The sequence below is a fragment of the Schistocerca piceifrons genome, chromosome 5, assembly GCF_021461385.2.
Source record: "Schistocerca piceifrons isolate TAMUIC-IGC-003096 chromosome 5, iqSchPice1.1, whole genome shotgun sequence".
NCBI classification, from domain to species: domain Eukaryota; kingdom Metazoa; phylum Arthropoda; class Insecta; order Orthoptera; family Acrididae; genus Schistocerca; species Schistocerca piceifrons.
Window position 1 is genome coordinate 467320833 of NC_060142.1, and position 72089 is coordinate 467392921.

Below are 72089 nucleotides of genomic sequence, written 5' to 3' on the forward strand. Positions count from 1 at the left end.
ACACAGATTCAAACAAAACACAAACTAACGTCTAGCAGTCTACACGTTCTGACTTCAGACCACTTCGTCATTCGTTCAATTGTTTAAGTCTAGAAATTCAAATTCAGTAAAAGCTGCACTGAATCCATCATGATTTCACAAGGAAAAATCTCTCGCTGGGTGTTGCGTTTCGTGATTTTTGCAGAGCTGCTAATTAAAAAACAGAGAACTTCGCTAAGTTGTTATAACTACTGTCCACTGAATGTTTTAGCTATGGGGGATGGGCACTCTTCGCAGTAGGTAAGTCGGCTCATTGGTAATGTATGTGGTTGTGTCAAGAGGTTACCTTAAAAGAAACCGGTAATTAAATTCGTACTTCGTAGCATAAACGTTTCCATTGTATCGCACCCAACAGGCTTCATTTCTAGTTGTTTGATACAATAATAATTAAGGCTTACTGCCTTCAGTTTACATTGTACAGTTAATAAGGGGCATTCCCTTAATATTGGGACCTTCTAGAAAACGGTCACTTCACGTGCATTTTAATTCCTACGAATTTAATTAACCATTTGTTTTAAGATAATTTTTTTACAGCGATGTTTCACAAAAGGCAGGCGCCCATCAATGCGATGAGTGAGTAGATTTCTATTATGGTCATGAAGCAAATCTTTATAGTGCCGTAAAGTAAAAATAATAGTACAATTTTCAAAGAGGTATGCTGTGCATACCCACTCAAATTCTGGGGTTTGCCTGAGCAACCGAGTTTACCCGTATTCTGCGCCTAGGCCATTGCTCCATAGTCCGGATTTTATGGCTTCGGCACCATGTTTCCTTGTTACGGGCTTTTGTACCACTGAGGTGTGCTTTTGGAATTCCAACTCACCCCTCAATTCCCTGTTTGAGGAACTGCGTGATGTTCTACTGCCAACATAGGTTCCGAATAGGACGTTCAGTCCTGCAGTGAGTGTTGCAGCTGTCGTCCTCATATTTTTTTGCATTCCTCTTTAATTACCGTCCGTCACTCACCACACACTTTCGTCCGCCTTGTGACGTTTTTACGCTTTGCCTGTATGCGGTATAAATCTTCGATACTGTGCCTATTGACACACCAGACAATTAGGGTACCATCATTACGCAACCACCCACTATAAGAGCACCAATAATTTTCCCATTTTTGTAATGCGCTCAAGCCTATGTAGAAAGCTGTTCTGACCACGATTGACACTAACAACGTATTGAGGGTATTTCAAGGAGCCGTTCGTGGTTAAATACAACAGCACAGCTAGCAGGTTGGTCTAGCATCAGCATTTATCTTCGACGTTGGTTTTATCGCAGTCTATCCGCATTTTTGTTCAAACCCCTGCGGTACATAATAATTGCAATTGCCGTACATAAAACATTTTTCATAAAATACAGTCGAACGAATGGCCAAAATACACTGCTGCTGTCTTCACTACACAAGGATTCGAGATGCGGTAAGACTGTTTAACATACAGCAGACAACTAACGCCGTTAGTGCACACTCCAGCCTGGAACGTCCCGTCCTGCCGCTCGATTCTCAACGATTTTCGTTACTCTTAAGCATGTTATAGAGGGACCTGCCGTGAGTACCTTGACTAACTGCTTTTCCGGCGGCCCATAGTTTCCGAGAAAATCGATGTTGACTTTTTGTGTGTCCCTGATATCCTCGTAACGTTAGTCATGTTCCGAGCAAGCGAGCATAGCGATGCGGCTAAGGTTCACGGCCTTGGCGGTCGGCGTAAAGTACTACCCACGTACTTTCTTTTCAGGTTCATCGTACAGAATATCATTAAAAATTAATGCTAAATTGTTCAAAAGTAGTGACTTTCGAAGGGCTAATTTAATTTTAGTTTAGGCTTTACTGTGACTCTTTCTCTAAAAAAAATGACAGGATACGTGCGATGTGTTACGACAGTGAAACACTGGAAACAGTGCCATAAGTTCTTCCAAAAAATTGTAACACAAGACACACATGAGTCATACTAACAAACATATATCCACCTGACGACGCAGGTTTAAACGCGTCGTGGAGATAAATACACAGTGACAGATAATAGTAAACTTGTGGCGTCATTCGAGTAATTTCATTAATTAACCCGCCATTACAGCACGCTTTCTTAGAATGCGTGTTTAGTTTGTGGTTCTTAGTTAAGATTCAAAATATTCTCACAACTTTCGCTTCCTGCGTTTATATGTGTGACCTCACCTCTAGTTCTTCCCTCTGGCTGATGCCAGTAACTTGCTGAATAATAATATGCTTGGTGGTCTACGAATTTATTTCTACGTTGATTTTACGTTGAATACCATCCGGAATTATCTTCTGGCGACGCAAGCGATAGCGAATAAGTCTGTAATATATTTTCCAATAACTGGAATACTCATTTGAAGAAAGTGTACTGCAATGAGTGATTCACTGATAAAATTACTACGGGGAAAGCGATTCTCTTTGAATAATTTTGCGTGACATGTTCTGTTTAATGCTATTCTGTATGATGAGATTGAAAAAAAAAGTATGCAGAGAGGATTTGAGGTCGCACTGCCAGCATCGTAGCCATCAACCTTAACAGCTGTGCTAAGCTCGCTTTGTCGAAATGTGACTAAAGTAACAGTTATAGGCTGTACGCATGAAACTTAAACATCTATTTTCTTGGAAAAAAGGCCGCCGCATTAAAAGTCGCTAGCTAGGTATTCAGAGAAGATCCCTCTACAACATATCTACAAGTCATCAGAATCCGCAATTAGCAGGTCTAATGATTCCCTTATTAGACTTTTCCACTCTGCTCTCCAAACTTGTGCTTTGTTGGTGCGAACCGAAACCGCAAGAATTCGATTGTCTCTATTTCATAACACCAAATTTGTTAAAGAAAAATGGCAGTGGAAAGTATCCTAACGTAGTGTACGGTAGCCTCCTATTGGAAAGATCGCTACTATGATTCTCTATAAAATCTTAATTGTACATAAAAATACCAATAAATGAAAATATCTGTGCATCTCACATTGCTGATTACAAAGTAAGGGTTGGAAGTCAATATTGCAGCTCTCAGATCTTAAAGAAATCCGGGAAGACTTGAACAAAACTTCCACTATACGTAAGAAAAGTTCTTTTTAAATGCCGATAAATGCTACGAACAGAAACTACCCGATAGCACCCCATTAAAAGGCAAAGGTAATGGCGCGCACATTGAGCTGGTCATGTCGTATAGGGGTAACACTAAGAAGCAGGGCCACAGGAAATCCTCTTCACTGGGAAGGCCAAGCATCCATTGGCAGAACGAGATCGGAATACACTTAACCTCTTTGGCAGTTCAGGAGAGTCTGAAAAGGAGGCTCTGTACCGTCAGAGGTGGAGACAGATTATTTAGACAGCTCGTTGTCTTCAAGGCTGATATTGCTGGATGGTTATGATAGGTATAATGATGATAACGACGATGGCGCGGATTGCCACGTAAGTTCGGTGATTTTTTGTGCATAATGTAAGTGACACCATTGGTATGTATGTAGAAGGAATGCGGTATGAGTAGTGGAATAAGGTCGAACCTGGTGCAGATTGCATAAATTCGGAGACAAACATGCATTCAGGAGCAAATTACACCCCTCTCCCTTCTATTAGCCTACTGTAATCCCAATTGATTTATGAACACTGGGAGTGGATAATCCATCCTTCTGAGAAACTTTCCACCCCTCCCCTCCTCCACCCTTTTGGGTAATCACCAACTCCCCTCGCTGATATGAGCATACTTTTGATATCAAAACACTGAATAATTAGTTAAATCGATCAATTCAGTAACCCCTCTGTTCCTGGGAAATTCCACAGTCCTCCTCACCCTTCCCCCATTTCCTTCCTCCCTCTCCACCTTGGAATTCGCGAGAAACAGAATCAGTCTGTCCTGGAGATGAAGGATCCCATGACAAGAAATTCAAATCACTCTTAATAACATATTGTTCAATACGATTTGCATATTCTTTATTTAATCATTTGTGGAGAAAGGGATTCCCCACTTTGGTAAAGCTCGCACCAGCAATCCCCATTCCCACTTCCCATGAGGTAATATAATGACTGCAAGCACCAGGGAATGGAATGATGTGTGGTACATTAGCCGTCGTTTTCAATACTAAGCACCACCGACCACAGACCGGAAGTTGTCATCCTGGGTTACTCGGTACCTCGGAAACCATCTCTGCTCTCTCTCTCTCTGAAGAGGCTACTTCGAGCTGCAAAGCCTGCACTTCAAACCCATACATGACGTACTTATCCGCCTGAGGGACCTCCATTTGTTCTCATGGGCACCGAACAAAGCATCAGGTGGAACATTTCTTTGATCACGAAATTACAGACTTGCTTCCCGTCTCTGCCTCTCTAAAATGGATACTTCCTGTTTGTGTGAACCAATTTTTCTAAACACACAGAAGAAAGTTTTCATCCCTCCTCAGAATGCTGTGTTCCTATTGACTAATGGTGAGAACAAAGGGAGAGCTGGTGCAGCTGCAATATGAAAAATGGCGGTAAATAGTTCATTTGCAGTAATCCACCATTTACAGGAACCAAATAGAACGCTTAAAATACTCACCACCAGCTTATGATGAGTCTTCTTCTTAATAAAACATACTTTCAACTTTTAAGAATCACATGCCAACATTTTGCAAATCAGGTAGTTCAATATGTGCCACATACACATTGTAACACTAAATATATCTGAGGTCTTGTATGCACCAACGTTAGAGACCACAAGCGCCATCTTCCACCACAACGTTTCCACCTTACACTAAACAAATCTGGCAAGAAAAAGCTTTCCGAAACCCACACGCTGACAATTATGAAGAGCTAGCTGCCCGGGAGCCATGGCCACGCCACCCAGGAGAGGACACACACCCCCTTCAGCTATGACGGCATTGCAAGAACATCTCAAGGTATCCACTCACCGACCATACCAAATGCTCAGGGCCTGGGGAGACTATGAATACCAAAATGTCAACTAATCAATTTATGTGGGAGGTAATAATCGTCCAGCACAAACACACACCATATTGAATTTTCTTAGGCAATACACATGTCCGCTTCTGTCGACGCTCAACCAGCGTAATGGTTATTTCGGAATTCAGCTGAGCACAAGACCGAACACGTCGGAACATACTTTGAACCCACTGGACACGCGAGGTCAAGCCGTGGCTTCCAGTCAGCAGAAACCTCATGCCCACTCCTGCCACTGCCCGCAGCACGCTGTGAGACAAGCAGATTGGTTTGGACACATAGTTCTAATTGAAATTTCACCCTGAAATTGATTCCCAGCTTAAAAAGTCCACTTTATCCAACACTAAACAGTGATCTTGTTGTCGGTACTCCTGGAATTCCTAGTGCAAAACGTAGATTCCTCCCTTTTATACGAGTTATTTTCGAAGACAGAATAAATCACAGCATACATACGTGTTTACGTCACTAAAGTACCGTTACTTCCTGTGAAAATCCCGCACAGCGGAATGGCATGAGCTACACTACCTCATAGTATTAATTCATCAGATAAAATATAATCTGTTCTCAGCAGCTTCATATTTGTTACATCTTGCATGGCTCTGAGCACTATGAGACTTAACATCTGAGGTCATCAGTCCCCTAGAACTTAGAACTACTTAAACCTAACTAACCTAAGGACATCACACAAATCCATACCCGAAGCAGGATTCGAACCTGCGACCGTAGCAGTCGCGCGGTTCCAGACTGAAGCGCCTAGAACCGCTCGGCTACCACGGCCGGCTTACATCCTGCATGATAGGACTGGGACGTTAAACTCAATTTTGGCTCATATGAGAGTGGTAAGAGCGTGTTCTACCTCTGTCACAGGATGCCTCCTGACATTCGAGCCCTCTTGAAGTAGCCAAATGCATTGTCGCCCATAAAGCCTCTTCAGGAATCAGCACAGAGTTGCAAACATCGGGTTCATTGTATGTACCATTTGGTAAGTTAGATAATATAGCTGATTTTATTACGATGATCATCTCCCTCTGTATAGGTGGGAGATTAAATTTCATTAAAATGTGTTTTCACAAGAAACAAGCGCTCCAACTCGCGAAAAGTATCCATGGTACTCTCGTTCTCGCTTCAATCAGTCCGGTGGCACGTCGTTGAAATCAAATTGACTGAATAATCGTTGAAATTGATCTTGAAAGTCTAATTCTATGGTGAGAAATTTTTTCCTGCAGTCAAGTTACAGTCGTCATGTAACCTCTACAGACGTTCCTGTGACAACTCTGGAGGCTTCCCGCGGGCTAGGTACTCACTGTCTCCAATACCAGAATGGATGGCAATCATCGTCAAATAGCTGCAGATATCGAGAGTTAGTCACATTCTGTCTGTTGAGTGTCTTGGCAAGCTGACGGAAGTAAGTCACTTAGAACCCTAGTATACAGTACCCCCAGCAATCCTGCTGAGACTTGTCAGTCTATGGGCACAGTGGTTATGTTTCACTCTCTTCTCCGCCTCTGTGACGCCTCCCCCCTTGTCCCTTTTGTCGCCACCAGCCAGCATGTCAACAGAAACCACCGCCGCCACCACAAAACGTCCAATGTGTATGAGCCCGCGGACCTGGATTTCTCTCATAATAGAGCCCTGTGAAAGCATTCTTATTGGTACGGCTAAATTAGTGACTGGACGCTTCGAGAACTCAAATGGGAAGCCCTGAACGGAAGGAGATGTTCCTCTCGAGGAACAATATTGTGAAAAAAAATTAAAGCATTAACAGCCCCCAGTAGCAAAAATGAATTCTTTTTGACCTAGGTTTCGGCCACTACTAAGAGTGCGTTCATCAGAAATAAAACATTTAAATTGGCCTATAACGTAAGTAACCAAGTTTTAGGGGAAAAAATTTTAAGTGGAATTACTGACAGACACCATAAAAAGAAAGGGCATTGTACTTACATGTCACGTATAAAATAAATATCAAGTGATAAAGCTTTAGTCACAAAATTTTAAAATACAAATCATACAAGGGTAGCCACTATGGGAGGTTCACATATGTCGAGCTGGGTAGCATCAGACTGAGACGCCCGCGTTAGCAAATTGCGGGCAGGTGAATATTACACCAAAGGTGCCATCTAGTAGCCGCAAATACGAACAGGCTACTTAACGTTCAAAATATAGACAGACGTATATTGTAGTACAGACGTATATTGTAGTGCACAGTATTTAATACATGAAGTAAGTGGCAATATTTTATCTGACAGCAGCAGACATGGTAACAATTTGTCTACATAAGAGTTTAGAAGTAAAGTTTAAAGGCTGAAAACACCATTACAAAATTATAATGGGAGCTGAATAACTCAGCAAGTAAAAAACGATGTAACACGAAATGTAGTTAATATAAACCATTTAACGAACAAACAATTATGAGTTGACTTACATAGAAAAAAATATTTCGGTTACTGCACGAGGGAACACGAAATCAAATATCAAGTAACGGCTTTATACCGTTGAAGAAGCTTTTATTACATAATTGTAGCTGCTCATTAAGAATGAAGCCATCATTTCGAGAAAGATGTTTAAAAATTTCTAATTCTTTGAGAACATCTAATCTACGCCCTTTCTTCTCAGTGTGCAAAATGTTGATATCGTGAACAGATTTAGGCGCGTGAGATGTAATCAGAATATGGTATGCAGAAGACGAAGTTTGTGTGCTAGTATCATTTTTTCTTAAAAGATGTTTGTATCTAACTGTAAAGGCACGTCCTGTTTGTCCTATGTAGCAATAAGAGCAGTTGTCGCAAAAAAAGAAAAAAAAATTCTTATAGACACCAGAGTTTTCCAAAGGAGAACGGGTCGATTTTAAATTATAAATAATTTTTTTATTCAAACTACTATTGATTGAAAAGGAGGCATTACAGTTTTATTTATTACGAAGAAGGCGTTGAATCTGATACGAGATGGGCCCCCAAGAAAGGAATAGAAGAAAAGTTTTCCTTTAGGCTGGTGCCGAGTGTAGTAACTCAGTTGACAGTTTTCTTTTTAACGATGTTATCCACAATGACAGGTTCGTATTCGTTATTAAATGCTCGAATTTTTCTTTCGAGATTGGAATAGAAGTAGCTCTGTGAACAGCAGACTGAAAGAAAGCATTCTTATGAGATTGTGGGAGCATAGAAGACGCAGGCACGATCTGAACGGTATATGTTTCTTTACTGCGCTGATGAAGGCACTCTTCGTAGTGGCCGAAACCTAGGTAAAAAGACTTCATTTTTGCAACCGAGAGCTATTATTGCCTTAATTTTACTTTGTAATGGTCGCTGACAACGCAGCCACATTTAAAACTTTAACCAATACTTCAAAATTGTGAAAAGTTAGGGAACCGATATCGGAAGCTGACTGCAGAAGGATTCTAATGCCCCCAACATACACTCCTGGAAATTGAAATGAGAACACCGTGAATTCATTGTCCCAGGAAGGGGAAACTTTATTGACACATTCCTGGGGTCAGATACATCACATGATCACACTGACAGAACCACAGGCACATAGACACAGGCAACAGAGCATGCACAATGTCGGCACTAGTACAGTGTATATCCACCTTTCGCAGCAATGCAGGCTGCTATTCTCCCATGGAGACGATCGTAGAGATGCTGGATGTAGTCCTGTGGAACGGCTTGCCATGCCATTTCCACCTGGCGCCTCAGTTGGACCAGCGTTCGTGCTGGACGTGCAGACTGCGTGAGACGACGCTTCATCTAGTCCCAAACATGCTCAATGGGGGACAGATCCGGAGATCTTGCTGGCCAGGGTAGTTGACTTACACCTTCTAGAGCACGTTGGGTGGCACGGGATACATGCGGACGTGCATTGTCCTGTTGGAACAGCAAGTTCCCTTGCCGGTCTAGGAATGGTAGAACGATGGGTTCGATGACGGTTTGGATGTACCGTGCACTATTCAGTGTCCCCTCGACGATCACCAGTGGTGTACGGCCAGTGTAGGAGATCGCTCCCCACACCATGATGCCGGGTGTTGGCCCTGTGTGCCTCGGTCGTATGCAGTCCTGATTGTGGCGCTCACCTGCACGGCGCCAAACACGCATACGACCATCATTGGCACCAAGGCAGAAGCGACTCTCATCGCTGAAGACGACACGTCTCCATTCGTCCCTCCATTCACGCCTGTCGCGACACCACTGGAGGCGGGCTGCACGATGTTGGGGCGTGAGCGGAAGACGGCCTAACGGTGTGCGGGACCGTAGCCCAGCTTCATGGAGACGGTTGCGAATGGTCCTCGCCGATACCCCAGGAGCAACAGTGTCCCTAATTTGCTGGGAAGTGGCGGTGCGGTCCCCTACGGCACTGCGTAGGATCCTACGGTCTTGGCGTGCATCCGTGCGTCGCTGCGGTCCGGTCCCAGGTCGACGGGCACGTGCACCTTCCGCCGACCACTGGCGACAACATCGATGTACTGTGGAGACCTCACACCCCACGTGTTGAGCAATTCGGCGGTACGTCCACCCGGCCTCCCGCATGCCCACTATACGCCCTCGCTCAAAGTCCGTCAACTGCACATACGGTTCACGTCCACGCTGTCGCGGCATGCTACCAGTGTTAAAGACTGCGATGGAGCTCCGTATGCCACGGCAAACTGGCTGACACTGACGGCGGCGGTGCACAAATGCTGCGCAGCTAGCGCCATTCGACGGCCAACACCGCGGTTCCTGGTGTGTCCGCTGTGCCGTGCGTGTGATCATTGCTTGTAAAGCCCTCTCGCAGTGTCCGGAGCAAGTATGGTGGGTCTGACACACCGGTGTCAATGTGTTCTTTTTTCCATTTCCAGGAGTGTACATTTCGCGCAAGGACCGCGATGATAACATACGAGAAATTAGCGCTCACACAGAAGCATGTAGATATTCTCTTTTGTCTCACTCTATTTGTGAACGAAATAGGAAAGGAAATGACTAGTAGCGCCACACACAGTATGATGGTTTGTAGAGTAAGCGTATACGTAGATGTAGATGTAAAGTTAGGCTACCTATTAAGATATAACTGGAACCATTTGTAGGCACACAGAACTCACGGACGAGTGTTGTCTCTTAAAACAAAACACTGAACTTCTACTGCTGATTATCTCTGGGTAAAATTCTTCGTACTAGCCCCTAATTTTCTCACTGCAGTCAATTCCCGAGACGTATGTGACAGGTTGTAATATCTTTGCCAGCAACATTTAGAAGAAGGCACACAGAACTCACGGACGAGTGTTGTCTCTTAAAACAAAACACTGAACTTCTACTGCTGATTATCTCTGGGTAAAATTCTTCGTACTAGCCCCTAATTTTCTCACTGCAGTCAATTCCCGAGACGTATGTGACAGGTTGTAATATCTTTGCCAGCAACATTTAGAAGAAGGGACACAGAACTCACGGACGAGTGTTGTCTCTTAAAACTAAACACTGAACTTCTACTGCTGATTATCTCTGGGTAAAATTCTTCGTACTAGCCCCTAATTTTCTCACTGCAGTCAATTCCCGAGACGTATGTGAGAGGTTGTAATATCTTTGCCAGCAACATTTAGAAGAACTTGTATAGAGCTTATAACATTACTAGCTACTACTAAAATAGTAATATGCCGATAATGCTACTCCCGTGAAAGGATTTTTATGTTGTAGCCATGACAGTGTGTAACGGAAAGGTGTCGAACGTGTCGGAGTAAATTTGTTTCCCTAAGGATTTCTTTGAAAGAAAGCAGTACGAATATAAACGAGAACCTAAAGAAGGTCCTATTAGTAACGAAGTAAACTGTAATTATGTATAAAGAAACGGTCGCCAGGATAATTAGGCAAAGTTGTATATAATACTAGCATGGTTCATAAAGAAAGTTAATTACTGGGGTTGACTATACTTGATACCAGACAGGAGCACAGTTTAGCAAGCAGTGTGCCAGTGATTTGAAGTGAACTACACAGGAGGAGTATTGATGCGTTTAGGCAACAACTGGCTCTCAATCACCCTTACTACCTGTACATTACAGTAGAAAAATGGTTCAAATGGCTCTAAGTACTTAACATCTGAGGTCATCAGTGCCCTAGACTTAGAACTACTTAAACCTAGCTAACCTAAGGACGTCACATACATCCATGCCCGAGGCAGGATTAGAACCTGCCACCGTAGCAGCAGCGCGGTTCCAGACTGAAGCGCCAAGACCCGCTCGGTCGCAGCGTCCGGGACAGTAGAAAGATAATGATAATTGCAGGTAAATGGTTACTAATGGTGAAGCACTACTGACCAACACAAGAGGATCTTTTGTCAGTTTAATTATAGGAAATCACCAATACTTGAATAGTTACGAAGTAACTGTATCCCTTGCATTCTCAAGGATGTTCACTTCCTTAAATGTCCGCCCCCGGTAGCTGAGTGGGCCGGCACGGTAGCTCAGCGTGTTCGGTCAGAGGGTTTAGCTACCCTCTGTAACAAAAACAAAAACAAAAAAACAAAAAAAAAACTGCGTGAACGGATCAACGATCAACCTGAACAGGCGTCATAGGACGAACAAATTCAACGAACAATCTAGAAGAAAATGAGATTTAAAAAAAAGGCATGTGGTCAGCGCGACAGACTGTCAGCCCTAAGGGCCCCGGTTCGATCCCCGGCTGGGTCGGAGATTTTCTCCGCTCAGGGACTGGGTGTTGTGTTTCCCTAATCATCATCATTTCATCCCCATCGAAAGACTTGCACCAGGCGAGCGGTCTACCCGACGGGAGGCCCTCGTCACACTTCTTTACGTTATTTAGCTCAAGTGGATCATGTGACACCTGGATATAGTATATTTTCAATAATTGTAGCCAGTTGCTCATACTTAATTGCTGTTATTGTAATATGACATTTAAACCTGGCTCAACTATTTGCATGGGGATCCAGAAGCTAATCTATTGGTAGACTCAGATCGACGCTGAACACTTTCGTCACAGCTATATAACACATGAAACTGCAAACATTATTATTTCAATAAAAGAAAATCTTTGAACTGAACACTTTAAATCTCATCTTAGTAATTGTACGTCGATGATACTTCAACTTTCAGTTTATGCAAACTACGTGGAGTATTCCAAAACTTATGCTCAGTAAATAATTATGTGCTTTACAACTCCAAAACATTACTAATTTTGTCAAAGAAGATTACCTTTCTGTTCAGTAAAATGGAATATTTGAATTTATCATAGCACTTGAGATGGGACCCTATGTAGATGAATGACGAGGATACGAGGGTTGTTCGGAAAGTAAGGAACGATCGATCGCGAAATGGAAATCACAGTGAAAATCAAAACTGTTTTCTTTGCACATTTAGCTACACCTTCCAGGTACTTCTCCACATAGCTGCCGCTCCGACTTAGACATTTGTCGGAGCGTTGTACCAAATTTCCAACACCATCGTCATACAAGGCAGCCCCCTGTGCTTTCCGATAATTTTCTATTATGGTCTATAGCGAGTAGCCTGCGCCCAGATGTTGTCTTCGTTTCCAGCGACTGCACTGCCCTGCATAGTGCGACTGAGAATTGCGAGGAAAAAGGAAGTGCATGGCAGTTGTGTTAGATGAGCTGCATTCATTAAGCGAAGCCTCTCGGCGGTCCCTCCTACTTGGCGGGAGATATTGTTGTTCCAGGCACCTTTACTCGCTCACAGTGAGCTCACAACTCAAAAGAGCGTCTTGATGCGATCGACGGGAATACTAGATACTCTGCCCAAAACGTCTGTGAAACGCCTCTTCGGATTTTCACAGTGGTGTCCATTTCGCGACCGATCGTTTCTCACTTTCCGAATAGCCCTTGTAAAATACGGTGACTCAATACAGAGTTTACAGAACACAAACTTATGATTGAAAACGAAACCACATAACTGATTCATGCAGTTATACAGTACTCAATCAATAATTATCTTCTTAGTATCGGATTTTCGTAGTACAGAGCTAACCAAAATACACCATGAATAATAAGCCGAATTACTTCCGCCCAATCTATATTAATTACTCTTGCAGTTTTTCTGGCGTCTTTCAGTTCACAAGATGCATACCGTTTGCGTGCTAGCCACCGACTGATTCATGCCACAATCCCAGCTTATCCAACTATCGTACATAGAGATCAAATTAACCAACAAGTAGGAGCAAGACTGAATCAATATTGTTTCCTCCAGCAATAGCAGTCATTTTAATACATCTGATACCTCGATCCAAAATGTAGTGCAACATTTCTAGGTGGTATCCCGATGGAATTTGCGGTCAGTCGCCTCCTACACCGTCACATCTTAGTGGGCGGATCACACACCCATTTAAAAGTCCACGCTGATGGATTTGAACCTGACTTACTCTTCTGGTTTAGTTCAACAACCTGTCAGTTCATAGTGTTTGGACTGCTTCTCTTAAGATTGTACCAAATCAATCCTAACCAGACGTATAGTGATCAGCTAAAAAATTATGACCACCGGCATACTATCGATATAAACCCGTCCAGACGATTCCATTGACAACAGGCAGGAATGACTACTAGTTAGATACACACATTGAGGATGTAGTATCAGTGAGATGCTGTCCTTGTGTAGAATGGGGAAGACGCGCGATTTATCTGAGTTTGACCGATGGCAGATTGTGGTGGTCTGGAGGCTCGGCACGAACATTTCGGAAACTGCACAGCTACTCGGGTGTTCGAGGAGTGCTGTGGTGAGTGTCTTCAACAAGTGGCGAAACCACGGTGAAACCATGTCCATACGACGTGGTTTGAGCGACCACCCCTCATTATAGATGTCGGATGTCGTAGGCTGTAAAGACTGGTAAAACAGGACATGCGGTGAACTGTGGCGGAACTAACATCAGACTTCAAAGCCTGGCAGAGTACAATCTGGTCTGAACACACAGTGTACGGAGCACTCCTAACGATGTGCCTCTGCAGCTTACGACCCATGAATGTGTCAATATTAACACCACGACTGCGGCAACTACGACTGAAACTGACACGTGACCATCGGCACTGGAGGTTGGTGCAGTGGCAGGCCGTTGCATAGTCTCTTGAGAAGCGATACCATCTTCATTATGGCGATGAGAGAGCGCGGATTCGTCGTCTTCCAGGGGAACAGCTTCTTGACAACTGCGCTGCGAGACGGAGACCAGCAGGCTGCATTACGGTCTGGGGAACATTCATGTGGGCATCCATGAGTCCATTGGAGCTCATGTAAGGCACCTGACGACCAAGGAGTATCGTACACTGGTTGCAGATCGTGTACACCACTTCAAGACAATCATATTTTCCGACGGCTGTCACATCTTTCAACAAGGTAATGTGTCACGTCACAAGGCCAGGACAGTGATGGCGTAGTTCGAGGTACGCAGTGGCGAGTTACAATCGATGTGCTGACATCGCAACCCGCCAAATCAGAACCCGATTGAAGGCATCTGAGATGTGATTGAACTTGGCGTCAGAGCTCATCGCCCCCTCCCCGGAATTTACGGGGTTTAGGTATCTTGTGTCCAGAGATGTGGTGTCCACTCCCCCCAGCGACCTACCATGGCCGCATTGCTTCCATGCCACGACGAGTCACCACTGTTATCCGCGACAGAGTTGGATATACCGGCTGTTACGATGATGGTCATAATGTTCTGGTTGATCAGTGTACGCATTCTACTTCAGCTCGCTCCAGGTGCTCACTTCTAGGCATTTTATGGTAATTAACGCTTTCGATGACAGTGTACGTGATTTTTATTCCCATCAATGTGCAATCGAAAAGGAAATGATTATTGGAAGGACTGACGAAGCATAAAGGGAAGTCAGAACAACCATCAGCGAAATTAAAAGTGTGGGTGGTAACCTTAAGTGTACAATGGGAATTCCACTGTTAAATGTAAAGAACAGAGCGGGTAGGTGGAAAGAATACTCTGTTTCTGTGAGGGATAAGATTTGTCTTTGTGGTGTAGATAGGGGATCCAGTATCTGAATCAGAATTTAAAAGAGCTTTGGAAGACTTAAGATCTAATCAGATAGAGGTGAAAGATAAGATAACATTCCAAAAGAGTTTCTGAAATCATTTGAGGGAAGTGGCAACAAAACAACTATTGACCGTGGTGTGTAGAATGTATGACTCTGGCGATAAACCGTCGGAAAAATATCGTCCACAGAATTCCGAAGTCAGCGAGAGTGGAATTGTGCGAGAATTATGGAATAATCAGCTTTAAAGTTCAAGCACTCAAGTTGCTGAGAAGAATAATTTACAGAAGAATGGAAAAGAAAATTAGCAATGTGTTAGCTGACGATCAGTTTGGCTTTAGGAAAATAATGGCACCAGAGAGGCAATTCTGACAATGAAGTTGATAATGGAAGTAAGAGTTCAGATAAATCAGGACACATTAATAGGCTTTGTCAACCTGCTTAAACTTTCGGCAATATCAAATGGAGCAAGGTGTTCGAAATTCTCAGAAAAATTGTGGTACGCAATAGAGAAAGACAAGTTATGTAGAATATGTACAACAACCAAGAGGCAATAATGAGAGTGGGAGACGAAGAATGAAGTGTTCGGATTAAAAAGGATGCAAGACAGGGACGTATTCGTATCCCCCTACTGTTCAGTCCATTCATTGAAGAAGCAATGAGGGAAATAGAGGAAAGGTTCAGAAGGGGAAGTAAAATTAAATGTGAAAAGATATCAATGATACGTTTGTCTGATGACATTGCTATCCTCAGTGAAAAAGAATTACACGATCTGCGGAATGGAATGAACAGTCTAACGAGTACAGAATATGGACTGAGCATAAACCATAGAAAGAAGAAAGTAATGAAAAAAGCAGACCTGACAACGGCGAGAATCTTAACATCAGGACTGAAGAATACGAATTTAATTAATTGTACCACCTAGGCAGCAAGGTAACCAATGACAGACAGAGCAAGGATGACATCAAAAGCAGGTTAGCACTGGAAAATAGAGCATTCTGGGCAAAGAGAAGACAGCCAGTACCAAACAGGCCTTAGTCTCAGGAAGAAATTTCTGAGAATGTACGTTTGGAGCACAGCACTGTATGGTAGGGAAAAATGGACTGTGGCAAACCAGAAAAGACGATATTCGAAGCATTTACAGACGAATGTTGAAAATTAAGTCGAATGGTAAGGAAGGAATGAGAAGGTTCTGTGCAGAGTTGGAGAGGAAATGAGTATGTGGAAAACACTGACAGTAACGAGGGAGAGTGTGATGGGACCTCTGTTAAGACATCGTGGAATAACTTCCATTGTACTAGAGAAAGTTGCAGAGAATAAACACAGCAGAGGTAGGCAGAGGTTGGAATAAATGCGGCAAATAACTGAGCACGAATTTTTCAAGGGCTGCTCTGAGATGCAGATGTGGGCACCGGAGAAGAATTGGTGATGGGCTGCATCAAACCAGTCAGATGACTGATGACTCCAAAAAATGCAAATTGAATTGGACAGTATGTTGCTGACACTGATTTGATATTTGCGTCGTGAGATCCTTCCTCTCCAGCACAGACTAAGTCTTTTTCCTGCCAATTTCCCAATAAAGCTGGTTAGGATAAAAGCATGGGAAAGTAGTGGAGGGTGGGAGATTTCCCAGTAGGGAGAGTGGTGATTGATTCATCAATTTATTTAATAATCCAGTTAACTTGATATCAAAAGTGTTCTCCTACAGGTGTATGTGTGTGTGTGTGGGGGGGGGGGGGGGGATATTGGTGATTTCTCAGAGTGGTGGGAGAAGGGATGGGTGAATGGTTTCTCAGAAGGACAGAAGGAGGTCATAAATCAATGGGGTCATAAATCAATTAACATAACGATAGAGTAAAGGGAGGGTGAGTGTATAATTTGCTTATGAATGTATGCTTACCTCTGAATATATGCAGCCTGCACAAACTAAATGTACCAGGATCTCCTTTATGCCACTAGTGTCTAAACATGCCTCTGGTTGGTAAAATATGAATGCTATGTTTGGATTTTGTTCACGATTCCACTTAGCGCGCATTACGCAAGTTCAACCCGACCTGTAAGGATATATGGTAATACTCACCAAGTGTTTGGACTTCAGAAGAATAGCTGCCTTCAATGTTCCTAAAATAATCCAATGAGATAGAAACGGGACCTCTATCTTAGAATAGACAACTATTCACTGTAATTGTATTTATTGAAATCACATTTGCACATGTTGGGTCGTTAACAATGCACAAGAGCAATCTCAGGTATCGCCTGTTCAGACAAGGGGATCCTGGTATTAAATTTCTCAAATGACATAAAATATAAAAGATCAATAATATCACAAAATTCAGGATAGGTAATTATTTTAGCAGAGAGAAGGACTCTCTTGTGGAAGATTATCCTAATGTCGAGCTGAATAATGTTACGGGCTCTAACAAATTTTATTCTTTCCCCACAAAAGTTAACCAAATGTGGCGAACGATCGCACGAAGAAATGCGTTAATTTCGGGAAATACTACAAGGAGGACAGGTCTTCATACTTTGAGCTTCATATCACTGGAGTAAAAACTGGCTTGTGACATGACATTTACATTTAATGGCGTGCTGCGTCCTTACCTTGTGTTGCACAGCCTCGTCGGTTCGGCTGCTGCCGTGTGTCGGCGGATCTGTAAATCTATGAAAATGCTGTTCTGAGGCTGGCTGATTCTATATCAGCAAACTTGCCCTACGTTTTCGTGAAGCGGAAACAGTTAACTTCACCCTAGTCTGCTTTTAATGGCTTCCTCTGCAGTGATGCTTCCACACGCTTTTACCTAACGTAAATATGCAAATTTACGTAACGGGGTTATTCTCGTCTCTCTCGGTGCTACATGTATTAAATCTCAAACAAGTGAAATAGACACATAAAAACCTGTTCCATGTGCAAAACCAATGTCTTGCAACACTATAAACGCAACCTAAAACTGAGGCACCCGACATGTAAGGTATTCAAAATCCCGGTTCCTTATAACTGGTATGTTTTAACTGAGTGAATTAATTATGAGAAGTATTCGTGCAAGATCACCACCGTTCGTATGATATACTGACTAAGAGAAATTGAAAAGACGTATTTCTCAGCAACGTTTTGACCTTTTCGAAAAGAATGCAGTAGATCCGGCCCTCCATTTGCAACAGCTCTCACCAGCGTGTAAGCCCATCCCCTCTCCCACCCCTCTGAGAAATCACCAACCCCTACCCCCATACTTATAGTTGTACACTTTTGATATCAAGTTAGTTGACTAATTAAATTTATTGATATTCTGCTGAAAATGTGTAGCCACTGTATTCTGTGGTAGAAAGAAATTCCGCTCATTTATTGCCTTTCAAAGAGTAAATCAACATCTTCCGAATTCATTGCGAGTTTCCTAGCCGTTATGGAAAAAATCTACATGAATAAAAGTGTGTAATTCGAAAAATGTACAATGTACCAACCCATGAACAAATTTTAGTAACGGAATTATTGACGGATCCTAAATATGGATTCCTGAAACATCTGCCTCAATTTCCCATCGTAATATTCCACATAGGCTCGAACAAAATACGTATGACTGGAACGCAGTTTGTGACCAGTGAGTGGGATATAAGAGCTGTAGATGGTTTTTTTGTACACCTGCCAGAGTCGCACTTAAACGCTGTTCTATACTGACTAGAAATACGTGTGTAAAGATTGTGGGCTCAAAACAACTACTTCTCTCTATCAGATTCAGACTCTTTCGTCTTGCTGTAATAGATAGACATCTGCAACAGTGGTTTACAAGTTCTCTGTTTGCAGCAGAGCTGTCATTAAGTCTTACGACATTTCGACAACTTCAGTGATAGCTTTCGTCAGGTAGCGAGCACAAATTAGAGTGGTTAATAATCTGTTCAGAAGAGATTATTGCTTTAGCTTAAGAAAGTCGTGAGATGTGTTACTTAGTTTACTTCAAAAACGTCGGGAATCATCTCAGCGCTCGCCCTCTCACCCTCTTCATCCCACCCTCCCTTACTCTCTCTCTCGCTCTCACTCTCTCTCTCTCTACCTTTTAGTTAAGCGTTTCATCTTACGGCATTCTAGTTCCAAAGTGTTTTCAAATTTTGGCATAAGATTTATGTATCGAATTACCGTTTACTGTTTTCTTGTTTGACAGAACCGTGAAAGAATGTCTACGGCGGCGAGCAGCGTGTGCCGTTTAATTTTGGGTCAGAGTGCAATCGGCTAGTAATGACATCTGTGTTTGACAACAGATGGAAATAAGATTATTGTCGAAATATCATCAAACACAAAAATGGCTGTTCGGATGCAAACTCAAGATCCGTAAATCTCGTACAGAAATCCTTAATAATCACGTCTGTAACGTTAATAGATCATTGAGGAATTCAGGAACGCACGCCGAGTCCACAGGAAGCTGTTTAGATTTCTATCACGGTAGTCCTGCCATAATAACGCTGCCATGAGACGTTGAAGGAACGTGTTCTTTTTGATTGGTCACAGGTCGTTACAGCGTTGCCTTCCTGGTCTGTTCCTCTGACAGAATTTCTAGCAGTAATCTTCATTTCTGCACGGATTAGTAGGTTACGCAAAACTCTGATGACTTCCTGGCTGCGCTGCGGAGGTAGGATGCTGAAGGAATGTCGACTGCATCACTTGTGACCGATTTCTTGCACTGGCTTCAGTAATCTGCTTCCGAAGGTCACGACCGAGCCGCTTCGTGACAAAGCAAAAGACCGTAACAATAGTGACAGATTATTGTGATTTTCGAAGCGTAGAGCAATTTCATTAGAATTTATATAGCTGATTCTGGATGAGATTTGTACCGAGAAAAAGGTTGCTGAATTTTTATGAACTAATCCAGATTCTCGCGAAATCCACTGTATCATTCCTGACTAGTAATTTTAGGCATCTGATTGGTTTCAAGCAATCCTCAATACGTCACGTATTTAGTTCAGTCATATCGTTATGTATTTTAAACCTTACATCCCCGATGGTCGGTTTTAATCAACATTTTACGAGAATGCGCGGCTATCGCCATTTCTCTACTCTAGTTTCCCAAAGATTATGATTCATTAGCAGAATACTAGTAAGTTGCAAACAAACCCAGGAAATAAACTGTTTACACGATGATGTTCAGTCCTTTGCTTGAGTATTACTGCATCGTGTGGGATACTTTTAATATACTGTAGATCTGACGGAAGACACAGAAGAACTTTTAAAGGAGGACCACTTGGTTTATACTATAACAAAATATTAGGTGTGAGTGGAATGAACATTGTGATAAAATAAGAGGAACCTTATACTCTATGCTACGATTTATATGTTCATTTGTTATTCGATAGTGGAACGTTTGAGATCCAGCGCTTAAGTGTGAATTGCAGAATAACTATGTGGACGCGGCAGTAGATTCTAGTCCTCATCCAGAAATTGTATTTCGAACATTACTAGCAATTCCTAAGTGCACGAAACCACTTTCTTTTCTCTGCATCAATAATCTATTCCGTAAGCAATCCGGACTTCAGCTTTTATTAAATTTTTCCAAGTATCCATACCAGAGTAAATGTGTCGTTTGAATTCTTTGTACAGTCGTCCTATTCACTGCCATATATTTTCTTATGGTGTCGTTTAGCACATGCTCCATCTTAAAAATGTTGCTCATTTCTAGTGCCAGCAGTCTTCGGCATTTCCTCTTGCTCAGATTACAAATATTTGCTCCCTTTATGCTAATAGTCTTTACTGTTCCCTTGCAAATATTAGGTCTGATGTTTTTCATTACATCATCGAAACAAAGTTCATTTGACGTATTGCACATGTTTCCTGGTCGATCTTGTCGCATATATCACCTGTACTTTCATTGTTTGATGACACGGTGTCTCCTAAATACTTAAATGTTTTAGGGACCTTAACCTTCTTTGTTTCAGTGTCTGGTTACTGTCTCATTGTGTCCTATTGGAGATATTCCGGAATAGTCCACATGTTTATATTTATCGATATCCATATTTGAAGAAAGGATACAAGATAGCCCTATTGTAGCACCAGCTATAGTTACCAGACTTCTCCCATAAAGGAGAGTGTGTAGGATACAGTAATCCCATGCTACTGAAAAGCTACTGCATTACCCAGTGTCAACTGCACAGCGTAGGTCCAATCACTCAGAAACACTACATAATCTTTACACTTTAAAATGGTTTGTAACACTGATTTCTAAACGTTTCTCTTTTTTTTTATTTCCCCTTTATCGTCTGTACAATACTATCCTCCTCGTACTGTTTCAGTCCACATTTTATAATTTTGTTTCCTATACGGAAGAATTGATTTACTGATTCTAATATATCTTTCCCAGTTATTATCATGTAACAGTGCGAAGTATTTCATTCACCTTTAACGCGATATTCCGATTTAAGATTGCCGTCGATTACATCTAGTATTTCATTGTCGACCAGAAAGGCTATGCCATACGTGGAATTATCATCATATCTAATCTGTTGCTTCTTTAACATTATATAAAGTTTCATTTATTCTATTAGAGCCCGAAGTTTCAGATATAGCTCAATGTAAAGCCAGGCTTCTTCCTACTATGTCCAGCAACCTTACAACATTGCACAGATTTCGAACTCATGCTCTATCTGGCTCCATTCCGTTTCAATATAATTCTTGTACGTAAGGCGCCAACGAAGGGAAAGGAAACATGACCTCCGTTATAGCGTTTTGTGTTCCTAATACATATAGGACAAGGAAACTATGAGTAGCACAGGCAAAGACGTTATTCCACGATAAAAGAGTACTGGGCTTTATGTTGGGGAAGAGATATTTGATAAGAATGTATGTCTGCAGCGCAGCATTGTACGGAAGTGAATCATGGGCTCTGAGAAAACCAGAAAATATTGGAATCGTAACGTTCGATTTGTTGTGTTACGGAAGGTTGACGCAAAATAGGTTAACTGATAAGAAATGAAGTTTTCCGCAGAAATGCTGAGGAAAGGAATATCCGAGAGATGCTCATTTTACCAAGGTTTGAAACTCCTCCTTTCCTTCTTGAGTGTTTGCGATATAAAACTGGGTAGTTTTCAAAATCAGACTTACGCAAACACAATTAGTTTATATTTGTATTTACCCAGATATGTTTTGATGCCAATGTGTCATCTTCTATGGGTCAAATTTTTATTTCTTAAATTACATCGCTAACTGAAGTACATTATTATACACCGATTTTAGTGCTCGTTTTCGTCTTTTTCTTTTTTTGACAAGATGTCATCTGCAAACTGGCCATGAAGATAATTATTGCGTATTTGTGAAGAGCTGTTTCGAGTGTAGAAGTTATGTACGTTTCTGTAGTTACATTTTTGTCTTGTTTCGTGTTTCTGGTTGGTGTCTCGATCAACTGCTATTCAGTGCATTGTTTTCACCTAGTTTTTCACAATTTTCCGCTCACTACTTCATCTCACACGCACTTTCACAAAATATGGCGAAATGTTATCTCAGCAGACACTTCTATAACTCACTCAGTGAGAGGTGTTATGTTATTGTCGCTGCTCACTTGTTCATCGTTGCTCTTGTGTTTGTTGTGGCACCTATTTTGAATGTTTTTTTCAGAAGTGGTGTGGTGTGGCTGCTGGGTGAGGTCGGAATGTACGTCATATATATATATATATATATATATATATATATATATATATATATATATGTGTGTGTGTGTGTGTGTGTGTGAGTGTGTGTGTGTGTGTGTGAGAGAGAGAGAGAGAGAGAGAGAGGTGAGAGAGAGAGAGAGAGAGAGAGAGAGAGAGAAAGATGGAATGAGGGATGGAGAGGGAACCTAGAAAACAGAAGTCTCTTTTTTAATTTGTTTTTAAATTTCTTTTCAGTTTCAAAATTTTTTTAGTCTGTTATGTTTTTTGTGGGTAGTCGCCTTTGTACAGCTCATTGAGTGTTCAAACAGTGTTTTGTTGCACAGTGTTGTATTTTCATTCAGGTCTCTCTTTCCCTGTACTATTGCTTTTTGTGTGTGGTAGTTCTACTCTATTGTGAGTTTTTGATAGAGACTGTTGCGTTCTGTGAGGATCTTAAGATCAGTCTTCATGTCTTTTGGGTTTTGGTTTTGTTGTATTGGATGGTCTGCAAAAGTGTAGCGTGTACTATTACTTCTTAGGGCTCTGAGGTGTTCGGAGTACCTCGTTTTGAATTTTCTGCATGTTTGTCCTATGTAGACCGACTGGCATGAACTACAGGTTAACTGATATTTTCCAGCTTTGGACAATTTGTCTGCAAAGGTGTTCTTAGAGCTAAGATTCTTCTGTAATGTGTTAGTTGCGCAGAATGATATTTGTAGCTCTTGTTTCTTCAGTATGTTTCCCACCATTTGGACGGTTTTGTTACTGTATGTTAGTATGTGCCACGCTGTACTCTTTGTAGGGCGTTCCTGCTAACAGGTATTTGTCTGGAGTTTGTGTTCTTGGATCTCTGTTGTGGCTGGTGATTTGTTGATGGTTTTTCATCTTTTAATTTGTTTTTTTTTAATTTTGTTGTTCTGTTTGTTTATCATTTGTGTCTTGTATCCATTCTCTCTGGCTATTTTATATATTCCATTTAGTTCCTGTGTGTAGTTCAGATTGTCCAGTGGAGTTCCGTTGAGCCTGTGTAGCATGTGTCTGAAACTTGAGAGTTTGTTTGCTGGGAAGTGGTTGGAGTTGAGGTGAATGGTTGTACTGGTAGCTGTAGGTTTCGTGGAAATTCCGAAATTATGTTTGTTATTGATTCTGTATATGGTAATGTCTAACAAATTGAGTTTCATTTCCTCTTCTGTCTCAATGGTGAACTTTATTTATGGGTGAACTGTATTTATGTCGCTGTGTAATTGTTTTATTTGGGTATCTGTTTCATCAATCAAGCTAATGATGTCATCGACATATCTGTACCAGTATATATATATATATATATATATATATATATATATATATATACACTTGTACAGTTCTGGATGTATGATTTCGTAATATAATTTGATTTCAATATGGTTTAGAAATATGTTTGCAAATAGACTACTGATGGGTGAGCCCATTGGTAGGCCATCTTTTTTTCGGATAGAATTTTTTCTTAAAAGTGAATTAGTTCTGCTCGGTTATAATCTTTAGCGTAGGTTCTATTACAACTGTATGTGTACTTGTTATATCCACTTGATACTGTAGCTGTTTTTTTAACAATGCTGATTGTTTCTTGTACTGGCACATTTGTGTACATGGATGTGATGTCAAAAGATGCCAGGGTTGCTGTTGATGGCATGTTTATATAGTTTATTTTTTCTATCAGTTCACTGGTATTTTTTAGGTTTCTGTGGTTTGTGGAAGCGTATAATTTCTATAGTAATGTGTGTATGTGTCTAGCTAGATGGTAAGACGGTGCATTTTTGAAATTAACTACAGGCCTTATAGGACAGTCATTTTTGTGTATCTTTGGTAAACCACTGAGGCTGGATGATTTGGGATTCTTTTGTGTGATGTATTTGGCTCGAGTTTCCGTGAGGGTGACTTTGAGAGTTTTCAGGAGTTATTGTATGTTTCTTTGGTACCTAATGGTAGGATCATTGATTAACTTGATACTGTTGTTCTGTTCTATAAATTATTCTGTTTTCTTAATGTACTCGGCCTCATTCATCAGCGCAAGTGATTCCCTTTGTCTGCTCTGGTGATAATTGCATTGTACTTTGGAGTTTCTTGTTTAGTTTCATATTTTGCTCTGTGGTTTTTGTTTTTTACTTGTTCTACTTAATAATGTGTTTTGTCTCCTCGGCTACTAGTTTCCGTGTCACGTTGGCATTGAAATTTGGGTTCTCCAACTTTTCTTCTTGCTTTATTATGTATTCTGTTTATGTGATCAGGTTTTCTATGATTTTGTGTTACTTTTCATGTAATTCTCAGTCTTGTTTTGTTAATTCTATGTCAATTAAATTGACAAGTTTGTCATGAAACTGATGTTGGGTCCCTCTCTGTCTTCTTCATCTATTGTTGTGGAAGGTATCATGAGTTGATTCCGTTTTTTGTTTTGTGTTTCTTTCTTTTTGTTCTTTAGTATCTGACGTTTTTAGGATATTGGCTAAATCAAGACGTGTTTTGTACAGCTGAAGATTAAGCTGCTGTTTTTTCGCATATAGGAAAAGAATTTCTTCTTCTAACCAAATAATTTCTGATTTTCTTTTGGCTACTTGTGCTGCAAGTGATTTGCTGTTTCCATTGGCTTTTACAAAACCAGGAATTATGTTATTACTTAGACAGATTTTGTTAAACGTGATGTTGAGGATAGTTTCGTGCAGTTGTAGTGTTGGATTCTTGAATTTTTTGTAGAGTTTCGTGGGAAATGGCTGTCCTGGCTTTGAGATACTCATTTTACTAAGGTTTGATGCTCTTCATTTTATTCTTCCGTGTTTGCGATATAAAAATAATAAGTTTAATAAGTGATGCAACACATTTTATTTCTGAAAGAAGGCTAGTTTTATTCAGGATTCCAGTACACCATATTATATACTTTAGTCATCCACTACTTTACAAGTAACGTTTAAGTAGAATGAACAGTCATGTGGATGTCGCAATGGATGTTATTGCATAGCTTAGTGGATGGTTTGAAAACAAGCTTAGGCTCCAAAGTAGTCATCAAGGACTGAAGAAAATTAACATTGCAAGTTCGACTGTTCTGTTGCATAATTTGGTAAACCATACAGTTACTGAGCTCATTCCTTCCAGAATGCTGGAAACTAGTAAGCCTCTGATCATTCCAGTTGTTCTGTGTACTTTCAACATCCCTATTAGCCCAACCCAGTGCAGTTTCCACTCACGTGAGTAGTATTCTAGAATGGGCCACATAAGTGTTTCGCAAGCACTCTCCTTTGTGGACTGTTGTAAGCTATTAGTGAGGGGTTTATTAGCAGAGAAGTCAACTCTGCTATGGATTGTTGTGTGGATCGTGGGACAGCTTCGTTTTCTTCCGAGCTGTCAGCCCACTACGATAAAGATGAAGAGCAAATGCACCAATTCGAGTCTGGTGTCCGCGTAGTTGCGGTGTACGTAACGACTTAGACAGCTCACCTAATGACTCGACGCGCTGATTACGGTGCGGCGTTTACAGATCCGGGCTATTATTCACTAACGCTAAAAGCTCCTTTTGCACACAGTTATTACGGACTACCGCCGACTGCGAGCGCTTTCTCGCAATTTCAGGCAATTAAATGCTGGATACTGTTGTTCGTAGCCTCGGCGCGGGATGGTACCGTTTGTGTTCACTCCGTTGTATAACCTGTCGATGGAGCAATTCCCAGTGGTGGATTATACTTTATTGTCGTTCTTAAAGCACGTAGATCACGAAAGACTGCCATTAACAGTTATATTTTTCCGTGGAGATGAACCATACATTCAACCTCTAAATTTTGTGCAATACTTTTACCCCGAATTCTGTTTGAAGTGTTCCTGGAAATTCAGTATCATTTGACTTGCAACTGGAGAAAATGTGAGAAGTGACAAGTATGAATTCCAGATCTTCACTTCGGAGTAAACTATAATTAGAGTAACGTAAAAGGATAAGATTCTGCTATACAGTCGAACGAAATTATTTCCTGAAAGTTCTAGTCGTAGTGCGAAACCCGTCTCCGTTGTCTCATCGTCGGCCAGCTCTTAAGTCCTAACATTCCTTTCTTTCTTCGTATTTTCCTCTTGGTCTATAACATTGTTTTCCAATTTCACAAGACGCTAATTACAGGTAAATCCCTCTAGACTGCGACAAGATCTTTTGCAATGGTCCTACTTCACGGATGATCAGTGTGTTTATCGACTAGGTAGTTATTATAAACTACATGAGAGTTGCTCTTCAGCACATTCATTGTTTATACTTGAAACTACTCGAAATGTGAGACAACGATTGCTCATTACATAGCACTACAAAAAGAGTGACTCGCCAGCCATCTCCCTGACAACACATGACACTGTGCAATTGATCTTGTTGGAGACGGCGTACCCCTCCATTCGTATTACGAGGTTCCTTAAGCAGTCGACGAACTAGGCAATAAGTTACTTTGAAATTAAAGAATAATATATTTATCAAGTAAAAGACCTATAAGAACGAACTCAATAACTCTCTACGACATATCAGCTATTAATAATGTAGAAAAATTTTAGGGACAAATACGAAAATGATTAAACCGTCTCATAACTACTTAGAAACGACGAGGGAACCAATGTTATTTAAATAATAAGTAAGAATACTCATTCTGGTTCCGAAGCGCATGTGACAAATAAATCATGGTCTGCACTGTTTATAAATCAACACAAAGAAAGCCCGCATCTCGTGGTCGTGCGGTAGCGTTCTCGCTTCCCACGCCCGGGTTCCCGGGTTCGATTCCCGGCGGGGTCAGGGATTTTCGCTACCTCGTGATGGCTGGGTGTTGTGTGCTGTCCTTAGGTTAGTTAGGTTTAAGTAGTTCTAAGTTCTAGGGGACTTATGACCACAGCAGTTGAGTCCCATAGTGCTCAGAGCCATTTGAACCATTTTTTGAACACAAAGAAATCAAAATCGCAAAAAATTAACGATTACCATTTTAAATATACATAATCATGAAACAGTTAGGAAACTTACTCTTACGAATGCGAGCCTCACGTTTCAGTGAAGTCGGATTAGTTACCTGTTCTAATTTCAGTGGCAATTGAGTTACAAAATTATAAAATGGGATTTCGACCAAATTTCACTTCTGTAGTATGTAAAATCCGATTAACAATTCTGTCCCCTTTGATCTCATTTGTCAGACTTGCTTTGTTACCACAATACCGTATAAAGTATTTGGGGTACTTCCTCGAGATAAAAGTATGAAATGTTTACACATTCTTTCGTTTTATCAGCAACGATCTGTGTGATGCGAGCGTAGTTCAGAAATCAACGGGGAGTGGTCCTACTGAATTTTCTGGCAATCGTGTTTCGTATTTTTTTTAAATTAAAAAGGATCAAATGTTCCCTATGGCTACAGCTAAAAATGGTCATATTGACTGTGTTAATCCGAATGTTGCTTTCAACATCACGGCGCTTTACTAGGCATGATCTTAAGAGATGTTAAATGATCATACCTTGCTCTGAGCTTTGGACTTACCCAATCCAGTAAAGCAGGTCCTAGAGTTTCAAGAGGTAATCAAAATACATTGCACGTTTAAGACATTCCTGAATGGAATGAACAGTGTAACAAGTACAGAATAATGGACTAAGCATAAATCGCAGAAAGACGAAAGTAGTGACAAGTAATACAAATGAGAGCAGCGACGAACTTAAAATCGATATTCGTGTTCACGGTGTAGCTGAAGCTAGAAATTCTGCCACCTAGCCAGTAAAATAGCCCATGACAGAGGGAGCAGGGAAGACATAAAATGCAGACTAGCACTGGTAAAAAGTGCTTTCCTGGCCAAGAGAAGTCTACTAGTATGTAACATAGACTTAATTTGAGGAATAAATTTATCAGATTGGACGTTTGAAGCGCAGCATTGTATAGTGGTAAAACATGGACCGTGGGAAAACCGGACAAGAAGTGAATAGAAGCATTTGAAATGTGTTGCTAAGAATGATGATAAAAATTAAGTGGACTGAAAAAGGTAATAAGGGATGAGATTATCCGAAGAATCTGCGAGGAAGGAATATATGGAAACCATTGACAAGTAGAGATAACTGAATGGTAGGACATCTGTTGAGACATCAGGGAATAGCTTCCATGGTGCTCGAGGGAGCTTTTGGGGAAAAAACTGTAGAGGAAGACAGAGATTGGATTGCATTCAGCAAACAGTTAAAGACGTAGGTTGCATGTGCTACTCTGAGAAGAAGAGGTTGGCACAGGAGAGAAATTCGTGGCGGGCAGCGTCAAACCCTGAAATTGATGACTCTGAACGTTCGGATAATTTGTCCAGGAAGTAACTTACGAGACTTTTGCAAGAAAAAATTATGGATGTATTAAAAAGGAAATCACAGTCAATTTCTCAGGCAAGTATCGGGCAAGTGACTGGCACCTTATCTACCAGAAACGAGTGAGTATTATTTCTGCTATGTTTAAATGACCTCGTTTGACAGTTACAAAAGTATCCAGTTTTCAGTATGGAGGCAGCGATATAGAGTGCTATTCGTATAAGGTACAACAATCGAATCTTCTTTATACTGTCAAACCATACGGTTTCTAGAGTCAAATATGTCACGTCGCCACCTAATTCGATCACTTTCTAAATACATTACAGAACATGAGCTTTTAACTGTAAGTAGGAAACCTGATTCTGACGCTCCAAATTTTTGAACCAGCCTTCAGTGGAGTTATCTCATGGGAACATGGACTCAAGGAAGCAATGACATCAGTGATTTTACATCTTGAATGCGTGCGTTTATTCAATAAATATTTGTACAGTAGTCAGATGGCGCCTAATCGGCGCCCGCCGCCGCCTCCGCCTCCGCCGCTCGGGCCGCTAGTACTGGTAGCCTCCGTTGGGGGCGATGCCTCCGCTGCCGGGTGCCGGCGCGCCGTAGCTGTAGCCTCCAGCTCCTCCAGGGCCTCCAGCGCCTCCAGCGCCTCCAGCGCCTCCAGCGCCTCCGAAGCCTCCGCGGCCGCCGCCGCCGCCGCCGCCGGCACCGCCTCCGGGGCCGCCGAAGGTGGCGGTGCCCTCGTACTTGACGTTGGGCCGGTAGCCCTGCTCGTCGGCCACGTAATCTACGCGCTGCTGGCGGCCGTCGGGCAGCTGCACGTGGTACATGCCGTTGGCAACGTCACCCTGGCGGGACTCCTTGTGGCCGAAGTCGAGCCCTGCGGCCGCGTCCTGCACCTCGTAGGAGAACTCGTAGTTGGCCGGCTCCTGCAGGCATACCACGAGGCGGTGTAGCGCAACGGAGACGACATAGCTGAACGCTCCTAATAAGCGCGTGCGGTGCAACAGGTTTGTAGCGAAGGAAATCGACCAGGACACACAGAAAAGGTACAATAAGCATTTTCGTCACCGCCGCTAAACAGCGATTGGAGATGAACTGCACGGCAGTCCTCTACTGATGTGAGATCACTGCCATCGCAAAGTCACCATCCCGTTCCACTGAAACTTCTTCGCGGTCATATTGTCTGCCTACCTTCTTGGACACTGAAATCCTCGCTGTAGGAATATGTAAAAGCAGGTAGTGCGATCTGTTCTTGAGTATTGTTCGAGTGTTTGGGATCCGTACCAGGCCGGACAAGTGGAAGACATCCAAGTAATTCAGAGGCGTCGTGCTGGATTTGTTACTGGTGGGTTCGAAGAACACTGAAGCGTTATGGAGATGCTTCGGGAACTGAAATGGGTATCCCTGGGGGCAAGACGACCTTTTCGAGGAACATTACTGAGGAAATATAGAGAACCGGCATTTGAAGCTGTCTGCAGAACGATTCTGTTGCCTTGAACATACATGGCGCATCAGGACCACGAAGATCAGATAGAGAAATTATTGCCCATACTGAGGTATACAGACAGCAGTTTTCCCCTCGTTCTGTTTGCAAGTGGAACAGGAAAGAAAGTGACTAGTAGTTGTACTGGGTACCCTCCTCCACGCACCGTAAGATGGGCTGCGGAGTAGATGTAGATACCGATACTTAGCTGACTCCGTTCGTCGATGAGATGTATTTCATAGTAGCAACCGTGTCGACGCTCTTTTCCCTGACTTCAGAGAGGTGCTCGATACCATTTCACAGTACAGTATAGTGAAAAAAGAAGGAGCTGACTGGTTACTAGACCAGCTTTTTGAGTGGACTGATGACTTCTTAACATAACCCAAGAAATGTCAAGCGTCGTCTTATTTCTTCCAACACAGATTTTGCGAACAGAATGTGATGACAAATTGAGGTGTAGCCTTTCCAGAGCACCACTCTTGAATGTTTACATGCTGGAATTCTGTTTAGGATAGCACGTATTGCATGACTTTAAAGTGACCAGATGTACTGATGTACAGATCAAGCATTCTGTCAGTATTCACGATAATATGGAATTAAAATTGCAGCTATATACGTCCCAAAATTAAATCCCAGAATTATGAACTTACTATCTTATCATTGACGAGTTTGCGCTATGGAGTGGCCGAGCATCGTATCACCTGCGTGTTTATTATTACACACTAAATGATCTAGAATGGGCACTGTATAAACAGTTGTTCAAAGAGATCGTTGCTTTTGATGTGTGATATTCTCACTCTATACACCCTATATAGACACCAGGTGTCATGTTAACCAATGAATAGTAAGAACTTTAGACCAGAGACAAATACTGACCTGTCTTTGTTGCATAGACCAGGTGAGGTGAAAGCTACGTCTACACAGAGGATGAAAGCAAAGTATCTTGCGGTTTAACTGACTACCTCTGCCCGCTATTTCGCTGCTTTGACTTACCGATGGTCCATCACCGCCACCGCCGCCACCACCGGCGCCGCCGGGTCCTCCGCGACCGTAGCCACCCCCAGCGCCACCCCCAACGCCGCCCCCAGCAGCTGGGGGCAGGTAGGACAGGTCGGGGGCCGCTGTTGCCGCCGCCACCAGGCATGCCACCACCACGGAGATTGTAGACACCTGCCACAACACGTGGGCCTGATTATACGAACGTAATGCATATTCTGCGGACATGTTCCGTGCCTCCTACTTTCTCTTAATGCTCACGTTAAACTACAGTGACATACTTCGAATTCTGAGCATAATATTCGAAACGGTATGAAAAGGAACGATCACATAAAGAACGCTCTGAGGGAAGGCGAATGGATGGCTACGGTTTATTAGCGAAGTTCCGTGTAGATGTAGCGGAACTATACAGCAAATATAGAGAACGATTGTGTGGCCCATTTTTAGGTACTGCCCGAGAGTGTGAGATTCCCACTGGTGTTAGAGGAGGACATCGAAGCAGTTCAGAGGTGTGCTGCAAGATTTATTGCTGGCTGGTTTGGTTACTGCGAGAGTGTTACGGAAATGCTCCACGAGCTTTGAGGGATGAAAACAGCATGTTCGCGACGCGCTCTGGATGAAGAATGGAATATCAGCATTTGCGACTAATTTCAGGAAACTTGGAGCTACAAACTATTCTCGAAAAGGTGATACGTTGATGGGGAAGAAATCTCATAATAATACAAAAAGGTTTTTAGTATCACTCAGTAAGCGGCTCAGACATTAATTTCCAGAACGCTAAATGAATGAATCTCTCCAGAAATTTAAAACAAGAGAACACCCAAAATTAATATGAAATGGGGGTCTTATATGATTGCAATCAAAACATTCTTCCATTTACATGCCATTGTAATGCATAGCAGTGATTTATTACATATTGGTTGCTGTTAGTGACAATTACACTGATTACAATTATACTGATTACTCAGGTTGGTTCTTAATAAAAATCTGTTTCGTGTAAATGACTATCCTATACTCTGATCTAGAATGAAACTGTTTGATTGTGGGGTATTCCTTCGAGGCACGTACTATTTCGGTGTGAGGCTATTTACGTGAATGCTGGAATTGCTCCGATGGTAACTGATGTAATTAAGAACATGTTGGTTTTGAGAGTGCCTCTAAGCGGATAATAAGAGTAAAAAATAGCGGCTACAAAAATAAGGTCTTTTGGTTTGATATTAGGAAAATGTGTCTCGCTCCAATTAGAGAGAGACATAGATCCTTAAACGAGTGATAATGACTGTTTTGAAAATAAGTACCCTGTAGGGAAAACAATTACAGTTAAATCCTTGTTGTGTCGTTGTAAGAAACCTACCATATGTATTTGGATATGACTGAATTCTATGCCGACACAAACGGTCAGATAGGTAAGCTGAGGGACTGTTATTTTTGATTTTGCTCAACATAAAGAAAAAGTGTCTCGGAACCATAGTGACAGAAAGGATCAGATGAAACGTATTGCTGATTGTGGGGAGCAGTTCGCCACTCTGAAGCTATAAGAAATTATGGCACGTAACTGTCGTCAGTTGTTGAAACGCGAATAAAGAGGAACTCCACTTTGAAAGCAGGAAAGGGGCAACTTACGTGTTGCCTGCGCTCACAGTTTGAATTAGACATGAGGGTCATCGTTCTACTGAACGTTAACTCTAAAAGACAACGGAAAAAGTCTGTAGATGAAACGAGTGGTAACAGAAACTAAAGAAGCACTCTTAGTGATATCAAGAGACTCACCATGTCGCTACTGTGATGGGCTGGTGTGAGGCAGTTGGAGCCGAGGTGAGCTGACTGATGCTGCTGGGAGGTTCCGGCGCTCTTTTATACCAGATCCCGACGCAGGGCCTAATTGAGCGTCGCTTTCAATTACCACCCGGGGATCTCCGTGTCACAACAGCCGACATGATGCGACATAAAAGCTACGCGACGAGTCGCGTTCCTCCGCTGTTGCAATGGAGCCGCTGCGGTTTGCGCCAAAAATTAAGCGAACCTCGGTTTCGCGCCGCTTGCAATGGCGCCCATCCCAGTTGCTCGATTTTGTAAGGAGCGCTCAGCTGTCTACAGACGCGACGGCTGCTTCTCCTCACAGGATTCCGTTATTGTCTTCTCACCTCCACGTCATGGATTATCCACAAAGAGAAGTCTGTTTACTAGAGAGCAATAACTTTTGTAAAATTTTCATTTTCCGAACTCAGCCTCCACTGACTTCAGTGTAGTAACGCAGGTCTGGCACCTTGCTCCCTCTTAGCCTTACTGGCATGACATCCTAACTCTATTTCACTTCTCCTCGCAGAAGTTCATGTGCTTAATCCAGTTTGAAGTCATCATTGTTGCACTGCTCGATTAATCGCTGTAGGTCATTCTATTCCATGGGAAAAGATAAGCTGCTAAATGCATCCGAAAACAATTTACAAACCTTAAAACTCGCTTACTAAACAATTATTCGTCACTCTGAGAACGCGCCCGTATTTCCTGACCTTTGCTTGTACAATAGATCACACGATCTAAAGGCTGTAAAATCAGCTAAATACTTAGTGATTATAATTACTAATAACTTAAATTGGAAATATCAAATAACTAATATTCTGGGGAGTGCTAACAGAAGATTGGCAGACAGAACACTTAGAAGATAGAACAGGTCTACTGAAGAGACTGTCTTCCGGTGTACTGCAGCGCTGTGAGGGATCCGCATGTGGTATAATTGACGGAGAGCATGGAGAAAGTTCAAAGGGGAATAGTTCGGTCTGTATCATCAAGAAATAGGGGAAAGAAAATTACGGATATAATGGCAAACATTAGCATAAAGGTGTTTTCCGTTGCGGCAGGATCTTTCTAGAAAATTTCAGCCACCGAATTTCTCCTTCGAATGTGAAAATATTTCGCTGGTGCCCACCTACACAGGAGAAAATGAACATTGCAATAAAATATGAGAAATCAGAGCTCGCAAGAAAAGATTTAAGTGTCTGCTTTTCGCACGTGCTGTTCGAGAGTGAACTGTCAACAGCTCAGTTCTAGTTGGAGAAATGCATAATATATAATGTGCTGTCTTCTCGTCGTGTCTAGGCAATGGTGCTGTGCACTTACAACTCTTACATGTTTTCATGTGTGCAACGTTGTTTTCTGCTCGGTTAAGCCTGTATTACGGCGTTAGGTATTATTTTTCTTACGTTTTCAAGCCAACAATGGCCTACACTTTCCTTGTCAAATAGAATGTATGCCGTGTGAAGTTCTCGCAATAGATAGTGTTCCACTATGAAGATGGTCCGTGATCGAAACCGATGGTGAGCAAGTGTACTGTAAGACGACAGTGTTTGTATCATACATTTCTCCAGATAAAGAAATAGTTTAATGAAACCTCTGCATGAAACCTGATTGTGAACTGCAGAGTAGTCGAGTAGATGTAGAGGTACAATAAAAATCACGTCAGATAAACCAAGAGCAACCACAGATAAAATACTTTTACACAGTTTACAGAACTTTCAGGCACTAAAATCCAGATGTTAAATTGGGTAAAAGTGACGAACAACTAGTTGAATGAAAGCTTTTCCATCTACTACAGCAATGATGGAAGTAGATTAACGAGCTTCCATTTAGCTACATGTTCATCATTCTGATCCATTTTAACATCTGGATTATACTACTTGAAAGTTCTATAAACTATGTAAATATGACTTCGTCCTTACAGATTCTGCAACGAAATTTCTGCATATTTTTTGCTACAGACCAATCTGACCTGTGGATCAGTGTTCCTGAAAAAATTGTGCCTTACCTTTTATAGACATTAAAAGTTTTCTGAAAAATCTACTTCTTAGCAACCATCACGGATTCCAAAAGACACTATCGTGTGAAAAGCATTTCGCTGTACTCATCCCCGAGGCTTAGAATGTGCCGATGTTAATATCCCATTACTCGTAGAGGGAGTGTAACACAGTTATACGTTGCCGCCAAAACAACTAAATACGAATGAGTGTAATGTAAGCCTAATCTCTTATTTAACTGAAGGGCTCGTATGAAATAGAGCGTAAATAAATCTTCAGACGTAAAAGTAGCTATTTTCCCATGTACAAGGAGTGTTGTAGTGCTCTTACTGTTCACAATATATATATAAATGATTGGAAGGACAGCTACGCAGTTCACTGGAGATGTTGTATATAAAAGAGGTCTCAATGGTGGAAAATTGTTGTGAACTGTAGGAAAAATTGCAAAGGATCGACGCTTAACAGTTGACCTTCAGTGTGAACAAATATAAGGTATTGCGCTTAAAAATGTAAGAAAACTTGTTGAGTACACGAGTGCCGTTCAGTCACTGGAAATACTAACATCCATCACATCTGTGGGAGTATTTAAAGTAGATCAGCCGCATAAAACTAGTAGTAGGAAAGGTCGATGCCACACTAAAATGTACTAGAAGAATGCTCAGAAAGTGTAGCTTCGACCATACTTGGGTGTTGCTCTTCAAGATGGTACTCTTACGAAGTGGGATTGATAGAAGAAATACAGGAGATCAAAAGGAAAGCAGCGCTCTTTGTCCAGTTTCATTTAGTAAGCGCGAAAGCGTCGCGAAGATAATAATCCAGCCACAGTGCGAGATGCTACAAGAGATGGATTGCGTTGTGAAAAGACAATGAAATAGAACTTACAGAGATAAGAGTCCATTCAGAGACTTATCAACAGTCATTCTTTCCATCCCGTATTCATAACTGGAACTGGCAAAGTAGAGAGTGAAAGCGATGCATCCGTAACGTGGTTGGTGACGGATAGATGTAGATTAAGCCCACCCCTTTATTTCCACTGCTATATACAGTCGGGAGTATTGTGCCGACAGGACGCAAGACATGGGTTCTACACGAGAAGATACATAGTACGATGTCTAGGAACATGCGTAAATTGTCAATGTGAGTTATCATTACAGAACTGTCTCTTAATTTAGATACTCGCATAATAAAGAAATTATACAACGTGAAATATAATAGGTTTTGGTTTAATTTAGAGTTTTACGTATCACAACAATGTCTAATCGGGAGCAGGTTTTTCAGCAGGAAAACTGAGGCAGTGCCTAAATTGAGATACCTGGCAACACCCTTCGAACATCCATTGTGTGAATCCTTCAGTAGCAAGGCTACTCTAGTGCTGATCAATCAATAAGGAACTTACACTTTTCAAAATTGTAGGCATGACTATTCGCCCAACAGATGGAGACTGAAAAATATTAAGGCTACAGAATTCAGAACAAAGGGGAATAAGGAAAAGTGTAGGTGACCTTCAATCGTGCTGTACTTACCAATTTTTTGATTCCTTGTTTATTTTAAAATGAACATTTATTTTTGCATTTCTTTATTTTAAAGTTTTTAGTCCTCTGTCAGCTACTCTTATTCCACGTAATCTCTTTCCCACCACATGAATTTTGAAGAATGTTGATTTACTTTGAGCCAGCTGGCCAAACATTGAAACACCTGACGGAACAGAGAATCACAACAGAACCATGCCCAGTTTAGGTGCTACAAAACTGTCCACAAAGTACACTACATTTCAAATGTTTGCCCACGATATCTTTTTATTTTATTGATAGCACTTTGCTGTACTTAAGTCAGTTATCTGTTATTAACGTACTATAGCTCTCCAAGTTGGGTTCGAACATCTCACAAATTGTGATAGTTCATCTTTCCCGCAGACGGGGATTGCGGCTGATGACGTAAAGAAAAAGTACCACAAAAGCCGTATCACAAATGAAATTTGTTTTAAACAGCAAGTATAGGCGCAACACTTACGCCATCTTCAAGTCCATTACAAACCAAAAGAGTCGTGAAGTGCAATAAAGGTACTCTCTTCGTTTATGAAGGAGCTGAGGATGGCATAGGTGTTGCGCCAAAATTAGTCGTTTGAAACAAATTTCCTTGATGATACGTCTCTAGTGGTTCGTTCTATTTATTTCCAACGTAGGATTAACACATTGTTCTTTATGGTCTTTTGTGACAGAAATCATCTGCACAGATTTTAGATCCTCGCACTAGTACTAATAGCGCCACTGGCAACAGAATGTCCTCTAGATTCTTTTTTGTGCTATACGTATTAACATTCCCGTCCGCATCTTAGATGTGTTACTGAGAATGAGAAAAGTGAACTCGAGAGTGGAATTCATTGTTTACACATTCCTGCAACTTTCATTACTTTACTGCTTGTATTGTACAGCATTCTCTGAAGAGCTGAAATCTTGATTTCAGATTTTACTATGTCACTGAAAATCTTTCCGATTAACTGCAATTCTGGTAGTAAATACAAACGAGGAAAACGACTCATGTAACGGTCATTGCATCATTATCGAAGAAACGACGCAAATCATACGTTACACTTTCGATACCAACATCCCATCAGTCTACACACATCGGTCATAGATTGCCAAGTACGCAACTAGTATCTTAAGTGGAGCTATTCAAGCAGAATAGACCGGAAAATTAATCAAGTCACACCAATACCCAAAAAGCAATCCGCCGGCCGGAGTGACCGTGCGGTTCTAGGCGCTACAGTCTGGAGCCGAGCGACCGCTATGGTCGCAGGTTCGAATCCTGCCTCGGGCATGGGTGTGTGTGATGTCCTTAGGATAGTTAGGTTTAATTAGTTCTAAGTTCTGGGCGACTGATGACCTCAGAAGTTAAGTCGCATAGTGCTCAGAGCCATTTGAACCAGAAGCAATCCGCTGAATTACAGGCCCATATCACTAACGTCGATTTGCAGTAGGGTTTTGGAACATATACTATGTTGGAACATTATCAAGTACCTCAAATAAAACAATTTATTGACACATAGTAAGCACGGAATCAGAAAATATCGTTCTCCTGAAACACAACTAGCTCTTTACACTCATGAAATTATGAGTACTATCGACAGGGGATGTCAAATTGATTCTATATTTCTAGATTTGCAGAAGGCTTTCGACACCGTTCCTCACAAGCGTCTTCTAACCAAACTGCGTGCCTATGGAATATCGCCTCCGTTGTGCGACTGGATTCGTTATCTCCTGTCAAAAAGGTCACATCTCGTAGTAGTAGAGGGAAAGTCATCGGGTAATACAGAAGTAATATCCGGCGTTCCCGAAGGAAGTGTTATAGGCCCTCTATTGTTCCTGATCTATATTAACGACATAGGAGACAATCTGGATAGTCAGCTTAGATTATTTGCGGATGATGTTGTCATTTACCGTCTTGTAAGGTCATCAAACGATCAAGCGAACTGCAAAATGATTTAGATAAGATATCTGTACGGTGCAAAAAGCTGCAATTGACCCTGAATAAAGGGCAGTGTGAATTACTCACATGAATACGAAAACAAATCTGCTAAATTTCGATTACCCACAAAGTCACACAAATTTGAAGGCTGTAAATTCAACTAAATACTTACGGATTACAATTACAAATAACCTTAATTGGAATGATCACATAGATAATATTGTGGGTAGAACAAACCAAAGACTGCGATTCATTGGCAGAACACTTAGAAGGTGCAACAGGTCTACTAAAGGGACTGCTGACACCACGCTTGCCCTCCCTATTCTGGAGTATTGCTGTGCGGTGTGGGATCGGCATCAGGTGGGACTCGTGGATAATATCGAAAATGTTCAAAGAAGGGCAGCTCGTTTTGTACTATCCCGAAAGAGGAGAGATAGTGCCACAGACATGATACGTGAATTGGAGTGGCAATCATTAAAACAAAGGCGTTTTTCGTTGCGACGATACTTTCTCATGAAATTTAAATCACCAGTTTTCTCCTCCGATTGCTAAGACATTCTGTTGGCACCCACCTACAGAGAGAGAAATGATCATCACGATAAAATAACCGAAATCAGGGCTCACATAGAAAAATTTGAGTGCTAGTTTCTCCCGCGCATCGTTCGGGAGTGGAACGGTAGAGAGACAGAATGAAGGAGGTTCAATGAATCCTCCGCCAGGCACATTATTGTGAATAGCAGAGTAATCACATAGATGTAGATGTAGATGTAGAATGATTGCCGTCATTGAATGATCTGTGGTGACTGTGTTTCTAGTGATATCTTTGTAAAAAGAGAAAGTACTCTTTGACAGTAAAGAATCTGTTCTAGTCAAACAATTGAGCAACGTTCCTCACTATTAAATACACTTGACACTCATCCAAGAGGAACGAAGTCAGTATTTCGAGACGGCCACTTAGAGTATCTTCTGTTTCCAGAATTTGTAACTGGATGAATGCACAACTAGGGCCACGCCGTCTTTTTACTGTCCTGCAGCTGAATGAGCCACTTGCTAGGTGGCCCAACTAACAGGAGGAACACTTGCATACATTTAATTAATCTTTCGGGATGTGCTCACACTTATTAAAAGCTCAGAGATATTTCCTGGGCGAAAAATAATTCTTGTGCCTCTTGTAACTAGCCGTGGTTACAGAACGAGACCTATGGTAGTATTTAGAAACGTCAAAGGAAGCGGTTGTGTATTTGAGGGTAAGGGGAGCCGGAGGTGGTCAAATCCAAAAAATTACGACTTTTTTTTTTGCTACCGAAAATTAATTGGAACATTCCTCTTTAATGTAAACTTTGAATTATTGTTCCACTCGCTCTAGAAGTGGAGTTATTACCATTTTCCCTCACGCCTGCAGAGGAAATGGGCGGCCGCTGAATGCATCTAACATCCTCTCGTGACTTCCTGGCGAACTGTTTGGGATTTTCTCGGCCTGTTACGCATACAGCGCCTTATGTTACGCATACAACGAGTGTGCAAGGGTTGGCTACAGTGTTATCTGTGACAAATGAAGCGCTAAGAGCGCGGAACATCGACTCTTTGCTGTTTACCGTTTCGAATTAGTTCAGTGTTGCGCCTGTTGTTGGTAGTATTATACTTCTTGTGTAAAGCGTTGTTCTGGTTACGATGCCACGTTTTAGTAACCATGTGTATAAGAAGAGGAAGAACGTAGGGAAAATAAAATTAACACTAATACCAAGTTGCGATACTACAATTACTGAAACAGTGCGTTCTTCTGCTAAGCAACACATGGCCGGTCATAGCCCTGTGACATCTTCTAGCAAGAAGTTGACTGGTGGAAGTGACAGATTTCGTGAATATGTTAGTGACAGTGATGATATTAATTGGATTATTATCTTCTGCGCTGAAAGAAAGTGTTCTGTGCAAAATGTGTTCAAGTGTCGGAGTGGGACTAGAGATAACAAAGCACTTTGGTTTAGCTTGTGAGATGAAGATAATCTGTGCATGTTGCAAGTATCAAGTGACTTTCTACAATTCACATGCCAGTCTCTTTGGTGAAAATGGACGATCTAGAGTGTTTGATGTGAATGTTCGACTTGTGTATGGTCTTCGATCCATTGGAAAAGGGTCTGCTGCCGGTAAACTGTTTTGTGGTATTATGAACTTGCCATCGCCTCCAAGCAAATTTGGGTACTACTGTGAACTGGTAGGATCCTCTGCTGAAGATGTGGCTTTGAAAACCATGAAGGAAGCAGTGGAGGAATCTGTAGAAATGAACGGTGGTTCTGGGGATTTGGTAGTGGCATTAGATGGTTCCTGGCAAAAGAGGGGTCATAAATCCCTGAATGGGGTTGTAACAGCTACTTGTGGTGATAGTGCAAAAGTGATAGATGTTGCAATATTATCAAAACATTGTAGGTGCAAAAATAAAATCAAAGGAGAGCACAATGGAACCTGTGAGGCAAATTTTAGTGGATCAAGTGGAGCAATGGAAGTGGATGGAGTGAAACAAATTTTTGAACGTTCAGTTCCCAGATACAACATTAGGTACAAATACTACCTTGGGGATGGTGACTCCAAAGGTTTGAAGACTATAGAGGAACTGGAACTATATGGAAATGAATTTGTAGTTAAAAAGTTGGAATGCATTGGGCATGTGCAAAAGCGTATGGGTGCACGACCTCGAAGGCTCAAACAAACTTTGGGTTCAAGTAAGCTCAGTGATGGAAAGACAATAGGAGGGAGAGGCAGGCTTACTGATGAGGTGATTGAACGTCTACAGAGATACTATGGGTATGCTATAAGGCAAAATACTAGTAATGTTAGTGACATGCGAAAAGCAGAGTGGGCATTGTTCCTTCATACTGCCTCTTCCGATGAATACCCTCAACACAGCCTGTGCCCAAAAGATTCCTGGTGCAAATATAATGCAAAAAAGGACTATGATCACAAACATGGTTTGCCAGCAGCTGTGATAAATGCAATAAAACCAATTTTTCATGACTTAGCGCAGCCAGAATTGTTACACAAATGTCTACACAGAAAGATGCAGAATCCTAATGAGAGCGTAAACAATTTGATTTGGAAATTGATTCCTAAAAGGGTGTTTGTAAGCATAAAAACACTGCACTTTGGCATTTAGGATGCAATAGCAGCCTACAACCAAGGGAACAGTGTGAAGTGTAAAGTTCTGAAGGCATTAGGATTTACAGCTGGGGTGAACACTGTACGAGCACTAAGAAATATTGACAAAGAAAGGACAAGAGGAGCAGAAAGAAGAGAAAGACATATGAAGTATGATGGAACAACAGGCCAGAAAAGAAGACAGAAGAGGAAGCTTTTGGAGGATGAAGAAGAAGACCCTGATAATCCATCCTATAGTGCAGGAATGTATTGAGAAACTTTGATAGCCATTTCCCGTAAATTAGAATTTTTCGAATATAAGGAACATTTTCTCAAAATCCACTCACGTTAGAGAGATGAAATTTTTATACAGCACTCGTAGTGGTCAAATTTACATTGTAACACAGCCATTTGCCAATATGTTCAGTAGTTTCATTTCAGTTTAATTATAAAGCAATTATTTGTAAAAAAATTGGGTCATTAATAAAAAAAATAATTGGAAGGAAATTAGAAAAGATACTCGAAAATCCCTCTGTCATAACTGCAATACTAAACCACTCTATATGTAAAAAAATTCAAATTTTTCTATTTGGTAGTTTATTCATAAATGTTCCTCAAACTTCGTGATTTTAACATGGGCAGCATAGGCACCTCCGGCTCCCCTTAACATCTACAAGGAACTTATTTAAAGATCTGTTGAGACTAAAACCACTATTCCAATTAATTATGTCCTTCTCTATTTTCCAGACGAATTTTCACTGCTTGCTTCACAAACGAGTAACAACACCACGAACTGAGTATGAGAATATTGATATTGCTAAAGATCACAAAATGAAGAGCGTCGACATAGTGTTCTTTAGTGGTAGATTTACCAGCCTTGAAGAGGCGCCTGTACTGAAAATGAATGTACACTATTGGCCATCAAAACTCCAACATTTGTAAGAATTGCACGTAACGAAATTTTATTTACTGCTTGTTTATACTATTGTAGGAAACGTTACTGTGAACAGCTCAGTGATAAGGCTATTAGAGTGGTTCTCGTCAGAAACGACAGCAAACCAACAGCAGGATACTGAACGAACATTTCAGGTTGTAAAGGGAGATGAAAATCTAATAGACGCAGGAGACAGGAATGCTGTTGTAGGTGTAGGAGAAGAAGATAGGGTTACGGGAAAATATGGCCTTGGTACTGGAAATGAAAGAAGAGAAAGACTAATTGAGCTCCACAACAAATATCAGGCAGTAATAATGAACACTGTATTCAAGAGTCACAAGTGGAGAAGGTATACATGGAAATGGTCGGGAGATATAGGATGATTTCAGTTACATTATATCATGGTTAGGCAGAGATTCGAAATCAGGAACGTATATAGACTAAGATAACAATTTAGTAATGATGAAGCGTCGGCTGAGACTAGTCAGGAAAAATCAATGAGCAATGAAGTGGGATACAGAAGTACAGGGGAATGAACATGTACACCTGAAGTTCTCTGAAGCTGTAGATACTGCGATAAGGAATAACTCTGTGCACAGTTCAGTTGAAGAGGAATGGACATCTCTAAAAAGCGCAATCACAGAAATTGGAAAGAAAATCGTCGGTACCAAGAAAGTAACAGCACAAAACCATGGGTAACAAACGAAATCCTTCAGTTGATTGATAAAAGAAGGAAGTACAAAAATGCTAAAGGAAATTCTGTAATAAAGAAATACAAATCATTAGGAATGAAACAAATAGGAAGTGCGGGCTAGCTAAGGCGAAATGGCTTTACGAAAAATGTGAAGAAATCGAAAACTAAATGATTATCGCGTGAACTGATTCAGCTTATAGGAAATTCAGAACAGCCTTCACTGAAACTAAAAGCAAGGGCTGTAACATCAGGTGTGCAAAGGGGATCCCACTGTTAATGCAGAGGAGAGAGCGAATACGTGAAAGAAGTACACCGAAGGCCTATGTGAGGGTGAAGAGTTCTCCGATGATGTGACAGGAGAAGTAATAGGAGTCGATATAGAAAAGATGGGGGATCCAGTATTAGAATCAGAATTTTAAAGAACTTTGGAAGACTAAAGATAGAATAAGGCAGAAGGGATGGACATCATTCCATTAGAATTCCTTAAATCATTGGGCGAAATGAGAACAAGACGGCTATTTACGTTGGTGCGTAGAACGTCTGAGTCAGACGATACACCATCTGACTTTCGGAAAAAACATCATCTATTTCGCACAATCGGCTTAACGGTTTATACATCCAAGTTTCAGATCAGAATAATACACAGAAGATTGGGAAAGAACACTGAGGATGTGGTAGATGACGATCAGACGAGCCTTAAGAAAGGTAAAGGCACCAGAGAGGCAATTCCGACGATTCTGCTGATAATGGAAGCGTGACTGAAGAAAAATCATGTCATTTACATTGGATTTATCGACCTGGATAAAGCTTTCGACATTCTAAAATGGTGCAAGGTGTTCAAATTTCTCATAAAAATAAACGCAGGCTTAAGGAAAAGGCTGGTAATATAGAATACATACAAGAACCAAGAGGAAATAAAAAGAGTGAGAGATGTAGAACAAAGTGTTCGGATTTAAAAGGGAGAAAGACAGAACTGTAGTCATTTTGCCCTTACTGTTCCATCTGTGCATCAAAGAGGCAATGACGGAACAAATCTTCAAGTTGAAATAATATCAGTGATACGATTCACTGATGACACCTATGAGTTAATATCGGCAGAGGTCATTGTTGACAACCAGAATAAAATAATAATTGGATCATTTTACCAACTTCCCAATTCAGATGATACAATTGCTGAAAGATTCAAAGAAAAGTTGAGTTTGATTTCGAACACGTACCCGACTCATACGATTATGGTTGGTGGTGACTTTAATTTACCCTCGATTGTTATCGAAAATACGTGTTTAATTCCGCAGGCACGCATAAAACAGTCCGAAATGGTGCTAAACGCATTCTCTGAAAATTATTTCGAGCAGTTAGTTCATGGGCCCACGCGAATAGTAAACGGTTGTGAAAACACACTTGACCTCCTAGCAACAAATAATCCAGAGTTAATAACGATCATCAAAACCAATTCAGGGATTAGTGAACACAAGATTGTCGTAGCGAGATTGAATATTGTAATCCCCAAGTACTTGAAAAATAAGTGAAAAATATTCCTGTTCAAATGAGCAGATAAAAATTCACTTTACGCCTTCCTGAGAGACCATCTCCACTCATTCCAAATTAATAATATAAGTGCAGACTAAATGTGACTTAAATTCAAAGAAATAGTATCGGCAGCAATTGAGAGATTATACCAAATAGATTAACAAACGACGGAGCTGATCGTCCTTGGTACACAAAATCGGGTTAGAACACTTTTGCAGAAACAACGAAACAAACATGCCAAATTTAAAAAGACGTAAAATCCCCAAGATTGGCTATCATTTACAGAAGCTCGAAATTTTGCGCGGACTTCAGTGCGAGATGCCTGTAACAGTTTCCACAACGAAACTTTGTCTCGAAACCTGGCAGAAAATCCAAAGAGATTCTGGTCGTATGCGAACAATGTTAGCGGCAAGAAACAATCAATACCTACTCTGCGTGATAGCAATGGAGATACTATCGAAGACAGTGCTGCCAAAGCAGAATTACTGAACACAGCCTTCCGAAATTCCTCCACAAAAGAAGACGACGGAGATATTCCAGAATTCGAATCGAGAACAGCTGCCAACATGAGTAAGGTAGAAGTAAATATCCTCGGAGTGGTGAAACAACTTAAATTACTTAATAAAAGCAAGTCTTCTGATCCAGACTGTATACCAATTAGGTTCCTTTCGGAGTACGCTGATGCATTAGCTCCGCACTTAACAATCATATACAACCTTTCACTCGACGAAAGATCCGTACCCAAAGACTGGAAAGTTGCACAGATCACATCAATATTCAAGAAAGCAAGTAAGAGTATTCCACTAAATTACAGGCCCATATCGTTAATGTCGATATGCAGCAGGATTTTAGAACATATATTGTGTTCGAACATTATGAATTACCTCGAAGAAAACGGTCTATTGACACACAGTCAACATGGGTTTAGAAAACATCGTTCCTGTGAAACACAACTAACTCTTTATTCACAAGAAGCGTTGAGTACTATTGACAAGGGATTTCAGATAGATTCCGTATTTCTGGATTTCAGGAAGGATTTTGACACTGTATCACAAAAGCGGCTTGTAGTGAAATTGCGTTCTTATGGAACATCATCTCAGTTATGTGACTGGATTTGTGATTTCGTGTCAGAGAGGTCACAGTTCGATGACGGAAAGTCATCGAGAACCGCTCGGCCACAGCGCCCGGCGCGTACGTCAACAACATATTCTATGGCTCTGAATACAGGGGGTAGGATACAGATTGGCCGTAATCACATAGTTCTTGCAAGATTTCGTTCTTAGGGGCACGACTACCCTTGATTTTAATTCAGTATATCCCAGTCACGAGAGGTAAGAACAGTATGTCAGTCGACAATGGTACTAAACTAATTTCAAATTTTTTTGTAAACTTTACGCATTACCGTCGTTGTCTATCTCTACAGAAGAGACTTCCCTTATTGTCTTCCTTGTATTTACTGCACCGTGTTTTTAGTATAAAGTGGCAGGGAAATACCTGTAGGCATGGGGCTCGCACAAGAAACAAATCTTTGCAGCATTAAAACTGACTGACGCTTAATAAAATTCATTCAATTCGGCAGGCGACACCTGAAAAGTAGTTCCTACTACTGTAATTTTTCCACAAAGTCATGCGGTTTTGTATCACCGCACGCAGCGGAAAGAGCTTACCTGATTTCGGCATTATGAAGTATCGTTTTCCACTTTTTTTGCATGTTTCTGCGTCATTCGTAGCTCTCAGACTTCGGATTTGATTAGAAATATTTGTGAGGAGCATCCCAGTTCTTTAGCATTTTACGTAATTCAGTAGTCAGCCAAAGAGTCGGTGCGTTTCTTATTCATATTATACGTTATGATGTTAGGCGTTCATATCCGCTTCTTTGTTGAAGTGAACCCACAGCTTATCGGAAAGTTCATGAATTTCACCGTAAATTGTGGAATTGTAGTCTCTGTTCATCACGTACTTTATGTTTTTACAAGTTATGTTGCGCTTGATGTGACCTTTGAGGACTGTGAAGAGTAGACCAAAAATACTTCGTTCAAGTTGTTGAGAGTCCTTGAGACGAAGTTTGACCGATATATCTTACACTGTCAGTCTCTTTCCTTGTGATTACTTCAGAATGGTTCAAAAGGGTTCAAATGGCTCTGAGCACTACGGTACTTAACATCTGAGGTCATCAGTCCCCTAGAACTTAGAACCAATTGAACCTAACTAACCTAAGGACATCACACACATCCATGCCCGAGGCAGGATTCGAACCTGCGACCGTAGCGGTCGCGCGGTTCCAGACTGAAGCGCCTAGAACCGCTCGGCCACACCGGCCGGCACTTCAGAATGAGTGTGATAGTGCACTCTGGCACAGAGTGACTAAAAGAAGAGAGAAAATACTGGCACACATTTTATGGACTCAATGAAAAGTTAATGGTTAATGGAACGAAGTATGAGAGCTAATAAGTGTAGTATGAGGCAAGAGCTCGTTCAAATAGATACAAGCTTTAGTTGATATACAGAGATGATGCTTTCACATGATACTCTAGCGTTCAGACATGCATCAAACCAGTCTTCAGACTGCAGACTACTACGTCCACAAGTGAAGTGCTGAAATGTATGGCACTGGCATTTTCATTAAGATGGAGAGCAGTGTGACGCTTGTTTAAAATTGCTGTAGAAATGTTGTCCTTTTGTCACGCTGCGTTCCAAAACGCCAGTCAAAGCTTAACATTAACTACTTAGATGAACTAGGTTTGAAAGACAACAGAGAAATCCAGCTAGTACTTCATGTGACTTTTCCTTGTTTCTTTGAAAACGGAGCCAACTAAAACGACAGCTATTATCACGGGAGACAAGTTCCTCCAAGCAAAACGTTGATGAGCTTGACCGACGGACCTTCAGAAAACATGATTGGAAGCATAAACAAATGCTCTTGATAAACTTATCGGTGAAGAACGAGTTGTTTAGTATATCGGCTGTACTCGTTCTACTAGGCCTGTCCTGTTTGAAGCTTTGCGAGGCAGAGCAATATCCAGAGACAGTCTGGGCAACATTCGTAACACATTAGTAACACTTCGCTAGCATTACGAGCACAAACATGAACAGGCAGTTCGTCTCAAGTTAGTTACTCTCATTGTTCGAGGTTGTATGGACTCTCTCAGTGTTTGAATGTTTCTGTAACGAGTGAATTAGTTCCAATAAAAGTGCATTAGCGCAGTAATGAAAACGACGCTACATACAATGGTTGCTGATGATTGATTCCTGAGTCCAGTATTAACACTTTCATAATGGACGCTGTGAGAACTTCTATGCACCATGTCGATACATGATGTACAAAAACTTCAAATTCGTGTTACCTTCTAAGATCGAGCTACTTTTTTTAATCCATCTACGTGTGTTCGTTGTGATTATAATTCTGTTATGACGAGTGTGTAAAGAATATTCAGTAACTTTGTCGTTTGCTATTCAAAAGCGTTCCCTATTTTCTATTTTCTCAACAAACAATAACTTGCGATTTAGTTCATCAGTGTAACCGTTTTCGTATTGTTTAATTATTTTATGTCATCATCATTTCCTTTGGGCCGCTTCATCGCTGGGTCGGCCTTGTTATTACTATTTGGCAATGGTAGTGTCAGATGGTGGTCCGATACCCTTCCTGTTGCTGCACGAACCCCCCGTGATGGAATCAGTGTACCCCAGCTGTCCGCGTCTAGTGTAAACCATGCGAACGTTTTCAAAAGGTTGCGAGTAGTGTAACTGAGGCGTAACGTGAGGACCAGCCCAGTATTCACCTAGTGGGATGCGGAAAATCGGCTAAAAACCACATCCAGGCTGGCAGGCATACCAGTCCTCGTCGTTAATCGATTCCGTGCTGGCGCGCCTACCCGAGTCCACGAAGCAGCGCATTAGCGCTCACGGTAACCCTTGGTTATTTGATTTCTTTTATGTAACCGGAACAAATTCTTTTTCTGGCTGTATCTTTAAACAGTATAAGTAATTTGAATTTAAATATGAAGGGTAGTAACCACATGCTTGTTATGTGAGGATGTGCGTAGTAATCTTCGTGGTCTGCAACGAAAAGTCTCTCTGTTTAAGCATACCAATATTAATTTTAGGAACTGTGGAGATTTTATATCTATTAGCAGTCCGAGTACAATGACCAAGGTTAACACGAAGTAATGCGTTGATCCACTGTACTGATCCAGTCGTAAAGTGAACTACCCTTTTCCCCACTCCCCCTGCTCCACCCTTCTCCCAATTTCAATTAAAGTGAACAGTTAAAGAGAGGTCATAATATAGTTACTTAAATACGTCCCTCAGCAGTACATTCCTATGGTTAACACTCGGTGAAGTAATCATTGCACATTTCAAACCCAGAAATAAATGAGCAACACAGTTCAAACAACGTCGTTCTGTAGGAAAGAAGAAAGCTAAATTAAAATTACAGTTCGCCCCTTATTTGGCATCAGAAATGATATCAGCACATCCACGCAATAAATCAAAGTATACGAAGCGGAAAAAAGATAGCGAGCTGAAGCGTTTCTGGCGCCAGTTACCATCGATCGTCATTTTGATCTTTGAGTCGACTTCGATGCTTATTTGTCTTCTGCCCATCTCTGGCGGCTCGGATTTAACGGCAGTGCGTGCGCTCTGATGGTGAGGTGTCGGAATCGGCGGTGAGCGTGAGTCACGTGGGACTGTGTACGTAGGCAGGATGGCAAGAGGACGATTCGGACAACGAAGGAGCGGGGCCAGCGGCTACGGCGTGTTGAGCCGTGAGGGCAGATCCACTGCCCATGGTGATTTGGTTTTCCTAGAGGTCTGAAGGACAAGCTCCTTCGAGTCCGTTATAAGCTACGCCGGCCGATTTAATTGGAGTCGCCGAGTTGCTTCTGTGGGTTGCGTGTGGGTTAATTGAATATGCCAGTGGACTAAAAATCCTTTGGAGTTTTAGTTGTTCATCACTTACCTCGGTGTCGTGACTAATTATCTTGACGGCAGTTGAGGAAGTGTGGCTACGCCCAGCTAACCGACATGAAGCGTGGTTAAAGACGTACGTAGAAGTGCAACGAGTAGTGAGTAAGTCCGGCTCTGGCGTTTCAAGACATGCCCAGATACGTCCTCTATTCTACCTTGTAGTTCATTTGGTAGTTTGGCGTGTAAATGTGCGCCGAGATAATTTTTGTCGTTATAACTTTAGGGCATGATTTTTAGCGAACCTATTAATCAAAGTTCAAGGGCTGTCACTGGCCAAGTAACTCACGGAGGCTAATTTGTTTCTATTCAGTTGTATTGATCACCTGTTCTCTAGATAAGATAATGTAGTTTATGTCTCAGAATACTGTCTGTCGTTGATGTATGTTGTGTTACAGATAATAGGTAGTGGTCGACGCGAGTATACTGGGAGCAGAGCACCACGGGGGCAGAGAGATATTTAAAGCCCTATCCTCTTCTTTACATCTTGGGTTATGTGTTGGCACTGTTGGGAGATTCCATCATTCTGGTGGAGAATTATAGCATCTGAAGTTCAATTGCAGTGCAAAGGTGATTACATTTTTATGTCATTTCCTGTCTCGTGGATCTCTCGTATTGATTTGATCCTTGGTCTGCTCGCGTCTATCGCTAATTGACACGCAATATTGAAGCAACCTCATTTTAGGGGCATTGTCATATGGTAATGTTCTAGTTGTAATCATTCTACGAATATTGTTGATTAATCAACTAAGTAAATTTGAAGATTGGTTTGGTCAAAATTAAAGCACCTCCTTAATTGTTTTAGTCATTTGCATATAGTTTTGTATAGGAAAGTTGGCTAGCCAAACCTTAAAAGATCTGTGTTCTTACCAGTAATCGGTTCCTCAGCTGATTGGAAGTAATGAGAGTTGTGATTGGAATGGTATAGACATTTGTACTATTTAAGTAAAGCTTTACCTGAGTATATTTACCTAGTCATATTCAAATTTCAAGTCTTATGGGTTTTGTTCCAGTTAAAGAAATTTATTTGTTATTTGTCCAAGTGATCTGGCCGTGTAAGGCAGTCTCTTGTATTATTGTGATTGTGATTTTATAATGCTTTTCATTGTAATAAAATATGTAGCAACGACAACGGATTACTATTGTGATTTTGGTGTGTCACTACCATTACGCTTTTCATACAGCAAAAGTAGGTTTGAGGTACCTATTCAGTATAAAGATGTTACTCCAAGCGACTTCACGGAACAACGGGAAGCACCGCTCTATTTGCTAGCAACGCTGACCATAAACAGCTATTAAACTTGGGAATCTGCGAGGTCCGAAGGAGACTGTGTAAGGACGAGACTCACAAATTAACTATTTTGAGGAAACTGAGTACAAAGAGAGAGAACAACATTTTGTTTAGTTGGGACACATTTGCTTTATTGATGACGTTAACACGTAAAAAGCCCTGTGATAGAGATAAGAAGCGATGGGAACTGAGTTCCATGTAGGAACTCCCCTCAATATAAGAACGAATTTCACTCACTTCGAAGTCGCTTCAGGGTTAGATAGCACGCAGTAGATCAATGTAGAAAGATACGTGTCCAGCATGTGGATGGAGGAACGTTGCCGTTAAAAGTAATTATATAGTTTCTTTTACTGCAACTGTAATCATATAACACATACTAAGTCACGATTAATCCGCTCAAACAAAAGCCATCTTCTGAATTCACAGCTCGCAGCACCATTGACGAACATAGCGTCCTCGACAGGAGCTTAACCGATATGGTCAGTCGTGAACGAAGTCTCTGGCTTACTGCACAAAGTAGAGGATATGAAGACAATATAAGTACAAATTTTCTTGTTACTGGTGCGTGTCAGATATACGTACAGCATTTACCAATCACATTTTGGAAATAGCAGGTAAGTTGAATAAAAATTAGTTTGTAAAGAAAGTCACGTAGCTCTCAGAAGAAAATTGATTTCCAAGACTGATATCTCAAACGTACCTCCCTGATACTGGCAATGGGTTTGGGGCTGGAGGGTGGGGGGGTTCTGATTCGATAAATACATCGCTGAAGACTAAGGACTCTCATGGACATGATAGGGTATCTAGCAGGATACTAAAGCACAATGCTGCATATGTTACATATTAAACTGGTTAATGTTTTCTTTTAATGTGATTAGCTCCTGCATTTCATATGGTTATTGTGTTCAGAACTGTTCTACTTGACTTTAATTATGTGCCTTGAAATTCTAAGAATGTATGATTTGTAAAGTTGGTTTTATAATTTTATATTTCACTACTGTTGACATGGTCTTGGACTGAAACCTGTTGGTAAATAGATTGCATCAAAGTCCGAATTAGTGTTATGTGGTTGATTGTGCTGATCAAAAATATTACTGCAAACCTTAGAGTGTTAGGAAATGGGAGGAATAGCTTTGAATTGGCTACTCTCATTCTTTAAAAACAGAGAGCAAAAGGTCATTCTCCACTGTAATGAAAACGGCTGTGAGGTGGGGGTCTGATTGTGGCATGATTAGGTGAGGGATGCCTCAGGGGTTAGTGCTCGGACAACTACTGTCGCTTATAAGTACAAATGACATACCTACTAGTATGATAGGTGAGTCTATAATATTTCTGTTTGCTGATGACACTAACTTCGTTTAGTGAAGAATGCTGAGTGCAACATAGGCAATGTATCAATGAGTGCTGTTCAAGACATAACTTCATGGCCTGTAGAAAACAAATTGATGTTAACTCACGGTAAGACCCAATTTTTGATTAATAATAAATTATTCTCGGGTTTCAAGCCGTGTCAAATGGTTAACTACCCATGAGCTTTCCAGAGATAGATCCTCTGATAAATATCTCTAGATGTTATCTGTTCTTTCAGACATTTCCGAAAGAACAGATACCATTGGTGATGTTGCATCTTTTGAAGAATGAAATTGCAATGAATTCCAGACGATTAGCTGCTTACAGTCGTTGATAAATATCAACGGGGGCAGCTGAAAATAGGTGCCACGACCGGGATCTCTTGCTTACATTGCTGACTCTTTCCGACAAATTTTTCTTTTTTTTGCGTTTTGTTCGTTATCGTTCGTTGTTCGTTGCACTTGGTCATATCGGACGTCACATTACATCCGTTGAAATTCGTTGTTGATCCCTTAGATTTTTTATTACAGCTCTGTGACGGAACACGCTGAGCTACCGTGCGGGCATGACTGAGACATCGAGAACACGAAGACTGCAGGAACTTCTCTATATCTTCACAGATATAAAGGCTTACGGGGCAATGATCTTCTTCAGTGCGGATGCACTCACATTGCTCAAACTCTTACTGGAATCGGTAGATTGACTGCCGCGAGTAATGATTGTAGTGGACAGAGGCGCTACAAATGTAGTATGTGGTCTATAAGCTGGATTTTGTGGGTCTCACGGGGAGCGTGCGTCAGAAGTCCCTGCAGTCGCACTATCATCCGTGTACTCGGTGGCTCAGTAGGATAGAGCGTCTGCCATGTAAGCATGACATCTCAGCTTAGAGTCCCGGTCGGGGCACACATTATCAGCTGTCGCCGTTGAAATTTATCAACATTTTTAACCAGCTAATGGTCTGGAATTCATTGTAATTTCACTCCTCTGATATTGTCAGGTGGTCAACTGCTGTGTGGATGACACTGCTATACTTGGACAACCGCGATGTTCCCAGTGACGTCACAGGTGGCGGCATGCCTGTATAAGCACGGTAGTGTGATCCACATGGCAGTCGACCACTTGACATTATCAGAGGAAGTCTCTGCGGAAATCTCATGAGCAGTTAACGAGTTGACATGTCTTGAAACCCAAGAATATTTTATTGATGAATGTCGCTTCAAGAACAAACATCAGTTTTTACAGTTTCGAATGCAGTATTCAACTAAAAATGGCGTTTTGATGACAAAGAATGGTCATTTTATTTATTAGTCTGAACAGTTCAAATTCCTTGGGATTCAGATAGATAGTAGGCTGTCCTGTAAACTAATTGCTGCAGTATCTGCCATAAGTAATGGGGGAACATGGAAATAAATCTAGTTAGTTTATTTTCTTTTCCTGATTATATACGGCGTTATACTCTGGGGTAACTCTTCGCATCCATAAAGGATATTTTTTGCTCAGCGACTGGCAGTTCATTCAGTAAGTGGTGCAAGTCTGCGAACCTTCTGTTGATTCTTGTTCAAGAGTCTAGCAATTCCGACATTAGCCTCTCAGAATATATCTTTTCTTCAATGGCATTTGATGTTAACAGTATGAGCTTATTCGCAAGAATTACCAGCTTCCACCCAGTTAATGGTAGGCAGAAATCGAATCTGCATTTCAATCGTAACTCCTTGACTGTTGTGCAGAAACGCATGCAGAATTCTATCGCAATCATTTTCGGTAAGTTACCACGGAATTAAAAAAAAAATATTTCGCAGTAATCTTCGTACTCTTAAGCCTAAAACGAAGTATTTCTTCATGGATTACTATTCCGTCACAGAGTTTCTGCTGGAAAGAAATATGCTAATTGTTGATTATGTTAATATATATTCACAGCCTGTCCTCTCCATAGAATTCTTGTAAAATTCATTTATGTATTATTACTTTTCTCATGTTGATTTCATCTACTGACTCACCACAGGGTCATGTAGATTTACTCTTGAATTTGGTCTTTCGAAACTAGACGTGTGAAATAAAATGCTTTGTTTAATAGAGGACGTCAAAAAAATGGTTCAAATGGCTCTGAGCGCTGTGGGACTTAACTTCTGAGGTCATCAGTCCCCCTACAACTTAGAGTTACTTAAACCTAACTAATCTAAGGACATCACACACATCCATGCCCGAGGCAGGATTCGAGCCTGCGACCGTAGCGGTCGCGTAGTTCCAGACTGTAGTGCCTAGAACCGCTCGGTCACCCCGGCCGGCAGAGGACGTCAACAACAGATATCATTGAGAACTTAGTCGCCACATGCAGCCTAGAACTGTAGATTCTGGAGGTGGCGAATGTATGGGCGAATCGAGCCACTATGAAATATGTGTAGTGTGCTAGCACTGGAGTGAGGTGAAGAGACGCTCGGTCACTACCCTGTCGCCTGGTGGCGGACGGTAAAGCCTTGGCCGCTCGGCCTTGACACAGTGGTCCCTCACACAAAGGCCGACATGCGGAACGTAGCCACTTAACCTGTCAGCCAGTACGTGCCCACTTCACATTACTGGCGAGTGTGTGCTCAAGAGTGAGGCGTGTAGCGTGGCACAGTCGTTGGAATGTCCACGTAATTGGCGCCTTAACTAAGCTAACAATACCTTTACGCGGCAGTAGTAACGTCACAAACGTGTTTGTGACGTTCATCTTTCGCAGTAACCCACTAAATGTATGTGCCACGCTTTTCAACAGGATTTATAATTTTGAAAATAGTCCCATGTATCTTTGATAATTACAAGTAAACTATGTTCTTTTTGCTTTTCATATAATGGCGACCAGTGGGAGAACATGACGCCTCAAAAGACCGAGCTGTGCCCCGTGCCTGGTCACTAGCCGCAAAGTCGCCGAAGGATATAGCTCTCCTGAGATGCGTTTGGTTATTGTGTTCTGGAGTTCCTTTCCCTACTCATACTGGAAATCCATTATTTTGTATCGATTAGGTTGGATATTGTCTTATTCTTTGACGGACGAAAGTTGTTCAGTTGTTATTATTGATACTTTGTAGACGCATGATCAGATTTATGATGTCAATAAAAGTTAATGTTGATCAAAAAGTAGAAATATTTATTTCTATGCATTTGTATGATATATTACAGCTATCTCAAATGAACGATTTATATGCTTCTTGACAGCTTCGAAGTTAGAAGTTTTACAGAATATTTTAAATGGCTATGAGCACTATGGGACTTAACATCTGAGGTCGTCAGTCCCGTAGACTTAGAACTACTTACACCTAACTAACCTAAGGACATAACACATATCCACTCCCGAGGCAGGATTCGAACCTGCGACCGTAGCAGCAGCGTGGTTCTGGACTGAAGCGATTAGAACCGCTCGGTCACAGCTTCCGGCCAGAATGTTTTAACTCGAAGTCATAATTAATTTTGGAGAAGAGGTTAATTGTATTTTCACACGGGTGTATGATTGTACTATTGAGAAATTTCGGAAGCTTTACATGTATATAAATTCTTCGACAATCTCTCATGTTGAAAATCGAACCCTCGTCAATATTTTAAATTAATTTCTAGACTAGAGAAGCAAGCTTGGAGAGAACAAAGAGAATCTACATTGAAGTGCCAGAAGTCGTGAGATAGGGATATGCAGCTATACAGATCGCGGTAGTATCGCGTAAACAAGGTATGAAAGAGAGTCTATCGACGGAGATGTCATTTGTATTCAGGTGATTCATGTGAAAAAGTTTCCAACATTATTATGGCAGCACGACAGGACTAAACAGACCTTTAATGCAGAATGATAGCTGGAGGTAGACGTATTTCACATTCCATTTCGGAAATCTTATGGAATGCAATATTCCGAGATCCCCAGTGTCAAGAGAGTGCCCAGAATAGCAAATTTCAGGCGTTACCTCTCACCACGGATAACGCAGTGTCCGACAGGCTTCACTTAACGACGGAGAGTAGTAACGTTTACGTAGAGTTGTCAGTGCTGACAGACAAGCAACTCTGCGAGAAATAACTGCAATAATCTGTATGGAACGTACGATGAAAGTATCCTTTAGGACAGTTCGGCGAAGTTTGATTTTAACGGGCTATGGCAGTAGCCGACCAACGCAAGTGCCTATGCTAACAGCACGACATTGCCAGCAGCTCGTCTCCTAGAGTCGAGACCATATCGGTTGGACCTTAGGCTACAGGAAAACCGTCACCTGGTCAGGTGACTACCAGTTCTAGTTGGTAAGAGCTGATGGTTAGAATGTGGAGCAGAGCCCATGAGGCTGTGGACCCAGGTTGTCAACAAGGCAATGTGCAAGCAGATGATCGTTCCGTATAGTGTGGGTTGCGTTTACGTGGAGTGAACCGATCACAGACTGGAAATTGTTATGTTTGGGTGCCAGTAGACCATTTTCAGCCATGCATGTGCCAAACAACGATAGAACATTTTAGGCAAAATGCGCCGTGTCAACGGACCGCAATTGTTCACGATGGGTTTGAAGAATATTCTGGAAGAATTGAGCGTATGATTTTGCCACTCATATCGACTAACATGAATCCCATCGAACATTTATTGAACGTCCACGAAACGCTGCATTTGGCAACATTTTCGCGATTATGGGCGGCTATAGTGGCAGCATGACTCAGTATTTCCGTAGGGGACTTCCAACGACTTATTGCGTCCATACCACATGGAACTGCTGCACTGGGCCAGGCAAAAGGGGGTCCCCCACAGTACTGACTGGTGTCTCCTAACTCTTATCACCTCGGTATATAATGTAAGAATTTAGTGAGCTTCCATTAAGGACGGAGTTGAGTCTTTTATGTGAATTACAAAACACTCTCAACCAGCAGTTAATACAATGAAATAAACGTAACACAAATGCTCTAGGGGCAGCGTTTAGGACTGAATGCCGGCGCAGTAGCTCAGCGTGTTCGGTCAGAGCGCTGGCTGGTATCTGCAATAAAAAATATAAGTGAAGGGATTAACAACGAACTTCAACGGATGTCATGTGATGTCCGCTACGATCAAATACAACGAACAGTAATGAGAAAATGGAAAAAAAGGACTGGTTTTCAAATCACCCTGTGTTCGAACCCCACAACCACTTGAATTTTGCACAAAAATCATCAGCAGCAGCAATGACGGCTGAAGACTTCCGGAATAAGAAGTCACCTCTCATTCAGCTAATGACCTTGTCAAAGAGTGCGGAGGAGTTGACGGAGGTTCAGTGCAATCTTGCCCTTCTGGCTGGAAACTGCACCAAAGGGGCGAATAATCGGCAATGTTCAACGGCGAGAGGAAGCTGAAGGCAGTGAAAAACACTGCAATAAACACATATAACGTGCATCCACAGGACATGTGGCCTATAATTGAAAAGCTTCAAGACGATATCTTCAATACCAAAGATTCCAGACGTGTCTCCCATTCGGATCTACAAGAAGGGACTACCAAGAGGATAGATAACTTTCTACAAGTCATGGCGTGACATGGCAGAGGTTTGAGCGTGGTAGGGAAGCTAGAAAATATCAAAATGAAAATGTTAAGGCTCAATCTAGATATGGGCCCAGTGACTGAAATGGAAGGAAGCCAATGACTTCTGGTCAAATGAATATAGGGTAATATCAACAGCCGCGGAAAGTGGTGTAACGGGAGTCCTATTCGTTATGAACAGAAAGGTAGGACAGACATTGTGCTACTATAAATAGTTCAGTGACAGGATGATTCTCATCAGCGTCGACTGCAAACCAACAACGGCAACAACAGTTCAGGTATACGTGCCGACGCTGCATGCCGAATTTGAAGAGGTACAGAACATGTATGACGATATTTAACGGGCAATTCAGTTCGTGAAGGAAAATGAAAATCTAATAGTCATGGAGATTTGGAATACGGTTGGAGGGGAAAAGTAGAAGAAAGGGTTAAGGGAGAACATGAGCTTTATACTAGGAATATGAGGGGAGAAAGATTAATTGAATTCTGCAGTAAAATTCAGCTATTATTAGCGAATACTCTGTTCAAGAATCATAAGAGGAAGAGATATACTTAGGAAAGTACCGGCGATACGGGAAGATTTTAGTTAGGTTACATCATGGTCAGGCAGATATTCCGAAATCAGATATTGGATTGCAAGGCGTACCCAGGAGCAAATATAGACTCAGATCGCAGTTTAGTAGTGAGGAAGAGTAGGCTGATGTTTAGGAGACTAATCAGGAAGAAACAACGCGCAAGGAATGGGATATGGAAGTATTAGAGAATGAAGAGGGACTCTTGCACTCCTCTGAGGCTGTAGATACTGCTATAAGGAAAAGCTCAGTAGGCATACAGTTGAACTGGAATGGACATATCTTAAAAGGACAATCAAAGAAGTTGGAAACAAAAACATTGGTACAAAGAAGGTGACTACAAAGAAACCATAGGTAACAATACTTCAGTTGTTTCATGAAAGATGGAAACAAAAAAAATGTTAAAGAAAATCCAAAAATACAGAAATACAATCCGCTTAGGAATGGAATAAATAAGAAGTGGAGGGAAGCTATGCGAAATGGCTGCAGGAAAAGTCTGAAATAAATCGAAAACGAAATGATTATCGGAAGAACTGACACGGCACATAGTAAAATAAAACAGCCTTCGATGAAACTACAAGCGGGCGGTAACATTAAGAGTGCAAAGAGAATTCCACTGTTTAAAGACGAGGAGAGAGCTGATAGGTGGAATGAATACATTCAACGCCTCTTTGAGGGGAAGGACGTGTCTGATGACATCATAGAAGATGAAACAGGACTCTTTACAGCAGAGATAGGCAACGGCCTTGCCGCAGTGGTTACACCGGTTCCCCTTGAGATCACCGCAGTTAAGCGCTGTCGGGCGTGGTCGGGACTTGGATGGGTTTACCATCCAGGCAGCCATGCGCTGTTGCCATTTTTCGAGGTGCACTCAGCCTCGTAATGCCAATTGAGGAGCAACTCATCATAACGACCGGGAGAGCGGTGCGCTGACCCCACGCCCCTCCTATCCGCATCCTCCACAGAGGATGACACGGCGGTCGGATGTTACTGGTAGGCCACTCGAGGCCTGAAGACTGAGTGCTGCTTACAGCAGAGATAGGGGTCCATTATTAGAATCATAATTTAAAAGAGCTCTTGAAGACACAAAATCAAGTAATGCAGAATGGATAGATAAGATTCCAACAGAATTTCTAAAATCACTGTGGGAAGTGGCAACAAAACGACGATTCGCGTTGGTTCCAAATGTGTGATAACACCTATCACCATTTCAAATGTGGTCTTTTATTTCAGTTGATATGAAATATACCTCATTAATATTTACCCCTAAGTATTCGAAATCCTCTACACGCTGAAAATTAAAACCTGCCGCTGACCACTTCCCCATGTGATTGTCCTTTGTTTATGGAATTTTATATATTGAGGTTTGATTCGTGAATTTTCAGTCCCCTATGCATTTAGCCATTAGATATTCAGAATCCCCTACATGCTGAAAATTAAAACCTACTGTTGACCTTTATCAATGTTATTATACCTTTTTGTGAAACTTCATATGTTTAGTTTTGATTCGTTAATTTTCAGTCTCCTATGCTGTATGGCTTTTTTCAGTTCCACCACTATTGTGCCTGTTCTTGTTTCAGTCTCACTTGATGTATTAGGCTTAAAGCCGCACTGATAATCACTCAATATATCTTCCACATATGCGACTAGCCTGTTATATTGGATTTTGGATAAAAGGACATCAAAACGTATATGTCTGGAACTGTGGGTGCGCTGACGAACTGAGCTCCTGAAGTCGCGCAGCCGTCTTACATGCCCTCACCTTGCGAGGCGTTCTCTCCACGGTCCGCGCCCGCGCGTCAGCGGTCGGTGAGACGCTGGCGTCGGAGTCTGTGGTGGCGTCGGTGTAACTGCCTCGTCCACCCTAGTCGCCCGTTCGTTTCCTTTGCTGAGCCTCTTTTTAAACAGACTCAGTGCTGGTTTCCATGCCCTGATGAGGATGTAGCCGCAATCTCGGTTGACGAGTCCGTCCCTGGTACCCATTTCGATAGTCTCTCGAACGACGCTGTCCCAGTATTTAGATGTCTGTGCCAAGACCCTGGTACTTTGGTAGTCCGTCATTTTTGGACAAACAGTGCTCTGCGACTTGTTGGGGTACCGAAGTCGAGTGTGCCTCTGATGTTCTCGCCAACGATCTTCGATGGTGCGCACTGTCTGTCCAATATAAATCTTCTCACATTGAATCTGGTACATGCCGGCCTTCCGAAAACCGAGATCGTCTTTGACACTTCCCAACAATGCTCGCTTTTTTTTTTGGTGGGCGAAAGACAGTTCCTACTCGGTGTTTCCTCAATATTCGTCCTACTTTCCCCGATAGTGCGCCAGTGTACGGTATATAGGCAGTGGCTATCTCTTTCTCCGTGACTTCTTCCGTATCCACACGCTGTACTGGGGCGGAGAGCGCGTCTGATCTGCCATTCCGAGTACCCATTTTTCCGGAATACAGTTTTGAGGTGTTCCAGCTCTTGGGGCAGACTCTCTGCGTCAAAGATGGTGCGCGCCCTGTGCACCAGTGCTTTTAGCACCCCATTCGTCTGTGCAGGGTGGTGGCAGCTATCCGCTTGCAAATACAGGTCGGTGTGCGTTTTCTTCCTGTACACCCCGTGACCCAGGGTGCCATCCGCTCGTCTTTTGATCATGACGTCCAGGAATGATAATCTTCCTTCTGCTTCGGTCTCCATAGTGAATTTGATGTTCGGATCTATGGAGTTCAGCTGTGTAAGGAAGTCTAGGAGCTTGTCCCTTCCATGGGGCCAGATCACGAACGTGTCATCCACATTACGTAGAAAACAAGTAGGTTTCCATTTGGATGACACCAAAGCTTCCTCCTCGAAGTACTCCATATAGAAATTCGCGACCACAGGTGAGAGTGGACTCCCATTATGACTCCTTCTGTTTGTTCATGGTATTCTCCATGAAAGTGAAAATACGTGGAGGTCAGAAAGTGCTTGAAAAGGTCGCTCGTCTTCTCGTCAAATTTCTGTGCAGTAAGCTCAACTGACCTCGAAGAGGCACCCTGGTGAATAACGAAACAACGTCAAAAGCTCACAAGGATATCTGAGTCTTTCAGCTTGAAGTTGTCGAGAAGTTTTACGAAATCCACAGAATTACGAACGTGATGAGGGCATTTACTCACATAAGGGCTCAGTAATGCTGCCAGGTATTTGACCAGCAAATATGTAGGTGCCCTAATGTTGCTGACAATTGGGCGTAACGGCACCCCTTCTTTGTGGACTTTAGGGAGTCCATAAGGTCTTGACGGTACAGGTCCTTGAGGTGTCAATTTCTTGGCGACCCCCTCTGCTAAATCTGCGTCCTTGAGAAATCTTAGTTCTATGCAGTGATTTATTCATGGTTGGCTGCTTGCCATTCAGTTCCACCGACTATTAAACCAAAAGGGGGAGTACAGCTTCGAAGCGTTCGATGAATTCGTGTTCCCAAATAAACGAAAACGGAACCAATGACGCTTTAGAAAGAGAATAACCCAACCAAGTATGTAAAGCTTTCTCGTCATTTATCTATACGCGCCAAAACCACTCACGCGGTGGCTGCCTCCTTGGCCACTTGACAATGCTTTCAGTGCGATAGAGTGGATGTCTCACTACGAACCATGTGTGGTAGTGTCAGCTTTCGGCGAACTGTGTATTAACACGCTGGCTTGTGCGAAGTGGGATGGAGAAGAACAACGTGCAGAATGACAGTTTCAACCATTTGTTAATTAAAAACCGACATTTGATAAAATGAAATAATTTTTTAAAATTACGTTAATCTGGCCAATGGCTAGTCGAAAAATTTTAGAATTCACGAAAACAATATAACTAATTAATAAAAGATTCTAAGACTGGAATGGTAAACTGATTTTTAACGCCATAAAGGCGATAAAATATTTTAAGAATCAGCCGCAATTTGACAATTAAAGAGAATAAGTCTGAAATATTTTTAAGGAACCACATTCAGCGACCCATCAACAGCAGAATACAATTTGTACAACCGTGATAGCACAAAGAATGATGCTGAAAATTACGTAGACGGAGGTTATCCATAGGCTACAAGGTTCAGTCCATAAATTCCGCTCGGCGATTATAACAGATTACATAAGACTATAACTCTAGTCACCTGGAAAATAACAACGATTACAATCAGGGCCGTACCAGTTTCGGAAAGCGCCTATTACATTCCGTCGTAGCACGCCAAAACACCAGCTAGAACAACATCATTCCATGGAATTATTATACGTACAATACGTATGTACCAACTCACACTGAACACCTCAACATTTTAATAACCCAGGGAATATGTAATTTAAAATTGTGTCCCATAAAGTAACTGACGAACAGAATTCCACTTATCTTGTAAAATATCCCGACAATCCAATAATACACATCACAATATTCAAAACAATAACAGTTACAAAGTACTTCTTAAAATACACTAAATATCAAAGTTAAACTTGTGTAGGATAATGACTTGTTAGACATGTTGACATGTGCTTTAATGCCAACTACAAATGGCGACAATATGTTCAGATATACAAGCCCCAATGACTAAGTATTAACACGATAACTACCAATGTCAAAACGGAGGCACCGCCTGTGAGCTTTGGATCAACCATTTATATAGCCAAATGGTACAATTCGTCAAGTAAGTTCAAATGCAGTTATTTAAGTCTCGAACTGGGGTAGACAGCACTCGAGTACAGTTTAGCTAAGTCAGTCACTTTAAGTCTCAGGAGAAACGTACTTAAAAATTTATTTTCTCTATAATGCCGTGGCTCTATAAGTAAAGAGCTCCTCTTCTGGAAATTTAGCCGCGCCGACGTAATCCCCCACGGTATCATTGTTAGTTCCACTTCAGCCAATACTGGCCGGTAATGCCGAGTCTAACTAACGCTGCTCGACCACCAAGTCCAGGGACCGTACATAAGAGCGGTGACAACCATAACACTTCCTGAGGCTTCGTCGATTAACCCAGACCCATATTACGTGTTTTGCTGCTCCCCTGCCAACAACATACTGCCATATCACTTCTATGGGTGGAGTCACCGCCGTGAGCGAAAGGTCCTCATCGTAATTCGAATGTGCCTACTATCGATACACCCCATTAATACCAATCGCATGTTCGAATCTATATTTGTACGTTACTTTCCGATATTTTTGCCACAAAGTCTGACACAGTTGAAGTGGTTACAGACTTTTCTGTTGTCGCAATTTCAGCAATCGCATCGGAAACAAGTGAAGTTAACAAATTCATAGTATCAACTAAAATTCCTACCAAGACATTATTGTCGAGTACTTGTACTACTTCAGCTTGTTCTTGGTCTTGAGCAGCAGTAGAATGATGGTGTTAGTACTGGCTTCTCCGAAGAAATTTACTCAAACTTTAATATAGTCTCCTCATTTTTTCTGATAGTTTCTTCCTTAGCTTTCTCCTTATTCAGATATGGCATTCCACCCTTTCTATGGTTAAGTAGACTATAAATACACAAATCCATCAGAGAAGTAAAAAAAGTAACAACAGGAATGCAATGCGCACGCGTAAAATTAAATTTCTTACATTTTAAGTCGTTCGAACGAATAAATAACGTTCTACGTGGGTGAAACCGCAAAGCCACAAAAGTTCAAAATTATAAAAACAATCGATTACCTTAATAGTCCATTATATTCGACTAACTGTGTAAATGCACTGACGGACAAACATCCTACAACAAGAAGGAGTTATGCAACATAACTAGAAGTTGTCTATACAAATTTAGTGCCGTGCGCTTACGAGTGTTGGCACTAACACATTTATGAGAATGCAAATCACATTTTCCTTAAATTCACGCATTAGCGGTCGTGAGCGTTAGAAACATTTGATTTGGACATAGTGGTTTGACACTAAACAAGAATGACTTTAAGGCGACAAAGACGTCATTGTCAACAATTCACTGAGCTTGAACGTGGTCGTGTATTAGGGCTATGACAAGCAGGATGCTCCTTCTGGGATACTGCAGCAACACTTGGCAGAAATGTAGCGACTGTACATCTACATCTACATTTATACTCCGCAAGCCACCCAACGGTGTGTGGCGGAGGGCACTTTAGTTGCCACTGTCATTACCTCCCTCTCCTGTTCCAGTCGCGTAAGGTTCGCGGGAAGAACGACTGCCGGAAAACTTCCGTGCGCCCTCGAATCTCTCTAATTTTACATTCGTGATCTCCTCGGGATGTATAAGTAGGGGGAAGCAATATATTCGACACCTCATCCAGAAACGCACCCTCTCGAAATCTGGACAGCAATCTACACCGCGATGCAGAGCGCCTCTCTTGCAGAATCTTTCACTTGAGTTCGCTAAACATCTCCGTAACACTATCACTCTTACCAAATAACCCTGTGACGAAATGCGCCGCTCTTCTTTGGTTCTTCTCTATCTCCTCTGTGAACCCGACCTGGTGCGGATCCCACAATGATGAGCAATACTCAAGTATAGGTCGAACGAGTGTTTTGTAAGCCACCTCCTTTGTTGATGGACTACATTTTCTAAGGACTATCCTAATGAATCTCAACCTGGCACCCGCCTTACTAACAATTAATTTTAATTTTATAAGATCATTCCACTCAATTCGTTCCGCACGCAAACTCCAAAATATTTTATAGTAGTAACTGCTACCAGTGTTTGTTCCTCTATCATATAATCATACAATAAAGGATCCTTCTTTCTATGTATTCGCAATACATTACATTTGTCTATGTTAAGCGTCAGTTGCCACTCCCCGCGCTAAGTGCCTATCCGCTGCAGATCTTCCTGCATTTCGATGCAATTTTCTAATGCCACAAATTCTCTGTATACTACAGCATCATCCGCGAAAAGCCGCATCGAAGTTCCGACACTATCTACTACGTCATTTATATATATTGTGAAAAGCAATGGTCCGCAGCTCGTGGTCTCGCGGTAGCGTTCTCGCTTCCCGAGCACGGGGTCCCGGGTTCGATTCCCGGCGGGGTCAGGGATTTTCTCTGCCTCGTGATGACTGGGTGTTGTGTGATGTCCTTAGGTCAGTTAGGTTTAAGTAGTTCTAAGTTCTAGGGGACTGATGACCATAGATGTTAAGTCCCATAGTGCTCAAAGCCATTTGAACCATTTGAAAAGCAATGGTCCAAGAACACTCCCCTGTGGCACGCCACAGGATACTTTAACGTCTGTAGACGTCTCTCCATTGAGAACAACATGATGTGTTCTGTTTGCTAAAAACTCTTAAATCCAGCCACACAGCTGGTTTGATATTCCGTAGACTCTTACTTTGTTTATCAGGCGACAGTGCGAAACTATCGAACGCCTTCCGGAAGTCAAGGAAAATGGCATCTACCTGGGAGCCTGTATCTAATATTTTCTGGGTCTCATGAACAAATAAAGCGAGTTGGGTCTCACACGATCGCCGTTTCCGGAATCCATGTTGATTCCTACAGAGTAGATTCTGGGTTTCCAGAAATGACATGATACGCGAGCAAAAAACATGTTCTAAAATTCTACAAAAGATCGATGTCAGAGATAGGTCTATAGTTTTGCGCATCTGCTTGATGACCCTTCTTGAAGACTGGGACTACCTGTGCTCTTTTCCAATCATTTGGAACCTTCCGTTCCTCTAGAGACGTGCGCTACACGGCTGTTAGAAGAGAGCAGGTTCTTTCGCGTACTCTGTGTGGAATCGAATTGGTATCCCGTCAGGTCCAGTGGACTTTCCTCTGTTGAGTGATTTCAGTTGATTTTCTATTCCTTGGACACTTATTTCGATGTTAGCCATTTTTTCGTTTGTGCGAGGATTTAGAGAAGGAACTGCAGTGCGGTCTTCCTCTGTGAAACAGCTTTGGAAAAAGGTGTTTAGTATTTCAGCTTTTGCGTGTCACCCTCTGTTTCAATGGCATCATCATCCCAGAGTGTCTGGATATGCTGTTTCGAGCCACTTACTAATTTAACGTAAGATTAGAACTTCCTAGGATTTCTGTGAAGTCGGTACAGAGAATTTTACTTTCGAATTCACTGAACGGTTCACGCATAGTCCTCCTTACGCTAGCTTTGGCATCGTTTAGTTTCTGTTTGTCTGAGAGGTTTTGGCTGCGTTTAAACTTGGAGTGAAGCTCTCTTTGCTTTCGCAGTAGTTTCCTAACTTTGTTGTTGAACCACGGTGGGTTTTTCCCGTCCCTCACAGTTTTACTCGGTACGTACCTCTCTAAAACGCATTTTACGATTGCCTTGAACTTTTTCCATAAACACTCAACTTTGTCAGTGTCGGAACAGAAATTTTCGTTTTGATCTGTTAGGTAGTCAGAAATCTGCCTTCTATTACTCTTACTAAACAGATAAACCTTCCTCCCTTTTTTATATTCCTATTTACTTCCATATTCAGGGGTGCTGCAACGGCCTTATGATCACTGATTCCCTGTTCTGCGCTTACAGAGTCGAAAAGTTCGGGTCTGTTTGTTTTCAGTAGGTCCAAGATGTTATCTCCACGAGTCAGTTTTCTGTCTAATTCCTCGATCAATTTTCGGATAGTGCACTCAGTATAATGTCACTCGATGCTCTGTCCCTACCACCCGTCCTAAACATCTGAGTGTCCCAGTCTATATCTGGTAAATTGAAATCTCCACCTAAGACTATAACATGCTGAGAAAATTTATGTGAAATGCATTCCAGATTTTCTCTCCGTTGTTCTGCCACTAATGCTGCTGAGTCTGGAGGTCGGTAAAAGGAGCCAATTATTAACCTAGCTCGGTTGTTGAGTGTAACCTCCACCCATAATAATTCACAGGAACTATCCACTTCTACTTCACTACAGGATGAACTACTACTAACAGCGACAAACACGCCCCCACCGGTTGCATGCAATCTATCCCTTCTGAACACCGTCTGTGCCTTTGTAAACATTTCGGCAGAAGTTATCTCTGGCTTCAACCAGCTTTCCGTACCTATCACGATTTCAGCTTCTGTGCTTTCTATCAGCGCTTGAAGTTCCGGTACTTTAACAACGCAGCTTCGACAGTTTACAATTAGAATACCAATTGCTGCCTAGTTCCCTCATGTCGTGAGTTTGCCCCGCACCCTTTGAGGCTGTTGCCCTTTCTGTACTTGCCCGAGGCCATCTAACCTAAAAAACCGCCCAGTCCACGCCACACAACCCCTGGTACCCGTGTAGCCGCCTGCTGTGTGTAGTGGACTCCTGACCTATCCAGAGAAACCCGAAACCCCACCACCCTACGGCGCCAGTCGAGGAATCTGCAGCCCACACGGTCGCAGAACCGTCTCAGCCTCTGATTCAGACCTTCCACTCGGCTCTGTACCAAAGGTCCGCAGTCAGTCCTGTCGACGATGCTGCAGATGGTGAGCTCTGCTTTCATCCCGCTAGCGAGACTGGCAGCCGCCGGAAGCCAGAAATGATTTCCTCCGATCGATAGTGACACACATCATTGGTGCCGACATGAGCGACCACCTGCAGATGGATGCACCCTGTACCCTTCATGGCATCCGGAAGGACCCTTTCTTCATCTGGAAAGTCTCCCCCCCCCCCCTCGGTATGCACACGGAGTGCACATTGGTTTTCTTCCCCTCTCTTGCTGCCGTGTCCCTAAGAGGCCGCATTACGCGCCTGACGTTGGAGCTCCCAACTACCAGTAAGCCCACCCTCTGCGACCGCCCGGATCTTGCTGACTGAGGGACAACCTCTGGACAGCCGGAGACAGAGCCTGAAACCGGTTCGTCAGACAAACTGAGAGGCCTACCGTTCAGCCCTCCGGAATGTACGTGACTGAAAGCAGCTGTGGTCCGAGAATGTTCGGTCTCAACAACACCACGGCTCTGGCACATCGTACTGCATCTGCAGCAGCAATTTAAGCAGCACTTGGCACACAGTCACACAAAGAACTGATACAAATCGGTTGCTTCAAGGACATTTCCGAGCCAGACACTCTGTAACGTGTATTCCACCGACCCCAATCCACCGCCATTTGCGACTTTAGTGGTGCCAAGCGAAAGCTCATTGGCGGTAGGGTGAAGGTCTGTAGTGTTATCTAATGAAAGCTGATTCTGTCTCGGTGACAGTGCTGGCCGCGTGTTGGTTAGAAGGAGTGTAGTTGAGGACCTGCAACCAACCTATTTCTGTGCTAGACACACAGAACCTACTCCTGGAGTTGTGTTCTAGTGTGCAACTTCGTATGACATTAGGAGCACTCTCGTGGTTATCACACACACCATAGTGATTCGACCTGTTGTGCTGCCATTCATGAGCAGCATTTCAGGGGGTGTTCTCCAGCAGGATAACGCTCTACCGAGTGTCGAAACAGCCTGCTCGATCACCAGACCTGTCTCTAGTCGTGAGCATATGGTACATGATGGGATGACAACTCCTGCGTCATCCACAAAAAGCATTAACCTTGCCTGTATTGACGGACCAACTGTAAGAGGCATGAAACTCCACCGCACAGACATCCGGCACAAAGTACAACAAAATGAATGAACTTTTGCATGCTTGCATTAAACATTCTGGCTGCTACACTGGATATTAAAGTACCGGAATGTCACATTGTCAATGGCTTATCTCGCGCTTATACTTTCTTACGATTATGCAATGTTAATCACTTAAATATATTACCTAGTTAACTGTATTCCCGAGATTAAAATACTCTACATTTTTTGGTGATGAGGACTTTTTTGCCATCAGTGTATGCATGATCATGAAGTACCTACATGTGTTATTTACTATATCAGCAGAGATAGGAGAGTATTTACACTCACTTTAAGCACATAACAATATAGCATTATAGATGTACAATGAATCTGGTTTAAAACCAAAGGTTTGAGATACTGTTACTGGTTTTTGTTTTAAGGTGACAAATATGTCGATAGAGGAAGCAATACCAAAACACTCAACGAGGATGAAACAACGCATACATTGCAAGAGCAGGGTCTGTCCTGAAATCAATACGTATTTAATTCAACCAAATTGAGAGCAACGAGCTCGGAGAAATAGGAGAGGATGAGGAGATTAAGTGTATCAGCTACCCAGTTTCTAGTGATGTAGAGTCTGCAACAGATTTTTTATTTGCCGTAGGAGTATTTACAGAATGAGATTCTCCCAAGACACAATGACTTTTCTGATCTGAAGTGCTAATTTAAACGTTCGTGTTCTAGATATACCCTATGTCTGTGAATCAATTCCGAAGCAGAACCGCTTGTTAATGCGAACGTAAAATCCATGTCCTGGACTGCAAAAGACACACAGGGAAACATTTATATTCCAGTCTGCATCCTAATGATGAAAACTCTCATCGGCAAAATACGTTCCCAGTGACATGTCGAACACATTGACTCATCTCCAATTTTTACTTGTCACTGCAGTCACATATGCAAAGAGGTATAGTCATGGGATAGCGGATGCACGTATATAGAGGATGGTAGTATGACAAGCTATAAAATGGCAGTGTACTGGCAGAAACGTCGTTTGTACTCAGGTGATTCATGTGAAAAGGTTTGCGATGTCATTATGGCCACACGACGGGAATTAACGGATTCTAAACGCGGACTCGTAGTTGGAGCTAAACAGATGGGACATTCCATTTCAAAAACCGTTTGGGAATGCAATATTCCGAGATTCACAGTGTCAAGAGTGTGCCGAGAATTCCATTCCAAATTCCCGGTGTTACATCGCACTACCGACAACGCAGTGCCCGACGGCCTTCACTTAACGACCGAGAGCAGCGGGTCTTTGCGTACAGTTATCAGTGTTAATAGAGAAGCAACACTCCGTGAAACAACAGTAGAAATTAATTTCGGACGAATGACGAACGTAGCATTAGGACAATGCGGCGAAATTAGGCGTTAATGGGCTATGGCAGCTGACAACCGGTGCGAGTGCCTTTGCTAGCAACACGACATCGTCTTCATTGCCTTCTCTAGGCTCGTGACCATACCGGTTGAAGCCTGGACGACTGGAAAAATGTGGCCTCGCCAGATGAGTCCCGATTTCAGTGGCAAGTGCCGATAGCAGTATTCAAGTGAGTACAGATAACACGAAGCCATGGACCCAGGTTGTCACTGAGCAAGCTGGTGGTGGCTCCATAATGGTTTGGGCTGTGTTTACATGGAGTGGACTGGGTCCTATGGCTAAACTGAAGCGATCATTGATTGGAATTGTACATGTTCACTTACTTAGAGACCATTTGCCGCCATTCATTGACTTCATGTTCCCAACGATGTCGTGTCACCAGGCCACAGTTGCTCACAATTATTGTGAAGAATTTTCTGGACAATTCGAGCGAAAGTATTGGCATTTATCCTGTCGAACATATAAGGTACATAATGAAGGGGAGAGTTCGTGGACAAAATCCCGCAATTATCACACTATCGCAATATGGACGGCTGTAGAGACAGAATGACTCAATATTTCTGCATGGGACTTTTGACAACTTGTTGAGTCCATACCACGTCGATTACTTGCATTCTACCTGGCAAAAGGAGATCTGACATAGTATATCCTATGAATTTTGTCACCTCAGTGTAGGTTAGTTAAAGTCCATAAAGAGTTAATCTGTTTGCTTCTTTGGGATTTGTATACCAGGGAAAATGAAAGTGCATAAATTTCGTGTGCTGTAGCATCAAATGCTCCAGCCTGTGTTACCAGAAATGTTTCGCCTTCAGGCTCTCAAAACAAAAGGTTTGTAGTTAAGCTGTCTGTGGACATAGACTTTTCTGAAAGCCGGACAGATATGGTTTAAGTGAAGTGGTGGCTTTGGTCTGAAATGGTAATCCCTTTTAACGACTGGCAAGCAGCAGATGACTACCGACGACCCCAAAACAGTTACAAAAATACATGTTTGTTGTTGGCTTGCAGACGTCATAATGACTGAGGAATGCCGCCAAACACTTGAAGGAACTATCGGTGGGTTCCTACGCTACATGCCAGACGCCGCCGAGGGATTTTTCGACTCAAGAGGTCGGAAATTTGGTCACCCTGTACCAAGTCTGAGGGAGGTGGTAATACATTGTTGATCATTCGTTTGGTGTGATTACAAATAGAGCCAATCGGTAACAACGACATTACGACAGGAAATAGCGTACGCTGAAGGACAAAGTAAGGAAAAATGAACAATACTGTCGATCGGAAACACCAAACAGACCAGATAGGCAGTGAGAGGTCAATCAGTGATAGACCAAACGGTCGCTGAGGGACCAGACTGTCAGTGAATATGGATAGCGAGCGATCGTTCAGTTAGAGAACGTGGTCTGGGAAGAAGTGAACCGCATCGCTCAGCACACAATGGAAGTAGTTAAAGAGGAAATTATTGTATCCTCAGTGTATCAATGTGCAGATGTCATTCAAGGAACACTAAGTGTGGAGTTATGATTTCATAACTTAACAGAGAGATGTGATTTGCTAATGCGATAATACAATATTCGACGTAAGTACTTCTCCAGGATGGTATAAAACAATGACAGAAATGAAATTTACCACACGAGGCAGAATTTTTTCATGTGGGTGCTTATGTATTTTTGATAAACTACATAGATGTGGA

The 72089-nt window shown here is 42.0% G+C and overlaps 1 protein-coding gene across 1 annotated transcript; it reads right to left on the reverse strand.

Annotated features, from left to right (window-relative positions):
- Positions 1-7250: 7250 nt before the first annotated feature.
- Positions 7251-33130, reverse strand: LOC124799077 (pro-resilin-like). Its single transcript, XM_047262615.1, has 4 exons — positions 33091-33130; positions 31318-31494; positions 29548-29767; positions 7251-7270 (listed from the first exon to the last, which is right to left on the reverse strand). Exons 1-4 carry the CDS (start codon positions 33091-33093, stop codon positions 7251-7253), a joined length of 420 nt encoding a protein of 139 aa, XP_047118571.1. The 5' UTR covers positions 33094-33130.
- Between the last annotated feature and the right edge of the window lie 38959 nt (positions 33131-72089).

Bases quoted from the DNA above. Each gene is read 5' to 3' on its own strand.
- LOC124799077 (XM_047262615.1), bottom strand. The intron at 29,768-31,317 runs GTAAGTCAAAGC...GTATGCCTGCAG, and splicing joins GTGGCGGTGATGGACCATCG to GAGCCGGCCAACTACGAGTT. The intron at 7,271-29,547 runs GTGCCGGCGGCG...TGGTGTTTTCAG, and splicing joins CTTCGGCGGCCCCGGAGGCG to CCTTTAAACTTTACTTCTAA.